We start from the raw sequence: 72089 nt of genomic DNA, 5'->3' as shown, positions 1-72089 counted from the left end.
ATCTCAAAAGGTCAGCTTGACTAGAATTTTCTTCTTTTTTTCTGAATTTAGTAAATGCCTCCAGTAATATATAGGGAACTTGTCTGTTCCAACTTTTCTCTTCCTCTGCTAGGATTTTCAGCTTAACTAGAAAGAAAGAGACACCCGGAGAGCAGAATAGTTATGAGGTTTTTCAAGTCACATTTTTTGCTCCACAGGGTCAAAAGGCCTGTGAGGCACCTTTCAAACACAGCTGCTCCCTCTCTTTACTAAACTCAGTTGGAAGGATTATGGAATAAGAAAACTCTCTTCTTCAATATCTGCCTGGAAGCCAATACAAATTTATTCCGCACCAGCAGGGCTAGACGCAAATTTAACTTCTGGAAAGGGAGCTCTGAACTAAGTATATCTCAGATATTTGAACTGCAAGCATAGCTTCTATCACTCTGCTGTTTCTCACTCCCTGCCTCCAACCTTTCTCTTCCCTTCAAACATCCTCTCATTCTCCACTTGTTTGCTTTTCTTTCCTTTGTTCTTCTCTCCTCTTTCACTTACTTTCTTCTATCCTTTGAGTTGAAAGCCAGTTATTTTTGTCTGGATGAAATCTTGTAATCGCCATCTACTGGTTGTAGGATATAAGTACATGTTAAGGCTGTGTATTCATGAATATTTGCATGCTTGATTATTGTCACTCTTTATGAGGTTATCATTTTCCTTTTTGATTTCACAGTTGAAATTGTTTCTGGAAAAAAGTAAACTGTTGTTTATCAAGTCTGACTTTTTCAAGAATGTGTTTCTAAGAGACTTTAAAGCTATAATTATTAAATTTACTAAGCCCCTTCATAGAGGGACTCTGCTCAATTTACCAAGTGCCTGGCCCACAGTAAGAATTTTGTGAGTATATTTTGAACAAATATTTGTTTAATTGGTCCCTTGACACAGAAATAAAGGCTCTGTGTGTGTGTGTGTGTGTGTGTGTGTGTATGTGTGTGTGTGTGTGTGTGAACTGGCTATTGCAATAGCTGCCTAACTAGATCCCTTGCCTTTATTCCCTTCCTCTCTAATCCATTCTGCATTTGTTGATAGGTTAGTTTTCCTGAAGTTGAGCTCTCTATTCATGCCAGAAAAAACATTTTTATATGTCTGCAATGACTCTCCACTTCCCACAGAATGAGGTTCAAAGTCATTGGCCTGGCATTCAAATCTCTCATTCCTCAAATCTGACCTCATACTAATTTGCTGAGTTCAACTCCTACAGCCCCCTTCACACAAAAAAATGAATTACCTGTCATTCACAAAACAGACCATGCATTTCACAGTCTCTGTACCTTCTATTAGACTGTGATTTCCCTTCCTGCTCCACATTTCACTTTACCTTCTCTTTGTTTCCCCTTGTAAATTGCTACCTCTTTTAAACCGTCTTTGATTATCAGGGGCATATATGTTGCCACCCCAGAAGAGCCCTCTCTTGCTTCTGAACTCCAAGATCACTTTATCTTAATGTTTCTTGTCACTTTGAACTATTTTTTAATTATTTATTTATTTATTGGCTGTGTTGGGTCTTCATTGCTGCACATGGGCTTCCTCTAGTTGTGGTGAGCAATGGCTACTCTTTGTTGTGGTGGGTGGGCTTCTTATTGCAGTGGCTTCTGAGCACAGGCTTTAGGCATGTGGGCTTCAGTAGTTGTGGCTCTCAGGCTCTAGAGCACAGGCTCAGTAGTTGTGGCACACAGGCTTAGTTGCTCTGTGGCATGTGGGATCTTCCCAGACCAGGGATTGAAACTGTGTCCCCTGCGTTGGTAGGAGGATTCTTAACCACTGCGCCACAAGGGAAGGCCTTGTATTTTCTATTTTGTATTCTAATTATCTGTGCACATGTTGTATTCCTTCTACTGGATTGCGAGCTTCACAATCATAATAGAAAATATTAATACTTATTAATGCTCTTTGAATACTTATAGGTCAGGATTACTGAGAGGTAATACAGGACCTAGTATGTAGGAAAGGCCAAATAACTGTTAGCTATCATTAATTTTGTTGTTGCTCATTTTTAAACAAATTCTCCCCAATTTTTCCACTGCTCTTTCAAAAATATTCACCTTCAGAAGTCATAAACAATCCAGCTGTGCTTTCATCATTCAAAACTTTCATTTCTTTTCTTTTATGGAATTGTCTTCTTTTGAAAATTCTGACAAGCAGGCAACAATCAGAGAGCCACTGTTTGAATTCCAACCCCTCTTTGCTTCAGTTTCCTCATCTATAAAATGAGGATAATAATAGTACCAACTTCATAGGGTCATTACCATTATATAAGTTAATATAAATAAGTGCTTATAACAATATTTGCAACATAGTAAATACTATATGACTGTTTTGTTGTTATTATTTTTGGAGAAATACTATGAAACAGGCACTTTGACTTACATTGTCTCATTTAATTCTCAGGAAAACACTGTGAAGTAGTAATTATTTTTTTCTGTTTTGCCAACAGGGAGGCCTAAACTCAAGAAAGTTAAATATTCTTAAAAGGCTTCACAGGTAGTAAAATTCAGAGCAGGATTCAAATCCAGGTATGCTTCCTGCACCCTAGAAAATTAAGGAGGCATTGTTATCAATGTTCTGAAGAATTAAAAACATTTGTAAATGTAGAAAAAGGAAGCAATTATCCAGAAGGTATGATTTGAAGGAAGCCCTGCCGCAAAATTCCTCCACTTCAGTACTACAAGGTCTTTAAAACAACTGTTATTACTTTATTCTATGGGTAAGGAATTGCCCTCTCTAGACTCTTGGAAGGAATAGCACCTCAGCATGAATGAGTTTATCACATTCATTAATACTGATAGAAATGCTTAAAAGCAGGAATCTCCAAAGGGGAACCATTTTCTTTAGGCCAATTTAGATATAGTGCACCCTATTCAGAGAACCTGATTTAACCTAGGTTCTCCATCTCACTTTGGAAGCAGCAAGTTTGGGATAACAGGCCCTGGATTCCGATCCAACCTTGCCACATTTTAGCTGTATAACCTTGGGCAAATCACTGAGCCTGTTTCTTTATCTGTCAAATGGGGATAACTATTTCTACTTTTGAAAGTTATAGGCATTAAATGATGATGCACATAAAGGCTTAGTACAGTTCTTGGCATATGGCAAGTGCTTAAATAATGTTAGCTGTTTTATTCTAGCTTCTGTTGGCTCCAGTGCAGGGCAAGCCCCTAGCCTCTTGCCCCTACAAATTTTTCAATACAGTGTTTGTAAATATCTTGGGGCCCTATACAATTGAGATAGACAAATATATTATTATCCTCACTTTACATATGAAGAAATTGAGGTCCTTTGCAAAAGATTTCGTGATTTACCCAAGGTCACATGTTTAGTAAACAACAGGGAAGATGAGACCAAGGTCTCCTGGCTGGTGCTTCTTCCTCTCAATCAAATTAACTCTAAAATACCTGGACAGAACCTCAAAGTTTAGTTCCTTCTCTTGCTGGCTTTACTTCTCTTGTACTTTTCCATCTTCCGCCAGTGGATCTTCCTTTTTGTTTTCTTAACAAAATCATCTTATCTTTTCTATTTCAAGGAAAAATATGAGAGACCTAATTTTGCCAGAAACTTTCTTTTTTATATTCAATATAATGTACAATCACAAATATGGTTTAACTCGTTATCATTTCTAGATCAGTTTCAAGTCCTTGTAAGATAGCATGCACACCATGCATACAAAAGTATCTCTCAGCAGTGTGGAAACAGGAAGACTATCCAGGAAGAAAATGGCCCATGACTTTCAGTAGATAAAATTGAGTAGCAGAAAATTACTAAGAATAAAGTTTTTCCTTTGTCTGCTTGGTGCTTTTCTTTTTCTCTTTCACCTGTTTTCATTTTCTTTCCTTTGTTCTTTTTACTCTCCAAACATCAGAGGAAGAAGAAAATCAGCCCAAAACCTTGAGTTTCCTGACTTTTGTCATTTGAAGCACAATTTTAAATTCCTTAAACATGATTTAGACTTTATACAGGGTGTTCAATTGTCCTAGTAATAGCATCTGGGCCTTGTTACATGGCTTTCCTTTTTGGCACGTAGAGTCATATTGCAATGAGACAGAGGTCATAGCACAATATTTTTCCTCCTTTCTTTTTAAAAAAATTTGGAGGTGAGGTCAAGGGGTGGTGATAAGTAATTCACATAGGAAATAGCCAACCAAAGAGAGAGAATTTTCAAATGATCAATTATCCAAAGGGAGGGGTAGAGAGAACATATGCTATACTAAGGTCATTTTCTTTCCCTTACTAGTGACACATCAATGGAATTAAAGTAAGCAGATGTTGGTCTTCACAAGTCTATGCTCGATGGGCTTCATGACTGTCTGTCTACTTCACTGTGTCTCACTTTAATCTACTACTCAACATTAATCAAACATTTGGAAGCATCTGATAGCAGTGCTGCATAATCCAGGTCTGTGATTTACTTTCTGATTCAAGCTCCTGTTTGCCTCTTGTTTGGCTTTCATGTGGAAGAGCAGAGGTCAGTCAGCCTAGGAGCTCTGAGTAGTCCCTCCAGCTCCCATTTGTTGTTGTCAGTCTATCCTGATGACTCTAGAAGTGTTTCCACTCACCAATGTTGAGATGATACTGCAGGAGCCCATTCTTCAGTTCCATTTAGGAGGTCACCTACCAAGTTTGCTGCTTACTGTCAAAAGGAGCTCAATTAACACACCATAAGTATGACAGTCTTCAAAGTTCAATATTGTTACCAGCTGTCCTGAAGTTTCTGGACCATCCAGTTCTTGGCTACCCAGGGAGGCCCAAGAATAATGGAAGAACACTTCCAAGTTGTTTCTTTTTCTCCTTCTTTCTCTTTCTCTCAATTTCCTTTTTTCACCAGCCTAATGGAAAATGGTTCAATTTATGCATCTGAGAGCCATACATTACTATGATCAAAGGAGGAAAAGACTAAATTCCTATTTAAAGCAAAAGCAAACTCTGAAAACAATTTAATGAACACCACATTACTACCAAATTGTGGACTAAACAGTATGTGTTTGAAATTGGTCAACATGTTTCATGCTTTCTGTTTGCTGCCAAAAGCATTTCATCACTCTGTAGTTTTCCTGATTCCCATGGTTCTCTACAAAGAGCTAAGGTGATACACATTTGTAATGTGTCCAATTGGATTTTCAAATAATATTGTATTTGGAAAACATTCCCAAATTAAATATTATACTTTGTCTATCCCTGTCTGAGATTCTTAATGCTTCCTTATTGGATGTTGTTCAAACAACAGTTTGTGCCTTCTACGTGAGGGTGAATGTAATAACATCTCTTAAAAGGAAGAAAAAAAAAAGATTAAACAAATAAGTTATGACTCACTGAGTTCCCTGAAGCAGACACACCATAGTTTGACAGTTTCTGTCTGACAGCATCTGGTATCACACTTAATACTAGATAGTAGTAAGATGTATTGTGAATTAGCTTTAGGAGAAAATTGTATTTCCTTCATTTGCTTGAGATATTTAGCAAAGCCTTCATCTGAATTATTCTGTCAACAAAATTTGAGTTTAAAACAAACATACCAACAGCATTTTACCTCAGTTTTAGGATTTGTTTTCCATAGGTCACAAGTCAAAAGAAACTTCTTAAGATTACATGCCATCACATCCACTTTTAAACATAGAATTAGAGGTGGAAGCCATAGCTTTTTCTCCCAGTCCTGTCAGTTTCCAGCTGTATGGCCCTGAGGCAAGGAAATGTGAGCTGTTGCTACAGCCAACTGGTTCAGTTGAGAAAAGCAGATGGTCTTTTTTTTTCTTTCAGATAAGAAAATGTTTTTAATTTACGTCTCTCTCTTATTTCTTACTATACCATTTGAGAGTAAGTTGCAAAAATCATGACTCTTCATCCCTATTTCAGTGTGTATTTCCAAAGAACAAATACAGTATCTTACATAAAACAGTGCAATGATCAAATTCAGGACAGTTAACATTGATGCAATTCTAGTACCCTATGTACAATCTACATTCAAATGTTGCTAATTATAGGAGGACTGATTTTTAAAATGACCCTAATGGAAGGAGTAGCATGATTAGGTCAGGGGAGGAGGTAATATTGTCTTAAGGCTTGTGTGACTCTGAGAAGTCTCAGTTTGTCTCAATTTACCCTCATTTAAAATGCTCCTCATAGTATCATGTCTTGGACATCTGCTTCTCTTTCCCTTTTCCTCTTTCTTCCTTTCCCTTCTCCATACCACTAAAGTGAGATTCTGTAGAAAGGAAAGGGGCAACTGCTGATAAAGTAAAGATATCAGAAAAAGCCATTATTGTTGAAACTTTAACTTTATTTTTATTTAAATTTTTTTATTTTTAATTGTAGACACAATCACATATCATTAAATTTACCATCTTGTGGTTAGCGCTCTGGACTTTGAAAAATAATTTTAAAGTTAATCACATTGGTATTAAGAATTTACTGAAAAAGAACAATTTAAGACAATATGAAAAAAATGAAGAATGCAGATTCCTTCTTGGATCAGCTACAAAGACTGAATGCTTCAACTCCAAGGTACACCATTGCCTTTTAAATCACTTTCATGTTTTTATCCATTATTTAAGGAGATGTACGATTGAACAATGCTGGCAGATGCCCCATGTGCTTGCACAATGCACTAACTAGTGCCAAAAGGGGCTGCCTCAGACATCTTATAAATGTAACTGACAAGAGGCAAAATGGGTGGGAAGAATATCTAAGCATTAATTATGCTTCCTAAAACCCCCAAAGTCTTCAAGGGTCAATAATGTCTGGAACCTAACGCATAGGCTAGGAGAGATGGGATTATAGTGGGAAGGGACTGCCAACCAGACACATCTTTAGGGCCTAGTCATCTTGGGAAGGTCTCAGAAAGATCTCTAGGTATGCCTGTAAGCCAAAAAGGAGAAATAAAATCATAGCCTGGAAGCATGTGTCTTTATGGGAGTAGTCATCTCTATTACCTTAAGTAATGTAGCGGTTAAATATGTGGATTGTGAAGACAAGCCCCACACTTTACAAATCCTAGCTCCAGACTTTAGCTGTCTATTGTTGAGGTATCTCTGTGCCTCGGTTTCCTTGTCTGCAAAATGGGAGTAATAGCATATCTTTATCTCATAAGGGCATTATGAAAATTAAATAAGCTAATATTTGTAAAATGATCAGTGCCTATTATAGAAAGAACTATGAGAGTGCCTCAAATAACTTGGTGTTCTTAGAAACAGATTCTGTAAAGTAAATGTTGATGTGACAGTTATTAGAAATACAATAAAAATATATCAGAGGATGCCAAGTAAAAGCAAGAGTATGAGGCATGTAAAGAAGTTAGTAAAAAGTGGCATCTGTTTTGTGTGTTAGCTCCTTAACCAATCAATGGTGTGGGCCCTATCTCACTCTGAGGCTTGCCTATGCCTCTGACTGGATGACAATCAAAACAAAACCAGGATAAAGTGATCACAAAACAAAGCTCCTGGGGAGCAACTATGTTGGAAAGAATAGATGAACAGAAATTCCACAGCCAAAGGGCATCCAGAGTAGATACCATCAGGAAGTTCAAGAGCACTGGGCAGATTTCTTGACCATTTCCTACTTCTCCCGTGGAGAGCCAGCCATTCTCAAACCTGTTCCGTCCCTTTACTCTTGCCCTCTTGCTACTTGAAATACCCTCCCTTTCCTCCAGCACCCATTCTGCAAGGTCCATTTTCTTCACAAAGCCCTCTCAGTTTCTCAGATTCCTCAAAGCCACGACTGCTATATAATGAAGTGTTAAAAACACTGAAGGGAGACAGAAAGTTTACACCTTTGCCTCTGCCATTTTCAAGCTGCCTGACCTTGGGAGAGTTACCTAATCTCTCTGAGGTTCAGTTTCTTCAGTTAAATAGGAATAAATAAATACCTACTTGATCAGGCTCTTATGGGAATTAAATGAGACAATGTATATACAACACAGTATAATTACACAAAAAAATGACAGTTTTATATTTTATTGTAATTTATCCCTTCTCTGAAATCATGCTATTTGTACCCCTAGGGCTGAACATTTTGTGCTTTGTATTTTAATTATTTGTGAAATCACTTATCTCCCTAAATATGAGCTCCTGCTGACAATGATCACTTAAGTATAGGTCAAAAGTTTCTATTTGCAATTGGTAGAAATTCAGCTAAAACTGGTTTTAACAATGAAATAAATTTATTTATAACTGAAATCCCTAGGAAGACCCAGGGACTTAAAAATGTCACGAGGAGCTGGTCTCTATTTTTCTTTCTCTGTGTGTATGTCTGGGTAGCAGAGGGATATGGGGTGGGTAGCCTTTAGTAGCTCTATTTCTACATCTAACCACCTACAAGTCCGGTGGAAAGAAATGGTCTCTTTCCAAAAATTGCAGCAAACATTCTAGAGTTAAGTCTTAGATGAACTTACCTGTTCCTAAACCAAATACCTATGGTTTAGAGGGCAATGATTCTAATTTGCCAGATATGGGTCATGTGACAACCCTAAGTGATGTCAGCCATATTGGACTCACGTAAACTGAGAGTGAGAAAGGCATGTTTCCCCAGAAGAAAATCAATATGTGTGACTATAAAAAGAAGGAATGGATGATTAGAAAGAAAATAATACTGACACACTGTAAACCACACCCTCTCTCATAAATGTGGAAGGCATCATAGCCAATATTCTTGGTCTCCTGCAATCAGTCTCATCCTAAGTGGCCTTCAAGTCCATATACACATTGAAAACAACATACTGCATAACTATGAAGTAAATATCTTAAAGCATCTATCTTGAATATCTGATCACATTCGAGTCCCTCAACTTCTACTTTTAGTCAAAATAGAGTAATAGGGACCAGATTTACTCTCCTGCCTGAAACAACCAAGAAAGATAGACAAACTATATAAAATAACAGTTTTTAAGATACTGGATATCAGGCAACAAAGGACAGTGATCTCTGAGAGATGAAAAACAAATGACATAAGCCCTATGACTGCCCCAGGTTATTATCTTGAAAGAGTTTCCAGGCCACAAAACAAGGACAGGGAACACAGGCAGAGAAAATTCCCTGTGTTAAGGAAATGGAGCTGAAAGTCCAGGGAGACCAAGTTGGTTAGAGCTCACAAAACAAAGTACCAGAGAGGAAAGAGCTACAGAGAAAGAACCCTGAAGAGTTACAGAGGGTATTTAGCAGAGTACTTAATCAGTGAATGCATGTTAAGTAAACTACTGGAGAAATAGCTATCTGATAGGATTACAAAGAAGAGTACTCACACAGGGATAGAATTAGTGCACACTACTACCAGTGATATTGGAAAACCTATAATTTATAAGCAAATAGGTATTCAGAAGGTGTTTGCCTCAGTGGTGGGGAATGCCTTGAGTCTACATTCCAGACTAAATGCTGTTCTTGTCCTACCTAACAAATGAAGACCTGGAATGACCAAAACTCTTTTCAAGTAACTTAATGGTACTGCAGAGTAAAGCTCAAGAATATTTATAAGAATACATAAATATCCAGCATTCAAAAAGGTAAATTTCACATTTGATATCCAATCAAAAACTACCAGGCATGAAAAGAAGCAAGAAAATGCTTCTTGAGAAAATGAGAAATATTAATCAATCAAAAGTGATTCAGAACCAACACACGTTAGAATTAGCAGAAAAGGATGTTAAAATAGTTATTGTAACTATATTTCATGTTTAAAAAGCTCAGTAGAGACATGAATGATATAAAATAAAAGACCCAAGTTAAACTTCTAAAGATGAAAACTACAATGCTTGAGATTTAAAATTCACTGGCTGTGATCAGCAGCAAATTACAAAAGTTGCACATCTCAGAAGAAAAAGTTAGTAGACTTGAAGACACTGCAATACAAACTATTCAAAATGAAACACAAACAGAAATTAGAATATGAAAAAGTGAGAGGAATATTAGTAAGCTCTGAAACAACTTCAACGGTCTTAATATATGTGTATTTGAAAGTACCCAAAAGAGGGAAGGCAGAAAAATATTTGAAGAAATAATGGCTGAAAAGTTTCTAACTGTTGTTAATACCATACAAGCTTTGTTGTGAGGGAAAACAGAAAAACTGTTATCACAATGTTTGCTTGTACATGTCAGTAAGAAAAGTGGCCATTTTGATTCCATGCAGTAGTAGAAGCAAATATAATTATAACAACAGACTCTCTGAGGATAAATAAGATGAAAAAGTCCAGATTTGTCTTGGTGTATGTGTTCCCATCACAGACAATTTCAAGCTGCTTGCTCACAAATTTTCTAAAAACTTAACAATAAGCTCTTATGAGCCTGTCCAATCTAGCTTCAGCATACCACTGATTCTATGCCATAAAAATGTGGGTATATAGTTATCATATTCCTGCCAAGTGGTTCTCTTTTGAAACAAACATATTTAGAACTGTTGTTTGGAATTTAAATTCTGAAAAATTATAGGGCACACATATGATCTAGGGGCTATAAATGACATGCTCTAATTTAGAAATGGGATTTCTAGAAGCATTCCACACCCCTTTCTTCCTTATTGAATAATTTAGCCTTTCTTTTGGCCTTAATAAATCTAAGCACCTGCTGTCTGAATCAATAGAAATCTGGTAGGACATTAACATGTCACCATGGAAATTGAGTATGCCTGCAGAAGATGAGAGGCCAGACCTTCTGGAATATCCAAAGTGACTCTATCTGTTAAATTCTTGAAAGAAAAGTTAGTGTAACTGTCATAGATTTTATCAACTTCCAGGCCATAGCAATTCTTCTCAGCCCTAACAGACTGGAACTAATGTGTAACACTGTTGGAGGGCAAATTAAGGTTTCTCATGATGATTTTTAGAGGAGATATTGATGTAGGCTGACTTTTTAAATTAGTTCATTGTTTACTTACACTTTTCAGTGTGTATAGCAGGGAAGGAGAGTGGGGATGCTGCTGGATTAGATTTTTTTGCTCTTTTCAAATTATTGTTAGATAGGTACTAGGTGCTTTCACACATGCAATCTCATGTATGAAATGGGATAATGATAATAAATAGATAATTGCGGGATTTCAGGTACCATACCTTAAAAGTCAGGGAGATAAATTCTCATAAGTGTGACTTTTAAGTGACCACACATAACAGAATTTCAGCCAATTCCTCTGCCCTATCTGGCATAAGACCAGCCTTAACTTTAGGACTTGACACACCACCCTCCCCTCAAACCACCTCTAACCTCCAAATAGTGAATTTTTTAAACTGTCATCTAACCTGACCAAGAAACAAAAACTATCACGTCTTGCCTGTAAGCTAGATAAGAGAGGGGAGATAAGTCCTGATCTGAGTATGCAAGTTTTCTATTTAGTGTGTTAGGGAGTCGAGAACAGAGTGTGCTAGCTGAGTGAAGTCCAAAAGTGCAGACTGTTAGAAAAACGAGACCTTCACTCCTCAGTTCAGAAGGATCCCTAAGTTCCTGACACACAGGCTGTGCTGTGCACAGCCTGTAAGGGGGAATCATAATTGATCACGTTAATTCTATGGCCTCTAGAAAGCATCAGTCCTGCTGTTTAATGATGCATGGCAGCTCAGCCTTCGTGTTTACAGTTCAGGACATGAAGAGTAGAGCCTGGAAGCTGGAGGTGGTGAGAGAGTCAGGGAAACAGGGACAGAAAGAGGTAGACAACGTGAAATTGTGGCAAAAAGCCTAGGAGCCAGAATCAGTACGCCTGCGATTTCCTCTTAGCTCTATCACTAATTCCTGGTGAACTTCCACAAGTCTTTTTTCCTCTCTGACTTACATCTTTATCATCTGAACAACGGAGGTGTTGGACTAATGGTTTCTAAAGGCCTCTCTAGCCCCAAGATTCAGTGATTTTAGGGACTATTTTAACCCCTCTGACTTTATTTATCTTAAGGAAAGTGAAAGAACTCATAACCTCTCCAGCTCAGCTGAACCTAGCTCAGCTCACAAAGTGTTCTCTTTAATTACAATGTGTTTTGGTCATAGCAATAGCCTTCTGAGATAGGTAGACTGGGTATGTTCACCCTCAGTTGACAGATGAAGAAACTGAGGCTCAGAGGCTAGAGAATGCTTATTGATCACTTGCTCTTTGTCAATGTGTTAAGCATGTTACATGGATCACCTCCCTTAGTCCTCTTAATGACCCTTTGAAGACCTTAATGGTAGGCAATACAATTATTTTCATTTCACAGTACAGATAAAGACATTGCGGCACAAAGAGCTTCAATGATTTGCCCATGGTCATCACGTAGCAAGTGCCAGTCTGGTTTTCGAGCCTTGCACTTAACAATTATGTCATATTGATTGTCTCTCTCATGAGAGCACAAATGGAGTCTTGCCTTTGGGAATAGGAGATAAGGATTGGAGAAGAAACATCCAGAATTAGGGGAGGGGCGGGTGGGTTATAAACCTGCTTTGGGCAAGCCAACTCTTGGCAAAATTGTGAATACAGTTTCTCTTTTTTGCCTCCTGACATCTCCCTCCCCAGTAGGCTTCCAGCACCAATCAAGACTCATTTTCATAGACCCTACTCTTCAAAGCTCAAGGAGGTGGTAAAATAGTTTCTACAACAGGGGTTCTCAATCCTCATTGGCTAGGTGGGACTCTTTAGACATTACATTAAATTGGTGAAATTTAGATTCAATTTTTAAGCTTTCCAGGTGATTCTAATGTGTAGTCAGGGTTCAGAACAAATGCTCTGTCTTGGCTGCACATTGAAATCATTAAGAGCTTTTAAAAATTACCCATGTCCAACCTCCAGAAATTCTGAGGTAACTGGTCTGGAGTATGACCTTGATTCCAGGATTTCTATAAGCTCCAAAGTGATAGTAATGTAGAGCCATAGTTGAAAATCACAGATATAGAGTCAGAAGACTTGAAATCTGCTATAGACTCCATCATTTACTAGCTTGAGCTAATAACTTAATCTCACTGACAGTTTCTTCATCTTAAAAATAGAGGAAAAAATAATACTTACTTTTTTGGGTTTATCCTGAGAATTAAATGAGATATGCCTTGTAATGGGCCACTATCTGGCACGTTTACTACTAAAAAAATAGCTATAATGATAAGCTACTATGCAGGATAAAAAGTATCTGATAAACTAAATCCTACTAAGAACATGGTTCTCAAATTTTAGCATGCACCAGAATTACCTGCATGCTTATTAAAAGACAGATTGCCTCTCCCCACCCTTTCTTTAGGTCTGGGGTTGGACCAATAATTTGCTTTCGTAACAAGTTCCCAGGAGATGCTGCTGCTGCTGGTTTGAGTATTATACTTCGAGGACCACTGTTTGAGCTTTAACAGCTTAAGGTTCCCCTTCAAAAGAGTACCGATGCTTTAATACACCCCAAGGATATTATTATGGTGGAACTTAGGATACTTCAGTTGACAATAGGGAAATATTCTGGGGCAGGAGACGTCCTTGTAGGAAGCTGACTATTCCATTTAATTTTTTTAATTTTTTATTTTATTTTTTTATTCAGGGTATAGTTGTTTTACAATGTTGTGTTAGTTTCTGCTGTACAGAAAAGTAAATCAGCTATATGTATACATATATCCCCTCTTTTTTGGATTTCCTTCCCATTTAGGTCACCAAAGAGCATTGAGTAGCGTTCCCTGTGCTATACAGCAAGTTCTCATTAGTTATCTATTTTATACATATCAGTGTATATATGTCAATCCCATTCTCCCAGTTCATCCCACTCCCCTTTCCCCCCACTGGTGTCCATACATTTGCTCTCTATGTCTGTGTCTCTATTTCTGCCTTGTAAAAAGGTTCATCTGTACCATTTTTCTAGATTCCATAATTTTAAAGTGAGTCCTTGTCAGCTTCTCTGCTGTTTTCCAAAGCAATGGACAGATCAGAGGCTGCTCTGAATGGGATTTTTGTAACAGAGTAGAGGAAGCTTTGGAAATTGTTTTTCCTTTCCAGAACTATTTAATGAGAGCTGCCCGTTCCATTCCTTCACATTCCCCTTCAATTTGGAAACCATGCTGTTAAATGCCACAAATTTATAGAAGGATTAAATTCATGTCTAAATGTATGTTAAGACTTGTAAAACACATCACGATGGTTTGGATCTGATGATTTCCCACTGAAAAATGTCAGAGGAATGATGTTTTCCAGTGTGACTGGGGAGGTTATGACAAATAGACCAAAGATGGCAAATTTGTGCCCGTCTTGACAGTTACTAAGGTCACCACTTCTGGGAGGGATGACATACCCTTGAGACCAGTGGGGAATTTGGCAAAACTTGTCTGCAGCATACTCTTCCCACCTTTCCTTTTAGTGACTGCCAGGCACTCCCCTCACATTGTCCAGTCCTTTGTTCCTAATTCTCCAACACTCTATTTCTGAGCAGTGGGCATTATCCATGTTAACCCTCACCCAAGTAAATATCTATTTTGACTTAATTTCTATTTATCTAATGTATGGCTATGCCGAATTTAGATACAGAAATTCAAAATGAATATGTGAATGGTTGATACTGCTTAATGGGATATTTATTTCAAGGAATTTGTATGAAAAGAAGCAGCTCAAAGGAATACATCAAATAGTGGAAAGTGAGGCATTGTGACTGATGGCAGAATTTTGTTTGTTTTTTGTTAAAGATTTTTTTGACATGGACCATTTTTAAAGTCTTTATTGAATTTGTTACAATATTGCTTCTGTTGTATGTTTTGGTTTTTTGGCCACAAGGGATGTGGGATCTTAGCTCCTGGACCAGGGATCAAACTCACACCCCCTGCACTGGAAGGCAAAGTCTTAACCACTGGACCACGAGGGAAGTCCCTGTTTTGTTTTCAATATGTGTGTGACATGCTGGGGGTGGGGGACTTTGAAACGCTTCTCACATAGTCTCTCCATCTTTGGGAGCAGGTAAGATAATTTGCTTGCTGGCTGCTATTTGGGCAATAGATGCCAATATTCTCTAGAGAAGAGAAAGTGGGGAGACTCCTAGAAGTTTAGGACCGCAGGTAGTTGGGTTTGACTTGGGAGAGTTCACTCAATATCTTTGCCTCCAGATATTCTTCTATAAAACAAGGTTAATAATATCCTGCCCTGCTTTTTTCTTTAGGGTTGTGAAAATGAATCTTCATGGCACATATGAAAGCATCCTGTAAATTAGTAGGTGTTACAGAAATTCAAGTTTTTGAATAATGATTATGATGGTGAAAGTAATAATAATAATAATAATAATAAATCCTTGCCATATGAGTTTCAACAAATAAGACATCAGCTTACTTGAAGAGGACAGAAAAAAATAGGTTTAATGTTAGTAAATTTTTCACTCCAGAAAAGTTATACTGAATTACTTTAAAAGTGCTCTTTTGATGCAAATTAATTTTAAAATATCATTCCTCATATCTTAGAGCCAAGAAAGCCCACTGATTTGATGTGGATACAGCATATTTACCAGTCATGTCCTTCTCTGAGTCTCAATGTCCCCATCTGTTCCATGAGGGGGTAGGAGGCCCGGATGTTCATAGATAGCATAGTTTTCGGGATATTCATAGGGAGGAAAGAAGCCCGAGGTGAAGAAGGCTGACACTTCAGCCTCTTCTCCTGTCCAGAAGGGGTAGCCCGAGTGCCAGAGAGGAAACAGGGACCCTTTGTAGGGGTCTGTACTCTGGAGGGAGGTCACATGGAGAACACTGAGTGGTGCACTGCTGCCCCCTCCCAGTGAGCTGCTTTCAGTGGAAGATTCACAAGTTTTAAAGACACTACAGGACAGTGAAACAGTGGTCCACACTGGCTCAAAGCTCCAGGCAGTAAGTATGAAATGCTTGCTCAATCAATAGCAAATATTCCAAGGACTTGAAATGATCCAGGATCACTTCTCTTTGAATCATCCACTGGGTAAAAGAATCAGCTACCAGGAGAGCCTTGCTATATTTGTCCTGGTATCTACAGACCTCAGCCTCCACGCCCCAGTAATGAGTAGAGACTGTTCATGTGGAGGCTTAAGACAACGAAACTCTGTTTTCAAAGGCCCTAACAGCCTGCCATCCTCAGAAAAGCAGTGATTCCTAGCTGGTCAGACTTAGCTTCTATGGTTATCCAACACAACTTGCTCCAGGTGAAAAAGCAAAGGGCTGGGAAGAAGAGATGATCATCTCTGCATAAAGTGGGCATCAAGAGCAGTTCCACTGTTGCACTGGGGCTTAATTTAGGGAATGAGGTTGGGCAAGTGGGTAACAGAGAACCTGTTTCTAAAATGTTTATTTCCACATAAGCAAGAAGAGGGATGCTTCAGACAGGGATAGCCTTATAAATAGATGCATTATAATCTCCCACTGAAAAATATCCTCTTGTAAGCCTTGCAATCATGCCTCAGATTCTACTGGCAGTGCTTATGTTAAGCATTGCCCTCTTCCTAAGACCTTAAAATGGAAAGCAGTGATTAAGAGCCAAGTTTCCAATTGGGACTCAGATATTTACTAACTCTTCATCCTAGGCAAGTTGCTTAATTTCTCTAGATTTCCATTTCCTCATCTTAAAAAAAAAAACGGTAAATAATGGTACCTTCCTCTAAGGGTTGTTGTGATGATTAAAGAGATAATATTAAGTGCTTAGTACAGTGCATGGCACAGAGAAAATGTTTTTTAAAATGGTAGCTGTTATTATTACCTAAAATCCAAATTCTCTTGCAAGAGATTTCCCAAAGTCTCCACGAGTGAGTTTGGCTGATGCCTCTTTTTCAGAGGCAGCTTGGCAGAGTGTAAACACCATGGGCTTTGGATTCAGAAGTGGGATTAAATCTGGGCTCTTTCACCCTAGCTCTGAGATGCTAAGTCATTTTACCCGTCTGAGCCTAGGCCCAGTCTATCGTAAAATGGGGATTAACATTACACTGTATGGGACTGTTGTGAGAATTATTAGATATTTGTGACATGCCTGGTACATAGTAAGTGCTCAACATATTAGTTCCTTCTCAGGAAAGCAATGGTCTCTGACACATGAGAGGGAGGGTGCTGAAAGTAGGGCAATGGGTGTTAAAAGGAAAGCTAGGAAACTGGAGACAAACTTATGCCTTCTGGGCCTGACCTGAGATTTGAGTACTTTACTATCAAGATAACGGAAAAGATGTAGGGACCTAGTGCCATAAAAATGTTAGTATACCATAACAAAAAAAAAAAAAAAAGAGAGAAGTGACATAGTATAACCATATATGGGCTTAAGGGTCCATGTACAGGACAGGGCATTTAAAATGTGACCCATTCTCACCGTATCCTTCTGAGAGCTTCCTTATCCTTTGGTGCCCATCCCATTCAGCAGCATATAAAGGGCTTGTCAATTGGCATGATAACTTTGCCCAGTAGGGGGCCCAGTGAGATGATAACTGGCTGAGTTCATTAGACCCTATCTTGAATTTGGTAGTGAGGGAGGAGGATTAGGGACATGGAAAATAGAAAAAGATTGGTTATGGCAATAATGAGTGCTGATTGAAGCAGTAGAAACAGGTAGAGTAAGCTGATAATAGTGATCATTACAACACCAAAATGCTGTAAAATTAGGGGCAGGAGAAACATAACAGTTTCTGAGGGGGACTTTTATTAGAGGTATTGATAATCCAGTTCTGTTATTAGACTGCTAGAGCTACTATTGTATCTTCAATATGTAAAGGTTCCAGTTACCTACAAGGCCTGGTTGTACAGTCATCAAAAGGGTGTACTGACCTCTGTATTTCTCTACATATTTTTACAATAAATCCTCTTCAGCAGACATGATCTAAACTTATCTAGATACATAGCAAACTAAAAGAACTTAAATATTTCGGTGTGAATTTCAGCCCTGCCACTAACTGATTTCTTCATCTATAAAATGGAAGCGACAATTAAGAGTTAGTACATGCAGAACATTTAGAATAGTGCTTGGCATATAGCAGATGTTCAAAAAGTGTTAATTACTATCATAATTACTTTGGACAAGGCCTGAATTTGTTTTCTCATCTGTAAAATGGGATTATATTCACCTTATGAGGTTGTTGAGGGGATTAAATGAAGTAACAGGTAAAATAGTAATAGTTATATACCTGGTACTTAACATATGTTAGTTATCATCTCTCACCCCTCAAAAACAAAACCTCTAAATATTTTGAATCATCAAGCATCTGTCTGGCAGTATAAGTGAAGACAAGTTTGGGCCTTATGCTTAATAAGTGCTGAAAAATAGTTATTTAATGTGACTATTTCCTACTTCAATGACTGTTGCCATTTTGAACCTCTTTCTCACTCTCTAATCTCACACACAACCTCAGAAGAATTGGAGTGTCTCAGATATGGTTCTACTTGGAAATTTACAGCAACAGGAAGGTTTTTCCATAGGGTCCAGGCCTTCTTGGTCAGTTAAAAGGAAGCAAGAAAGTCTCAAGTCATTTACAAGTGGAATGGTGTTGCTATCTTCAACCGAGCTAAGTAATGCCTCTTCTTTATGAAGCTTACAGTGGGTGTAACATGAATGGGAATAATGAATTTGGCTTTGAATTCAATTTTCTTTCTTCTGTAAATATGCAATTCCACCTGGAGGGCCTCAAAAAGGCATACTGAGCTGGTAAATCTCTATAGATTTTGGTAATTAGAAATCTTTCTTCTCTTCTCATTACCTGGAAAAGTATCCTCCATAATATCTTTTCATTTAACCCCAGAATGTCTCTTAGACTTTGTTTGATTGAATCTAAAGATGAAATTATAAAATTTGCATATAATTATTATTATTACTTCAAGCCCAAATCCCTTTATATAAGTAACATAAAATCACTGTGCAGTGTTTTCCAAAAGTTTTAACCTTTTTCCTCCTAATGATTTCATGTCATTTTGATAAAGTGAAAGCTAAACATGTCAAGCTCTGGCATGATCAAATTTGAGTAAGATTTCTAAGAAACAGATACAGAGTTGTTTTATGAACCTTCACTTGGAACATGGGATCCAACTTTATTTTAATTGATCCAGTAAGATATTGAATGAAGACTTTTTTTCCTTTCCTAAGTTTGAGAACAAACATAAAGCAGAATATGTTACTTTACTAGGCATAAATTTTCCTTAAACATTCTATTTGGACTTTTCTAACTGAAGGCTGGAAGGCTTTTAGCTGTCCGACTGACAAAATAACTCATGAATTAGTGGTTAGTATATAAACTACTAAGCACCACAGGCACAATAGTCATTTATTTGTAGTGAAGCACTTTCAAGAACTTTTTACCTGCTAGTACAGCAGAGAAGTAGTATATTGACAAGAATACAGACAGTATCATCAGTAGGCTGGATAGGTTTTATTCGTGTAATTTTAGTCAAATGATTTTTACCAATATATCCTTTTGCTTGGGAGCATTTTCCAGTGTGGAAAATGAAGAGCTTGAGTATGAATACAACTTAGTTAACTTTGCAACAAATTGATTCCATTTGTTAACTTATGGAAAAATGGCTATGATTTCCAAATTGAAATAAAGTCATATTCTTCTGATAGCTCAAACTGGAGAAGAACGAACCAGGAGAAGAAAGAACCAATCTTCACCTAGAGGACCTGTTTGTCTCAGGATGAACTACCCTCTAGTCATGAATTTGATTAGTTGCTTTTACTGTCTGTCTCAGCAATAAAATCAGAAAATTATATAGCGGAAATAGAATGTGGATGAGGTATAACAAGACTTGTAATTCCAGTTAGAATCCAGGTGTATGAGCACTGAATTTTAAGTGAGACACATCTGTAATCAAATCCAAGCTCTGCTTCTCAGTAGCTGTATGACTCTTCACCATCTACTTAAGCTATCACCCTATTTCCTGTTCTCTAAAAATTGGGATAACAATCATCCAACTGCTCACAGGATTCTCTGGAGGATTAAATCAAAGTACCTAGAACCATTCCTAACACACAGCAGATGCTCAACAAATTTGGTAGATCTGAACCTCTCTGGTCTCCTCTTCCGTAAAATGGGTGATGGGGTGGACAAGATATTCTCTAGCTCTCCTGAGACAAAAGACTCTAAGACCCATAACATCTTAATACTACATTTAGAAATCTTTTGGGTGAATAATAGAAAACAGAAAAGAATGGTGTGAATGTACTGTACTACAGCAACTCACTTCAGTTTACACAGTCAAGGTACTCTGATAAGATCTGTAGAAAGGGAACCCAGAAAGGGGTAAGAGAATTATCCAGGTTAGAAGTCGGTATCAGGGCTAGAGCTAGAGCTTGAGGTAGAAATCCAAATCAATCACTGTAGATCAGATCCAGGGCTTTATCCTCTACAGTCTACACTAGAGCCAATTTAAGACTCTCTTGGAACTGTTATTTACTAACTTGAGCAAATCCACTGAAAATTAGGCTAGGTTTGTCTTTGGCAACCTATCAATCATTTTATTTTCTTTATAGATAACTAGTACCCTTAAGATTCTCTTCAGATAGTCCATCCAGACATTGCTTTCCCATAATTTTTCTAAATTGTAAAGCAAACTCATCTCTCACCATAATTTACCTGTTCTATTGTTTCTTTGTAGCAATGATTGGTAATAAATTAACCAGGTAAAATAATCCAGCCCATAAAGTTTACATAAGATAGTGGAAAATTTTAGGCTTTGAGGCATATAGGAACTGGGTTATATTTTTGCAGGGGTCCTTTTTATGACTGCTTCAAGTAACAGTCCCATTGTCTAAAGGGTGAAGGTGCAGCAAATTGTTTCCGACCTTTTAGCCTTATACATTCCACCAAATGATATAATCAAATACTTAGAAAAAAATCTGGAGAAAATTTGATAGGGAACTAAAACTGAAGGCAAACGAAAGGTGCTACAATGTCTATCTTTCATGATATTATAGTCTGATGTGTTAATTGTCAATGATTGAATCACTTATCAAAGTAGAAACATAACTTATACTAACAAGGTAAGAAAGAGTTCACATTGGGGCTATTGGTCTAAGAATAAAGTGTAAGAAAGAAAATTTTATTATAACAGATGAATCCAAAAACAAAACTGTGTCTATCAGAGAACAATAGTTTTAAAAGACAAATCTGATTTGACTGTTAAATAAAACTATGAGCTGTTATCTTTAGATCAGAGTCATTTATATTTCTAGATGTAAGTAAGCCATATTCACAATTTATCAGTTTGTATTCAAGTCAAAAACACAAAAGCTACAATTCTCACCAACAGAAAATAAGAAAACTCTATTTCATAGATATTTGTCTGTAATAATCTCTTCTACGCTTCTCTGGGATGTTCCAAATATAAATAAATAAACTTACCCTTTAAGTAGAAAAGACAAAGCATCAATTATAAACAAAATGGAAGATTACTGCATTGAGGTCACATCATATAGTCAAATTACCAAGAAAGTTAAATAGGTTTACCCAAACTTAGCATAAGAGTAATTTCTCATTTCATTAACCACTGAAAATAGTCTTCATTTATACATGTTCTCATTTACAATGGGAAATATTATATATGAATGGTGAGTGCTTAGCAAAAAAGTCTCCATAATTTCACTTTGAATGAAGATTATCTAAACAGATGTGCTCTTAATAGAATTTCATGAAATACTGGCATTCTTTCATTAAGGAAAAACACCTTACCTACTTAACCTAGATTAGTAGTATACTTTCTAAAATATAACTTGGTCACTTCTCCACATTTGAGACTTACACCAGAAAATTGCAGGCACATGTTAATTTGTTCATTTTAGTTGGGTAAAATACAGATATTCCTGGGGAGATGGCAAGCAGTACAGCTGGTCATCAAATACTTTTCCCCAAGGCTCCTGCCCTTCCAGAGTCTAGTCTTCTTTACAGTCTTATGACTTTTCTGTGTGCCCACCCCATGTGTTATGCTCCCAACCTCCACTGGGCTGGAAGTTATCTACTTGGCTGGGCAAAACGTTTTATTCTGATTTATTTTCCACTTCATTTCTTCCAGTTATGAGAGTTGTTTAAGATAAAGAATGAATACATTCAACCAGGACTTATAGTGCAGTTGACCCCCGAACAACATAGGTTTACTGTGCAGGTCCACTTATACACAGATTTTTTTCAGTAAATACTATAGTACTACACAACCTGTGTTTTGTTGAATCTGGGAATGTGGAACTGCACATACAGAGGGCCAACTATAAAGTTATATGTGGATTTTCAACTGCATAGGGGTTCGAAACCCCATAATCTCTGCATTGTTCAAGGATCAACTATAGTTGTAACTTGAGTTGGCTTAATTTTGTTTTGTTATTTTTTGTTGGTTAGTTTAAAAACACACACCAATATTTTCAAAAACCAATCAATAATTCTGTGAGAAATGTAAATGATATTAAGGCCATGCAAATTAATCTCCTTTTAAAATACAGCCTAACAAGCGTTGAATGCAAATTGAAGAATGATTAAAAATGTTTCAATTTCATCTGAAAGTATGAAAGGTTGAATTTCTGTCTTAACAGTGATATTTACCAAAGAGAAAAAATTTTAAATGAGCAAACCTTAATTTCTTTGATTTAATTTTGCATATTTTTTATCAATGAAAAAATTTTTAATTTAAGGAATTAATAGTCATTAAATTACTAGCTAAATTACTAGATTCTCATAGTAATCTAAATTTAAAAGCTGATGAACACAGATTAAAAGTCAACTGAATTTCTGCTTGAATAGTGAAAACAAACATAAACACAAAAAGTAGCATTGTCCATTGTATGATGCTAAAGGAGGTGTTTTTGGTTATGTAAACATATTAAGTGAATATATTTTCCCTGTTTTTATTTTTATGCATCACATGTGAATGCAGAGATTTATTTAAAGCTACCTTGAATTAAAAAGAAACCAAAACTTTTATTCTATACTTTATTATGTATAAAGTACTTTATTCTGTAGTACTTTGGTGCTAGATTTTTAAATATAATTTTTGAGGAGGATGTTTCATATACAGTGAGTTAATACGAATTCAGTCAAGGACACCTACAAAAAACCATCTCTCACACTTTTCAACATAATATACAAAACTGTAAAATCTGTCAAGGTGAAAACCCTCCAGACTTTCTTAAAGTATTCTAAAGTACAGCAAAATAAAAGAAAGCATTATATACAAATAGTGTTTAAGCATTCTGGAATATATGGCGTTCTTAGTGTAACTGGAGTGAAACTTGTCTATATATACACGCAAAATATTTCAGAAGCAAGTGAGGTAAACAAAAGTACCAGTTCTTTAAATTACACTTGATCACGTAGACGAGCAAGCCTCTGTGATAGTTCATCCTGGAGAAAGTGAAGATGAAAAGTCACAGGGTTGTGACAAATATAAATCACTAATATTTTAAATAGCTCATATTAAAATGAGATTCAAAATCTCGTCTCAAAAATTCACACAAAAACATTAAGAATTTACTTTTTTAAACATTTCAGAACAAGTGGAGAACTTAGACCAGAAAGCTATGAAGGGGAGCAAATTCAATCTCTAAATGAAATATGCATGCAAATAGAAAATGTCCATCATTAAGGACTTAAAGGCTAATTATATCCTGCTAATTTATGATGATGTCATGTTATAGTAGAAAAATACTCTGTAAAATATAACAGGAGAATATATTTACTTATATATAAATATAAATACACATATATTTAATTCATTCATCAAATTCATACAAATCAAGATAAAATCCAACTTCTACCTGTTCCGTGGAAGTAACACTTGTGCCAAAAGAACCTGTCTGACCTTGTGGTAGTTCCATATTGAGATCAAGGCTACAATTTTAAAATAATTAACATAAATGAATGTTAATACAGGCATTCTCTCTTTAATTATAATAAACTAGAAAACATGTTTATTGCAAATTTGAATATTCTACCTAGCATTTTTTTCCCTTTTGATCTTTATTGGAGTATAATAGCTTTACACTGTTGTGCCTGTTTCCGCTATACAACAAAGCGAATCAGCTGTATTTATACACGTCTCCGTATCCACTCCCTCTTGAGCCTCCCTCCCACCCTCCCTATCCCACCTCTCTAGGTCATCAGCAATCATCAAGTTGATCTCCCTGTGTTATGCAGTTGCTTCCCACAAGCTATCTATTTTACACTTGGTAGTGTATAAATGTCAATACTACTCTTTCACTTTGTCCCCGCTTCTCCTTCCCCCCTCACTGTGTCCTCAAGTCTGTTTTCTACATCTGCATCTTTATTCTTGCCCTGTTACTGGGTTCATCAGAACCATTTTTTTAGATTCCATACATATGTGTTAGCATATGGTATTTGTTTTTCTCTTTCTCACTTATTTCACTCTGTATGACAGACTCTAGGTCCATCCACCTTACTACAAATAATTTTATTCCATTGTATATATGTGCCACATCTTCTTCATCCATTCATCTGTCGATGGACATTTAGATTGCTTCCATGGCCTGGCTATCATAAGCAATGCTGCAATGAACACTGTGGTACATGTATCTTTTTGAATTATGGTTTTCTCCAGGTATATGCCCAGTAGCGGGATTGCTGGGTCACACATTAGTTCAATTTTTAGTTTTTTGAAGAAACTCCATACTCTTTTCCATAGTAGCTGTATCACTTTACAGTACCACCAGCAGGGCAGGAGGGTTCCATTTTCTGCACAACCTCTCCAGCATTTATTGTTCCTAGATTTTTTTGATGATGGTCAATCTAAATGGTGTGAGGCGATACCTCATTTTGGTTTTGATTTGCATTTCTCTAATGATTAGTGATGTCAAGCATTTTTTCATGTGTCTGTTGATCATCTGTATATCTTCTTTGGAGAAATGTCAGCTTAATTCTTCCTCCTATTTTTGGATGGGGTTGTTTGTTATTTTGATATTGAGCCATATGAGCTGCTTATATATTTTGGAGATTAATCTTTTCTCAATTGCTTCATCGGTAAATATTTTGTCCCACTCGGAGGGCTGTCTTTTCATCATATTTATAGTTTCCTTTGCTGTGCAAAAACTTAAATTTCATTAGGTCCCATTTGTTTTTGTTTTTATTTCCTTTACTCTAGGAGGTGGGTCACAAATGATCTTGCTGTGATTTATGTCATAGGGTGTTCTACCTATGTTTTCCTTTAAGAATTTTATACTGTCAGGCCTTACATTTAGGTCTCTAATCCATTTTGAGTTTATTTTTGTGTATGGTGTTAGGGAATGCTCTAAATTCATTCTTTTACAAGTGGCTGTCCAGTTTTCCCAGCACCATTTACTGAAGAGGCTGTCTTTTCACCCTTGTATATTCTTCCCTTTGTAATAGATTAGGTGACCATATGTATGTGGGTTTATCTCTAGGCTTTCTGTCCTATTCCATTGATCTATATTTCTGTTTTATGTCAGTACCTTACTGTCTTGATTACTGTAGCTTTGCAGTAGAGTCTGAAATCAGGGAGCCTGATTTCTCCAGCTCCATTTTTTCTTCTTAAGATTGCTTTGGCCATTCGGGGTCTTTTGTGTTTCCATAGAAATTGTATAATTTTTTGTTCTAGGTTTGTGAAAAATACCATTGGTAATTTGATAGTGAGTGCACTGAATCTGTAGATTGTTTTGGGTAGTATAGTCATTTTCACAATGTTGATTCTGCCAATCCAAGAACATGGTATATCTCTCCATTTGTCTGTGTAGTGTTTGATACCTTTCATCAGTGTCTTATACTTTTCTGCATACAGGTACTTTGACTCCTTAGGTAGTTTTATGCCTAGGCATTTTATTGTTTATGTAGCAATGGTAAATGGTGGTGTTTCCTTAATTTCTCTTTCTAATTTTTTATTGTTGGTGTATAGAAATGCAAGAGATTTCTGTCCATTATTTTTTTTATAATGTAGAGAAATCTTTTTATTAAGCTCTCTATTGGAATATAATTGCTTTACAATGTTGTGCCAGGTTTTTCCTGTACACCAAAGTGAATCAGCTGTATTTATACATATATTCCAATATGCCCTCCTTCCTGTGACTCCCTCCCACCCTCACTATCCTAGCCCTCTAAGTCATCACCCATCATCAAGTTGATCTCCCTATGTTATGTACCAAACTTCCACTACCTATCTCTTTTACATTTGGTAGTGTATACATGTCAATGCTACTCTCTCACTTCGTCCCAGCTTCCCCTTTGCACCCCTGCCCACCCCAGGTCCTCAAGTCCATTCTCTACTTCTGCATCTTTATTCTTGCCCTGTCACTGGGTTCATCAGAACCATTTTTTTTAGATTCCATATATATGAGTTAGCATATGGTATTTCTTTTTCTCTTTCAGGCTTACTTCGTTCTGTATGACAGACTCTAGGTCCATCCACTTCACTACAAATAACTCAATTTCATTCCTTTTTCTGGCTGAGTAACAGTCCACCGTATATATGTGCCACATCTTCTTTATCCGTTCACCTGCTTATGGGCATTTAGGTTGCGTTCATGTCCTGGCTATTGTAAATAGTGCTGCAATGAACATTGTGGTGCATGTTTCTTTTTTCAAATATGGTTTTCTCTGGGTATATGCCCAGGAGTGGGATTGCTGGGTCATATGCTAGTTCCAATTTAATTTTTTAAGGAACCTCCAAACTGTTTTCCATAGTGGTTGTACCAATTTACATTCCCACCAATAGTGCAGGAGAGTTCCCTTTTCTCCACACCCTCTCCAGCATTTATTGTTTCTAGATCTTTTGATGATGGCCACTCTGACAGGAGTGAGGTGATACCTCATTGTGGCTTTGACTTGCATTTCTCTAATAATGAGTGACTGAGCATCTTTTCATGTGTTTGTTAGCCATCTGCAAGTCTTCTTTGGAGAAATGACTATCTATGTCGTCTGCCCATTTGCGGATTGGGTTATTTGCTTTTTTGATATTAAGCTGCATGAGCTGCTTGTATATTTTGGAAATTAATCTTTTGTCTGTTGCTTCATTGGCAAATAATTTCTCCCATTCTGAAGGTGGTCTTCTTGTCTTGTTTACGGTTTCTTTTGCTGTGCAAAAGCTTTTAAGTTTCATTAGGTTCCATTTGTTTATTCTTGATTTTATTTCCATTAATCTAGGAGGTGAGTCAAAAAGGATCTTGCTTTGATTTATGTCATAGAGTGTTCTGCCTATGTTTTCCTCTAGGAGTTTTATAGTGTCTGGCCTTACATTTAGGTCTTTAATCCATTTTGAGTTTATTTTTGTGTATGGTGTTAGGACGTGTTCTAATTTCATTCTTTTACATGCAGCTGTCCAGTTTTCCCAGCACCACTTATTGAAGAGGCTGCCTTTTTTCCATTGTATACCCTTGCCTCCTTTGTCAAAGATAAGGTGCCCATATGTGTGTGGGTTTACCTCTTGGCTCTCTATTCTGTTCCATTGATCCACATTTCTGTTTTTGTGCCAGTACCATATTGTCTTGATCCCTGTAGCCTTGTAGTATAGTTTGAAGTCAGGAAGCCTAATTCCACCAACTCTGCCTTTCCTTCTCAAGACTGCTTTCGCTATTTCGGGTTTTCTGTGTTTCCATACAAATCGTAAAATTTCTTGCTCTAGTTCTGTGAAAAATGCCATTGGTAATTTGATAGGGATTTGTGCATTAATTTTATATTCTGCAACTTTACCAAATTCTGTGATTAACTTTAGGGCTTTTTATATATAGTATAATGTCATTTGCAAAGTGACATTTTTACTTCTTTTCCAACTTGGATTCCTTTTATTTCTTTTAATATTTATATTATTTATATATTTATTTACATGTCTATTTATTTATTGGCTCTGTTGGATTTTCATTGCTTCATGCAGGCTTTCCCTTGTTATGGCAAGCGGGGGCTACTCTTCATTGTGGGACCTGGACTTCTCAGTGTGGTGGCTTCTCAGGTTGCGGAGCACGGGCTCTAGGAGCATGGGCTTCAGTAGTTGTGGCACACAGGCTTAGTTGCTCCATGGCATGTGGGATCTTCCCGGATCAGGGATTGAACCCGTGTCCCCTGCACTGGCAGGCAGATTCTTAACCATGGCACCACCAGGGAAGCCTGGATTCCTTTTATTTCTTTTGCTTCTCTGACTGCTGTGGCTAAAACTTCCAAAACTATGTGCAGTAATACTGGTGAGAGTGGGCACCATTGCCTTGTTCCTGATCTTTGAGGTAATGCTGTCATTTTCTCACCAGTGAGGATGATGTTGGCTGTGGGTTTGTCATATATGGCCTTTACTATTTTGAGGTAGGTTTCCTCTATGCCCACTTTCCAGAGAGTTTTTATCATAAATGGATGTTGAATTTTGTCAAAACTTTCTCTGCATCATTGAGATTATCATATGGTTTTTATCCTTCAGTTTGTTAATATGGTGTATCACACTGATTGATTTGTGTACATTGAAGAATCTTTGCATTCCTAGGATAAACCCCACTTGATCATGGTGTATGATCCTTTTAGTGTGCTGTTGGATTGTGTTTGCTAGTATTTTGTCGAGGATTTTTGCATCCATGTTCATCAGTGATACTGGCCTTTAATTTTTGTGTGTGTGTGACCTCTTTGCCTGGTTTTGGTATCAGGGTGATGGTGGCCTTGTAGAATGAGTTTGGCAGTGTTCCTCCCTCTGCTATATTTTGGAAGAAATTGAGGATAGGTGGTATCTCTTCTCTAAATGTTTGATAGAATTAACATGTGAAACCATCTGGCCCTGGGCTTTAGTTTGTTGGGAGATTTTTAATCAAAGTTTCAATTTCAGTGCTTGTGATTGGCCTGTCCATATGTTCTATTTCTTCCTGATTCAGTCTTGGAAGGTTGTATTTCTTTAAGAATTTATCCATTTCTTTCAGGTTATCCAATTTATAGGCACATAGTTGTTTGCAGTAGTCTCTCATAAATACTTTTGTATAATCTCTTTGTAGTTCTGCAATGTCAGTTGTCTTCTTTTTAACTTCTAATTCTGTTGCTTTAAGTCTTCTAGCTTTTTTTCCTGAGTATGGCTAATGGCTTGTCAATTCTGTTTATCTTCTCAAAGAAGCAGCTTTTAGTTTTATTGATCTTTGCTATTGTTTCCTTCATTTCTTTCTCAATAATTTCTGATATGATCTTTATAATTTCTTTCCTTCTGCTACCTTTGCGATTTTTTGTTCTTCTTTCTCTAATTGCTTTAGATGTAGGGTTAGGTTGTTTATTTGAGATTTTTCTTATTTTTTGAGGCAGGATTTTATTGCAACGAACTTCCCTCTTAGAACTGCTTTTGTTGCATCCCATAGGTTTTGGGTCATCATGTTTTCATTGTCATTTGTTTCTAGGTATTTTTTTATTTTCTCTTTGATTTCTTCAGTGATCTCTTTGTTATTTAGTAGTATGTTGTTTAGCCTCCATGTGTTTGTATTTTTTAGTGATTTTTGTCCTGTAATTGATATCTGGTCTCATAGCATTGTGATCAGAAAAGATGCTTGATATGATTTCAATTTTCTTAAATTTATTGAGGTTTGATTTGTGAACCAAGATGTGATCTATGCTGGACAATGCTCCATGTACACTTGAGAAGAAAGTGTATTCTGTTGTTTCTGGATGGAAAGTTCTATAAATATCAATTAATTCCATCTGGTCTAATGTGTCATTTAGAGCTTGTGTTTATTTAATTTCTGTTTGGATAATCTGTCCATTGGTGTAAGTGGGGTGTTAAAGTCTCCTACTATTATTGTGTTACTGTCAATGTCCCCTTTTATGGCTGTTAGCATTTGCCTTGTATATTCAGGTGCTCCTATGTTGGGTGCATAGATATTTACAATTCTTATATCTTCTTCTTGGATTGGTCCCTTGATCATTAGGTAGTGTCCTTCCTTGTCTCTTGTAATAGTCTTTACTTTAAAGTCTAATTTTTCGCATATGAGTAATACTACTCCAGCTTTCTTTTGATTTCCATTTGCATGGAATATCTTTTCCATCCCCTCACTCTCAGTCTGCATGTGTCCTTAGTTCTGAAGTGTGTCTCTTGTAGACAGCATATATATGGGTCTTGCTTTTGTATCCATTCAGCCATTCTGTGTCTCTTGGTTGGAGCATTTAATCCATTCACATTTAAGGTAATTAGTGATATGTATGTTCCCATTATTTTCTTAATTGTTTTGTTTTTGTTTTTGTAAGTCTTTTCCTACTCATTTGTTTCCTGCCTAGAGAAGTTCCTTTAGCATTTGTTGTAAAGCTGGTCTTGTGGTGCTGAATTCTCTTAGTTTTTGCTTGTCTGTAAGGCTTTTAATTTCTCCTTCAAATCTGAATGAGATCTTTGCTGAGTAAAGTAATCTTGGTTCTAAGTTTTTCCCTTTCATCACTTTAAATATATCCTGTCACTCTCTTCTGGCCTGTAGAGTTTCTGTTGAAAGATCAGCTGTTAGCCCTATGGGGGTTCCCTTGTATGTTATTTGTTGTTTTTCCTTTGCTGCTTTTAATATTTTTTTCTTTGTATTTAATTTTTGATAGTTTGACTAATATGTGTCTCAGTGTGTTTCTCCTTGGGTTTATCCTGCATGGTACTCTCTGTGATTCCTGGATTTGATTGACTATTTCTTTTCCCATGTTAGGGAAGTTTTCCCCTATAATCTCTTCAAATATTTTCTCAGACCTTTTCTTTTTCTCTTCTTCTTCTGGCACCCCTATAATTCGAATGTTTGTGCATTTAATTTTGTCCTAGAGGTCTCTGAGACTGTCCTCAATTCTTTTCATTCTTTTTTCTTTATTCATCCTGTGTCAGTTATTTCCACAATTCTATCTTCCAGGTCACTTATCTGTTCTTCTGTCTCAGTTATTCTCTCTTCACTCCTCCTAGAGTATTTTTAATTTCATTTATTGTGTTGTTCACTGTTTGTTTGCTCTTTAATTCTTCTAGGTCCCTGTTAAACATTTCTTTCATTTGCTCCATCTTTGCCTCCATACTATTTCTGAGATCTTGGATCATCTTTACTAACATTATTCTGAATTCTTTTTCACTACCTAGTATTTTACCTTACCTTAAATAAATATAATACTGGATCAATTTTATAAATGTAAATAGAACTTAAACATCTTCTGAATGTCCACCTTAGGATAAATGAACTACTAATTTTAAAGAGTTTTTGTTGAGCCCCAGTGGCTACCCATGTGGATGATAAACTTATGATAGAAAAGTGAATAAAATATAGGAAAATGATCTGGTCATCTGAACAAAAACAAAGACCAAAACAATGGTTATCCAATGTACTGAATTTACTGGAGATTACTATATGTCTCCTAATGTAAAGAGAATTAATGTGCCAAAGAAAGATAAAACAGGCTAGACACATGTAGCCTCAGGATCAATATCCATATCTAACATATGAGCTAACTTCAAGTTCAGTGTTTAGCTCCTGAGCTACCCTTGGTAGAAATCATTACTTGCATCTACCATATAACTAAAGTTTAGAAAAGTTAAGTACACTTGCCCAAGATCACTCTAGTGACAGATAGGATTCAAATCCAGGTTTGTCTCCCTCTAAGGCCACAATTTTAATCTCCATTATAACTACTCCTGTGGAATACAGCCTCATCTTTCTGACTGTCTCTGGATGGCATATGCCAACTCCAGTTTGAAAACACTACATGAATACAGTAACTCTGTCATTAGGAGATTCTATAGACAGATTGCTTTATAAAAGGTAAGGATATAGTATAGTAAAATTCTGCTATGCTAAAACAAGTTTGCTATACTTAAACATCTTTAAGGATGGGTATTTCAACATCAATGGTTCTACGTATTTCTACTGATCCAGTCACCACTCTCGATTTTGGCTCCCTACACCCAAGGAACTTTTGGCAATGTCTGGAGGCATTTTTGGCTGTCACAACTCGGGGGAGGGGTAAAACTACTTGTGGGTAGATTTCAGGAGCATTACTAAACATCCTACATACACAGGATAGCCCCTAGGATTATTCACCCAAAATGTCAACAGTGTCAAGGCTGAGAAATCCTACTCTAAATCTTATAAAAAAGTTGTCTACTGAACTTGATTTCCACTGAGAGTCAGCAAGGCTGTAATATGGCAATATTCATTTTACAAGCCCAATCTTCTTATTTCATCTTTGGTATAAACAGAAACAAATTCTTAGCCTCATGTTCCTAAAATGGAGTCTCCTTACAGATGCCGTAGTCTCGTCTATAACACTTAAAAATCATCCTTCTTACTACCTCCCTGTGGTATATGGGCTATATTAGGATACTAAAAAAGCAGAATAGTGTACCACTTACCCTCCAGCCCTGTTCTCAAATATTGCAAACCTCATTTATTAACCTAGGTTTTAATTCACTAATGAACTAAATTAGTGAACTAAAGAGCTGATAATTAAGTTTTTAAATTAAGCATTAGTTTCTACAGTAGAATAATATTCATTAACTCTATTTTACAGGTGTCTTCAAGAACCTTATTTCAATCTATTACTCTACTTTTGAAGATAAAGCATAAAACTTTAGTATCACCCAGTTGTAATCTTTATTTTTGAAAAAAATATTTTTATTCTTTACTATAATGTTCTCTTGAACTAAGTAGAATACCAGAGAACACTGATATAAAATGACTTCTGTAGCACAGCTAATATTATGGTCATTTTCCTCAAACATAAAGGACCTATAAAATAAATAGCCCATTAACAGACATCCTATTTCTAATAGCTGTACCACAAAGGGTGTCAATTATTTACTTTTTAAAAAAACAAATAACCATCTGCAATGATGCAATGTTGCCAACTTTTGAACTCTTTGGACATTTTGCACATATTGCTCAGTTTGCAAGACTCAAACTGGGCTTAAGACTTAATGGCCTGATCATAGTAGAATTCTTATGGAAGTTCCTATTAAAAAAATTAAAGATCTGATATATGCTGAACACAGATGGTACTGAGGAAACTTTTTAAACATTCCCGCCTCCCTCAATCACCTTCCTTCATTTCTTATCACACACTAACTGAATCTATCTCCAGAGATTTTTAAGAAATTACTAGGATGATTAGATCAAAGTTACATTTTTATGAGCATGACAAAGAGCTGGATGTTCCAAAGGTCCCTGAAGCACTAAATTCTAGGATCAAAAACCTAACTCTGACCATTGGTAGTAAAGACAAATATTTTTATCCACATTACATAATTGTAGGAGTTGTAGATATTAAATCAAGATTATCTGAAAGCATCTGAATAATTTCTTACCCAGCTTCATCTGCCATTTCTTGAAGCAGCATATCCACTTGGTTCTAGAATAAAACAATAAGAATTTGTATTTGAATGTTATTTGCTTTTTGGGTAGTTTTTGTTTCTGATCTAGCTTCAAAAAGGGGGATCTGGTCTACAATTTTTAAAAGAAAGTTAAAAAAATTACCACCAGAGGGAGCTGAATTATCTCATAAAATGATTTATTTCTGAATAATGCCTTAAGCTATGTGGTTATGTGAAAAATATTTGCAGTGACATTCACATATAATTTGAATCTGAGTAATGTAGCTCTCTAAAGGAGTGAATCAATTCATAAAGCTGTTTTAAACCCACTTCGCTTGTATTTAAAATGTAATAGATTTAAATTTTAGATTAATCATAACTGTCCTTTCTGCTAGTTGATGCAAATTTGATATTATGGATTATTCTTTTAAAAATATAGAGAGATGAGGGCTTCCTAGGTGGCGCAGTGGTTGAGAATCCGCCTGCCAATGCAGGGGACATGGGTTTGATCCCTGCTCCAGGAAGATCCCACATGCCGCGGAGCAACTAAGCCCGTGCACCACACCTATTGAGTCTGCACTTTAGAGCCCATGAGCCACAACTACTGAGCCCATGTGCTGCAACTACTGAAGCCCACGCTCCTAGAGCCCATGCTCCGTGACAAGAGAAGCCACGGTAACGAGGAGCCCGCACACCACAACGAAGAGTAGCCCCCACTCACCGCAACTAAAAAGAAAGCCCGCGCACAGAAAAAAAAAAAAGACCCAACACAGCTAATAAAAATAAATAATAAAATTTTTAAAAAAAAGTTTAAAAAAATATAGAGAGATGAATAAAATATAAGTATTGAGATATTTACAACAGTACAGGAGTTCTCAGGGAATAGAATCCAATTAATCAAAAAAAACTTGTTTTTAAGTTAGTTAAAATATTTTGAACATACAGGTAGGAGCTCTAAGATGTAGTAACAGCTCTACCACCAATAAGGTGCAAAATTTTAAACTAATCTCTAGTAATGCTGTTGGGCCTTAGTCTCTCTTGTCTTTCATTCACCTTCAAAATATAAAGAAGTTCAGAAAATAATAGATCAAATACCTAACGTGCACTTAGATTGTGTTGTTTTTACTTCATGTCTAAATAGCATTATTTGTGTTTTTAAAATTTACTTAAATGATATTATACTATGTACACTATTCTGCAACTTGCTATTTTAATTCAACCTTATAAGATCTAATTATATTGAGATCTAGAGCTCTAGTTCATTAGCTTTCACTGCTATATAATACTGTAGTATAGAAATACTCTCAATTTTATCTATTTTATTTCTGGACATTTAGACATTTTCCCCTAATTTCTCCTGATTATAGACAATGGTGCAATGAACATTCTTATGTAGAAGTATGTTTGTACACATGTAGGGTTTTTGCGTATAAATTTAAAAATAGCACTAGGTTACAGATCACATGCATTTTCATATACTCTGATTTATTAAAAAAATATTAACTGAATACCTACTGCCAGATATTGTTTTAAGTGCTAGGGATGCATCAATAAACAAAAATGATAAGAATCCCTTCCTATTAAGCTTACATTCTAGTGTGTGCACATGAAATGGGGGGGGAGCAAATAAAAACTTTAAAAATTATGCAGTATATTAGAAGGTTGTTTGTACAATGCAGAAGAATAAAGCAGGGATAGTAGATAGGGAGTATAGCACATGGTGGATGTGAACTGGTGTACTTTTAAGTAGAATGGTCATAAAAGACCTCACTGAGAAAATGACACTTGAACAAAAAACTGAATCAGGTTGGGGAGTGGGCAATGAGGATGAGTGCAAGACAGAGGAACCTGTGGAAAGGCTTTGAGGAAAAAAGGTACATGGTGTGTGTGTGAGAAATAACAAGGAAGCCAATATCTTAGTAGAGTGATGAGCAATAATAGGAGATAAGGTCAGAGAAGCAGGATGAGGCAGATCCTAGAGGGCACTATAGGCCACTACAAAGAATTTGGCTTTTATTTTGAGAGAGATGTGGAGCCACTGAAGGGTTCTGAGCAGAAGAATGATATGATCTGACTTGTTTAAACAGGATTGCTCTGGCTACTATGTTAAGAATGGACTGTAGATATTACCACGTTGCTTTTCCAAAGTGAATATGCGAATTAAAATTTTAATTACTCATAAGCAGGCTATGAGAATTTGGGCATCTAAGCGTGTTCAACCAGATCCCTCTCCATTTCTGTTGTAAGTTTTGGTTGATTCTTTATGAAAAATATTTTGTATATACTTAAATATCCCCAGCACCTAGCACAATACCTGAAACAGGAGAAGGTGCTCAGCAAATGTTAGGTGAATGAATATCAAGATTTTTCAGAGCTAAAAGGTATTTAGATATCATCAAATCCAACCCTATATTTTACAGCTATGGGTATTGAGGCCCAAGGTAGTGAATATCTTAAGGTCCCAAACTTAATTAGTGGCAGAGTAGGCATTAGAAATCAAAGTGTCCTGACCAAGTCATTTTTCCAATCCCTTTGTGTTTTCCTAATCTTGACCATAAAATCACCTGGAAATCACCTAAGGTGCCTGAATAAGCATCAGAAAGTCTGGGACAGTGCTTCTCAAAATCAGTGCATAAATATCACCTGTAAATCTTGCTAAAATGATTCCAATTCAATGTATCTGTGGATAGGGTCTGAATTTCTGCATTCCTAATGAGCTCCCAGATGATACAGATGTTCCTGATTTTTGAACCACACTGTGGGGAACAAGGCTCTGGAGGAGGTATAAAAGTAATGGCTAAATATATGCCCTCTATAAGACACACACAGGAATACTTTCTTCTTAACTCTAAAACCTGAATATAAGCTTGTGCTCTTATTTTTTACCTCTCAGTCAAAGGCATCACCTACAGTAAAATTTTGATGGATGGCTATTGATTCTTCTCCTAACCTATTTTGTAAACTATATTTTTTTCCATAGTATCATCTGAAGTAGTGATAACAAGTTTTTTGTTTATTTTATTAACCATGTGATAGATGCTGGGATCAAAAAGAAGAGTGATAATGAAATAAATCTTCTGTTTTTAATATTCAAGTTTCACAAAAACTTTTTTCCAGCTCATGTGACATCCAAACTAGTTTCAAATTTAATTTTCTCTGCAGTACATCTCTAAGTTGCAGATTCAACACCATTCTAGAAAACATTCTAGTTTTCTGAAAAATAATTGATCTTGTAATTTACTATTGGTTCATCTGTGATTTGTGCATAAATAACACACCTAAAGAGTAGGCAGGAAGCAGAATATCTGCAATGAGATGAACTAACTGGGGTTAGGATAATACCTAATACCCACTGGCTGGAGCCTCTAGTTCAATGCCTTCATCAATAAAGACCACTGGCAGCAGGGCAGAACCAAGTTCCAGACTCTCTAGACACGTGACCTATAATAATTATTAGAACTTCAAATAGGAAATGTCATCTTCTAATATCGTCCTTAGGAATCCAGGGTCAGAGCATAACTTCCTACTTGCATTTTGGGGATATACCATGTTTACTTCACATTCTAGAGATGATTTAGGTTTACAAAGCCATTATATTTTGAAGTTGGGTAATTTTTAAAAGTTAATGTAAGTAGAGAAACTATTCTTACTTGTGGTGTTGTTAGGGTTGTAGTACTACTCATTGTGTCTTCCATTTGCTGTGTTTGAACATCCAGTGTTTCAAACTGCTGTTCAAATTTGTCCATCAGGGCAGAAATCTACAAAAAGAAATATGGTCATAAGAAAAAAACTTACTCTGAAAAGATTCTATCTGAGCATCAATTTATTTATTTATTTATTTTACCTTTTCAAGGTTCATACTCCTCAATGTAGCATCCATAGACTTAACTACGCCTGCCATGGACTTGGTTACCTATTGAGAGTATAAAAAAAAAAAGACTGAGAATCTTATAAATAACCTCAAAATTTATGTAGTTTCTTATATTACTTGTAGATCATCTTATGAAATTTATCTATGTTTTCTTTACAGTAAAAGTACACTATGTATTTCTGGTTTAGGCACTGACTATCTTTTATCGTTGACTATTCGTTGGAAGACAACTAACTAGACCTTAGCTGAAAAGCCACTGCCAAAATCATTTTCTTCACTAAGCATTTTGACTATGTCTCTCCTGCCCATAAAGGCCTTTACCACTACCCCTGTACCATCCTGCAGTAGATTTAGATTTCTGACAATTCTTAATACCTTCAATAAAATCAAGAGCTCCTATTATTTATAGATATTAGGGCTTACCTTGCCCATTGTTACTGCAGTTTGAACTCTGGCTGCCACAGCATCAACCCTAGTACCCATTCTCAAGAAATTAATTGCTTGGTTTTTCTGGCGGATTGCATTTTCAGCATGTATTCTTGCAACTTCTGTGTTACCTTTCTGAATGGCCTGTTTTAAACAGAGCAAAAGTAAATAGTGAAGACAAATACCAAAAGTAAATATTTGGAGCAAAAGTACAGATATTTTAGAAAGAGGAAAACAATGTCCAACTAACCCATATTTATTTAAGAGCTTTTACAATTAGTTTTTTTAGGAAATGAAAGAATTTATAGTCCTTTAATTTTTTATTTATGATTAGAAGATATATATTCATTAACATTTTAAGAAATTAGAAAGTAAAAAAGTTGAAAAATTTTCCCATAACCACTTGGCCATTACCACTATTAATATTTTAGTGTAAAGTATTCCAAGTACATAAACCTATTAATTGAAATATTACAATATAAATTGCAAAAGTACATGCATAAGAGCATACTGTTTTCTCACCTAATTAAAAACTTTTTCTTATGTCAATCAATGTATAACTACATCATCATTTCTAAAGGCTGTGTTGTATGGATGTACCATTAATCAGGGCTTTCCTCGTGTGTGGTACAAAAACTACTGATAGTACATAACATGACTTTAGATGTTACACAGACATAAGTATCTTCATTTTAACTGTGCATTTATTTAAATGTATATCTGAAATGGATGTAACTAGCACAGATCCATGCTTCCTGCTATACTGTAATAGCTATGGCAAGGGTAAAGTTAAAAGTCAATTTAAAGAAAAACATTGAATAGCTCAGACGGTACCTTAGTATAGCAAAATCAATAGGGTACATAAGTGACTGAAATTAGAAAACATGGATCAATTAAGATCCCTGATTGCTGGGTATTTAGTGTGTTTCAAATTATTCAATAATATAAACACCAATGTGATAAATACATTAGCACATGCAACCTCAAACACTTTCCAATTTTTTTTCCTAGTTAACATCCATAACCACACAGTTACAATTTTTTTTCTCATGATGAGAACTTTTAAGATCTAACTTTTCGCAACTTTCAAATATACAATACAGTATTATTAACTATAGTCACCATGCTGCACATTATATCCCCAAGGACTTATTTTATAACTGAAAGTTTGTACCTTTCAGCCATCTCCAACCATTTCACACACACCCTATCCCTTTCCTCTGGCAACCAGAAATCTATTCTCTTTATTTATGAGTTTGTTTTTTTATTAGATTCCGCATAAGTTAGATCACATGGCATTTGCCCTTCTCTGTCTGCCTTATTTCACTTAGCATAATCTGCTCAAGGTCTATTCATGTTGTTGCAAATGGCAAGATTTCCTTCCTTTTTATGGGTGAATAATATTCAACTTTATATATATATATATATATATATATATATATATTCCAAATTTTGTTTTTCCATTCATCCATTGATGGACACAGGTTGTTTCCATGTCTTGGCTATTGTAAAAAATGCTGCAATGCACATGGGGGTGCATATATCTTTTTGAGTTAGTGTTTTTGCTTCCTTCAGATAAATACCCAGAAGTGGCATTGCTGGACCATATGGTAGGTTCTAATTTTCATTTTTCAAAGAACCACCATACTGTTTTCCATAGTGGCTACACCAATTTATATTCCTACCAACAGTGCACTAGGGTTCCTTTTGCTCCACAACCTCTCTAACACTTGTTGCTTCTTGTCTTTTTGATGACAGTCATTCCAACAGGTGTGAAGTGATATCTTATTGTGCTTTTGATCTGAGTTTCCCTGATGATGAGTGATATTGAGAACATTTTCATATACCTGTTGGCAATTGGTATGTCTTTTTATGAAAAGTGTATATTCAGATCCTCTACACATTTCTTAATCAGATTGGTTTTTTTTTTGCTATTGAGTTGTATGAATTCTTCACATATTTACATAAGATGTAAACCCCTTATCAGCTGTATGATTTTCAAATATTTTCTTCCACTCAGTAAGCTGCCTTTTAAACTTTTTGATGGCTTCTTTTGTGCTGCAGAATCTTTTTTGTTTGATGTAGCCCCACTTGTTTATTTTTGCTTTTGTTGCCTTTGCTTTGGGTGTCAATTCAAAAACTCACTGCCAAGACCAATGTTAAGGAGTTTACCATCTATTTTTTCTTCTAGAGTTTTATGACTTCAGGTTTTAAGTTCAAGTCTTTAATCCATTTTAAGATAATTGTTGTATATGCTGTAAGATAGTGGTCCAGTGTTATTCTCTTGCATGTGGCTGTCCAGCTTTCCCAACACCATTTACTGAAGGGACTGTCCTTTCCCCATTGTATATTCTTGGCTCCTTTGCTGCAAATAAATTACCATAAATGTGTGGGTTTATTTCTGATTTCCCTATTCCAGTCCATTAATATATGTGTCTGTTTTTATGTCAATACCATGCTGTTTCGTTTACTATAGCTTGGTAATACAGTTTGAAATCAGGAAGCATGATGTTTGAGCCTTGTTCTTTCTCAAGATGGCTTTGGATGTTAAGAGTGTTTTGTGATTCCATACAAATTTTAGGACTGTTTGTTCTATTTCTGTGAAAAATGCCACGGGCATCTTGATAGGGAATGCACTGAATCTGTCAATTGCTTTGAGCAGTATGAACATTTTAATGATATTAATTGTTCCAACTCATGAACATGGAATATTTTTCCACTTATTTGTGTCCTCTTCAAATTCTTTCATTGGTGTCTTATAGTTTTCAGTGCAGTCTTTTATGTCCTTGGTTAAATTTTCCTAGGTATTTTATTTTTAATGCAATTTTAAGTAGGTTTGTTTTCTTAATTTCTCTTTCTGATAGTTCATTATCAGTTATAGAAACACAACTGATTTTTGTATATTAATTTTGTATCCTGCAACTTCACTGAATCTGTTTATTCTAATGTTTTTTTGGTAGATTCTTCCATATATAATCCATGGGTTTTTTATATGCAACATCATGTTATCTGCTAATAGTTTTACTTCTTCCTTTCTGATTTGAATGTCTTTTATTTCTTTTTCTTGCCTAACTGCTCTTGCTAGGACTTCCAGCAGTATGTGGAATAGAAGTGGTAAACATGGGCCATCCCTGTCTTGATCTTAGAGAAAAACCTTTTAGCTTTTTTTCCCTTGAGTATGATGTTAGCTGTGGGCTTGTCATATACGGCTTTCATTTTGTTAAGGTACATTCCCTCTATATCTACTTTGTTGAGAGTTGTTATCATGAATGAATGTTGAATTCCGTCAAATGTCTTTTCTTCATCTATTGAGATCATAGGATTTTTATCCTTCATTTTGTTAATGTGGTGTATCATCTTAATCGATTTGTGAATGTTGAACCATCCCTGCATCCCTGGAATAAATTCCATTTAATCATGGTGTATGACCCTTTTAATGCATTGTTGAATTTGGTTTGCTACTATTTTGTTAAGGATTTTTACATCTATGTTCATCAGGGATATTGGCCTATAATGTTCTTTTCCTGTAGTTAGTTTCCTTGTCTGTTTTTGGTATCAGGGTAATGCTGGCCTCATAAAGTAAGGTTGGATGTGTCCCCTCCTCTTTTATTTTTTGAGGTTGATTGGTATTACAGTTGACTCTTGAACAACACGGGGTTAGGGATGTCAACGCCCCACTCAGTCAAAAATCCATGGGTAACTTTACAGTTGGCCTTCTGTATCTATGGTTCTGCATCTGTGGATTCAACTAACCACGAGTAGTGTAGTACCGTAGTATGTATTTGTTGAAAAAAATTCGTGTTTAAGTGGATCTGTGAGATTCAAACCCATGTTGTTCAAAGGTCTACTGAGATTCTTTAAATGTTTGGTATAATTCACCAGTAAAACCATCTGGCCCTGGACTGTGCTTGTTGGAAATTTGCACATTTTAATACTGTTGTGCTTGCCTGAGATTTGAAAATTCAAAAATTATTTTTAGATTATTTCTAATTTTCTCAATATATGAAAATGTTATACCAAAATATTTTTTTTTATAAATTTATTTATTTATTGGCTCATTGGGTCTTCGTTGCTGCACATGGGCTTTCTCTAGTTGCAGTAAGCGGGGGCTACTCTTCATTGTGGTGCATGGGCTCCTTATTTTGGTGACTTCTCTTGTTGTGGAGCACAGGCTCTAGGCACACGGGCTTCAGTAGTTGTGGCACAAGAGCTCAATAGCTGTGACTCGTGGAATCTAGAATGTAGGCTCAATAGTTGTGGTGCATGGGTTCAGCTGCTCCGTGGCATGTGGGATCTTCCTGGTGCAGGGATTGAACCGTGTTCCCTGCACTGGCAGGTGGATTCTTAACCACAGTGCCACTTAGGAAGTCCCCCAAAATATTTTTTTATGCTTTCTCTTTCCTTGCAACAGTTGGGGCTTATACTTTTAGAAAAGGATGATGCTAATACATCAATTTTAAGTACTTTTTCTTCAAACTCAGCCTAACTATTTCTATCTCCTTTTCTGAAAGTCTTCTTCCCATAAAGTTTTCTCTATTAAGAGTATAGACAAAATACCCAAAGTGATTCAATTTAAGGATATAATATATGCTATTACCAAAGATCAGAGTAAGTTAATAAAATATTAAAAATAGATATATAAATACACATGTGCAGAAAAGAGTTAACACAGCTAGCCTGAGTCTGCTACCCTTATAAAGATCTACTTGCAAGTTTGGCATGTGACTAGCATCTAGGAACTTGGATTTGGGGCAGGTTCCCATCTTTCCCAGAAAAATTAAGAGTAGCTCACTGTGCCTAAACTCCTTACACAAACAATGCAATTTATGCTAAACACTGGATTTCCTTTTGGGAGACTGGAATTTTGGTGTGTTCTAGGCACAGGATCCCTGCATGACTACTAATAAAAGCCTTGGACTCCCAGTCACAGGAGAACATCCTTGACAGACAACATTTTACACATGTTGTCACAATTTGTTGCTGCAAGAATTAAGCTTGTCCTGTGTGATTCCACTGAGAGAGAACTCTTGAAAGCTTAAGCCTGGATTCCTCCAGACTTAGGCCCATTTTTGTTTTCCCTTTGTATCCTTTAGTGTAATATATTATAGCCTTGAGTTCAACTATATGCTGAGTCCTATGAACCCTAGCAAATACATAATACACAAGTCACAATACACATTAATGCTATGTACTATATATATATGAAACTTTAGAGACTATAGAAATTAAAACAAGACAAAAAATTTGAAATATTATTCTTCTATACAGGCTTTATACCTCTCAGTAACAGTGGTTCTGGCTACAAACCAAAGGACAGTCTTTAGATGTAGGTAACAGAACAGTGAGGTAACAGTACAGTTATACTCTGTGTTATGAGCCACACTTGCACATACAAGAAGAGTCAGAAATTATCCGCACTCTGGCTGTAGAATTTATAGAAGTTTTAATATAACCAGAGTGTGGATAATTTTTGACTCACCCTCATACAAATAGAAATAAACAAAAAAGCCATTATTAATTATGTCAGATAATAAATAATTTACTTAAATAGATGTTTGGCTTAAAATGCTAAAACCAGGAATCTTTCTTCAATGTAAAATAAACTAAAACAACTACTCTTCCATCATATAACTGTGCTCATTTAATGAGTTTAAAAAAAGTAAAAGATTGTATATTGAATATACAATGGAGAAAAGACAGCCTCTTCAATAAGTGGTGCTGGGAAAATTGGACAGCTACATGGAAAAGAATGAAATTAGAACACTTCCTACCACCATACACAAAAATAAACTCAAAATGGATTAAAGACCTAAATGTAAGGCCAGACACTATAAAACTCCTAGAGGAAAACATAGGCAGAACACTCTATGACATCCATTAAAGCAAGATCCTTTTTGAGCTACCTCCTAGAATCATGGAAATAAAATCAAGAATAAACAAATAGGACCTAATGAAACTTAAAAGCTTTTGCACAGTGAAAGAAACCATAAACAAGTCTAGAAGGCAACCCTCAGAATGGGAAAAAATAGTTGCCAACGAAACAATGGACAAAGGATTAACCTCCAAAATATACAAGCAGCTCATGCAGCTTAATTACCAAAAAAGCAAATAACCCAATCCACAAATGGGTGGAAGACCTAAATAGACATTTCTCCAAAGAAGACATACAGATGGCCAACAAACACATATCATCAGAGAAATGCAAGTCAAAGCCACAATGAGGTATCACCTCACACCAATCAGAATGGCCATCATCACAAAATCTGGAAACCACAAATGTTGGAGAGGGTGTGGAGAAAAGGGAACCCTCCTGCACTGTTGGTGGGAATGTAAGTTGGTACAGCCACTATGGAAAACAGTTTGGAGGTTCCTTAAAAAACTCAAAACAGAACTACCATATGATCCAGTAATCCCACTCCTGGGCATATACCCAGAGAAAACCATAATCCCAAAAGAAACATGTACCATAATGTTTATTGCAGCACTATTAACAATAGCCAGGACATGGAAGCAACCTAAACGCCCATCAACAAATGAATGGATACAGAAGATGTGGCATATATATACAATGGAATATTACTCAGCTATAAAAAGGAATGAGATGGAGCTATACGTAATGAGGTGGATAGACGTACAGTCTGTCATACGAAGTGAAGTAAGTCAGAAAGAGAAAGACAAATATTGTATGCTAACTCATATATACTGAATCTAAAAATGGTACTGATGAACTCAGTGACAAGACAAGAACAAGGACACAGATGCAGAGAATGCACTGGAGAACTGAGGTTTGGGGGGGCGGGGGGTGAAGGGGAAGCTGAGACGAAGTGAGAGGATAGCATAGACATATATATACTACCAACTGTAAAATAGATAGCCAGTGGGAAGTTGTTGTATAACAAAGGGAGTTCAACTCGAGGATGGATGATGCCTTAGAGGACTGGGATGCGGAGGGTGGGGTGGAGTCGAGGGAGGGAGGGAATATGGGATATGTGTATAAATACAGATGATTGAACTTGGTGTACCTCAAAAAAAATAATAAATAAAATGAAAAAAACCAACCAAACAAAAAACCACCAAAAAAAAAAAGAATGACAAGTCTTCGAACTTCCCTGGTGGTCCAGTGGTTAAGACTCCACACTCCCAATGCAGGGGGCCTGGGTTCAACTCCTGGTCAGGGAACTAGACCCCACATGCATGCCACAATTAAGAGTTTGAATGCCACAACTAAGACTCCGCATGCCCCAACTAAAAGAGTCTACATGCTGCAACTAAGAGCCCGCATGCCGCAACTAAAGATTCCATGTGCCACAACTAAAGATCCTGCATGCTGTATCTAAAGATCCTGCAACTAGCACAGCCAAATAAATAAATATTAAAACAAACAAACAAACAAACAAACAAAGTAAAAGATTAATAATGACTTACCTTTTTAATTTTGGCCTTTTCAGCCTTTTCTTCTTTATCACATTTCTTGGCATTCCTATTAAGTTCCTTTGCAGCAAACTTCAAGTTAAATAGGTGTTCTGAAAATACATGTTAAGGATTTTTTTTAAAAAAAGTCATTTTCAACCTAACTACCTGAAAACAAGATGTTAAAATTATAAAACTTTTGGGACTTCCCTGGTGGCACAGTGGTTGAGAACTGCCTGCCAATGCAGGGGACATGGGTTTGATCCCTGGGCTGGGAAGATCCCACATGCCACGGAGCAACTAAGCCTGTGTGCCACAACTACTGAGCCTGCGCTCTAGAGCCCGCGAGCCACAACTGAGCCCACATGTCACAACTACTGAAGCCCAAGCACATACAGCCCGTGCTCTGCAACAAGAGAAGCCACCACAATGAGAAGCCAGTGCACTGCAACAAAGAGTAGCCCTCACTCACCACAACTAGAGAATGCCCGCATGCAGCAATGAAAATCCAATGCAGCCAAAAAAAAAAAAAAGAAAAAAGAAAAAAAAAACCTTTTTAAGATTATGCTATTTAAACCAAACATTTACAAAGTGTTTAAGGAAACAGAACAATTTTTATCTCTTCCACATTTATTTTCTATTTAAAATTAAGTTAATTATTTTAAGAAATAATTTTAGAAGAAAATAAATAAGAAAACAAAGAAATAAATAAAACAATAATTTTAAGAAACAATTACTTCTATTAAAACAAACTTATGGTTACCAAAGGGAAAAGGTGGGGGGAGGGATAAATTAGGAGTTTGGGATTAACATACACACTACTATATATAAAATAGATAATAAACAAGGACCTACTGTACAGCACTGGGAACTCTACTCAAAACTCTGTAATAACCTATATGGAAAAAGAATCTGAAAGAGAATAGATATATGTATATGTATAACTAAATCACTTTGCTGTACACCTGAAACTAACACAACATTGTAAATCAATTATACTCCAATATAAAATAAAAATTAAAAAAAAATTAATGGGAAGAAAGATGAATTACAAAGGGAAAAATAGCAATTTTATAGTAGAGAAACCTGGCAGATACTATCTTACCAAGGATAACATCACCAGTGATAAAACATTTCAATATCATTTGCTTTCTGAAATGATGAACTGAGAAGGGTACAGCGTACTTATATAGCAGTGTTGTCAAAAACATAACCTCAATTTACTCCAGAGAAAATGTCAGACAATCCTGAACTGAGAGAGACATTCTATGTAAGATATAACTGACCAGTGTGCTTGTCAAGTGTCAAGTTCATGAAAAGCAAAGAAAGACTGAAGAATTGTTACAGAATGGGGAAGACTACGGAGTCATGCCAATTAAATGCAATATGTGATGGGATTCTGAAACAGAAAAAGGACATTAGGGGAAAAACTGGTGAAATCCAAGTAAGATCTGTAGTTTAGTTACTATTGTAGTGATGTGGATTTCCTTTGGTTGATAATTATATTTCTTGGTAGAGAATATAAAAGAAATCTCTGTACTAGTTCTGCAATTTCTTTTTAAGTCTAAAACTATTTTAAGATTAAACATTTTTATTTAAAAAAGGCAAAAATATAATGGGAATAAGACCCAAATAAGCAATATCCATTTTCATTACACAAGCAAAAACAAATATGAAGTAATGCACATGAACCTGATAAAGCAATGAGGATTATTTCAAAACCAACTGTCTTGTATCATGATTAAAACACTATTAAGAATGATTCTATGCGTCTTCTGCCCTTTAGAAAAAGGTATAATCTATTTCTTTAAACGCTGATTCTATGTTTCTTTGGGACATCTATAAAAAAAGATGTAGGGTTCATTTCTTTGAAAGGTACACATACAGTATATAGCTGAAAGGGCTGACTTTTGTCTTGATTATATCACTATCAGAAAATAAGAATTATTTGAGTATTTACCAAAGCTAAACCACAAATTAACTTTGTTCATCTCTCAATGGCTTCATGGTTCTAATTTAATACCTTAAATTTATGGATAATGAGAGGGATGACTTTGCTACCTTGAGTATTTTTCAATCAACAGATATACCTAGAATTGTTAAGAAAATAAGTATATGTGTATGAATTTCTGGGAGTTTTAATATATCATATACTTTACATTTTTAAGTAAGATTTATCAATTCCAGCTAGGTGACTGAGAAAATTATAGCTCCTTTTATAAACAGAGTTCTTCAACCTAAGAACTATTGATATTTTGGGCTAGATAATACTTTATTGTGGGGAATGTCCTATGTATTCTAGGAAGTTTATCAGAATCCCTGGCCTTTACGCACTAGATGACACTAGCAACCCCCCTGCTCCCTGAATTGCAACAACCAAAAATGTCTTCAGACACTGTCAAATGTCACTTGGGGAGGGGGGCAAAATTGAACCCTGCTGAGAATCTGAATCACTGAAATAAATGGAAATAAAGAAAGAAAAAAAGGAATGAATTTTTCATTTCTCAAATCATCTCACAAATAGAATTGCTGTCTCTGTAGAAAAAGTCACTATAGTTAAAAGCTGAATTAAGAAGCCAACTATTTTAGGTGAATTCACATACTTTATATATGCACTGTTGGTTTTTTTTTTTTTATTTTTTGGGGGGTACACCAAGTTCAATCATCTGTTTTTATACTCATATCCCCGTATTCCCTCCCTTCCCTGACTCCCCCCGCCTCGAGTCCCCCCCACCCTCCACGCCCCAGTCCTCTAAGGCATCTTCCATCCTCGAGTTGGACTCCCTTTGTTATACAACAACTTCCCACTGACTGTCTATTTTACAGTTGGTAGTATATATATGTCTGTGCTACTCTCTCGCTTCGTCTCAGTTTCCCCTTCACCCCCCGCCCCCTCCCATACCTCGAGTTCTCCAGTCCATTCTCTGTATCTGCATCCTTGTTCTTGTCACTGAGTTCATCAGTACCATTTTTAGATTCCGTATATGTGAGTTAGCATACAATATTTGTCTTTTTTAAAGAATGATTTGTTTCTCTTAAACCTGAAATTTACTATAAACTGCAAATACTGAGGACTGACTACTGAACACCTATTATAGCCAACTCTAACTTAATATTAATATTCAAGATTGATCATGGTATAAAATATTAGCCAAAAAATTAATAGGAGATCCACTACAAAAGTCCATTTAATGCCATAACACTAAGCTTTTTCCCCCTTCATCCCCAAAAAGATGAACCACTTTCATTAATATGAAGGCCTAGACATTTACAAAAACACCTTGAAATACTGGATAAACTACAACAAATGCCCTTTTAAATACAGAGCTTAAATTGCAAAAATGGAAGGAAAATCCTCAGGAGACAGAAACAAAGAGGTAGAAGTAAACATCAGTAGTAGGTAAGCACTGAAGCCCCTGAAGACAAGGTCCCTATGGAGCCCACAAGATGAGATGCTGGAACTGAATTTTCTGAATAAAGCTAGAACCCATGAAGCCTACAACATTAGCATAAGGGTGAGATAGAAAGAAATCTTACCAGCTGGCAAAGGAAGATGAGATGACAAGGTTAACTTTCATTATGGGCCTTGGCTCAAAGCTGGGAGTGGAGCAAACTAGATAAAAAGAAAATTAGACAAAGCTGAGATGAAAATTAGCAAACTGACTATAGATCTGAATTAGGATTAGAGTGAAAAAATAAGGTTAATATGAAAGAGAGGATAAGAAATAAAGAAAATAGAATAAAAAGGTCTAATATCTGGAATACTACAAAGACATAATAATGTGCAAAACATTACATTCAGAGATAATACTTGAGAGTCTACCATAACTGATGAGAGGAATAAAATCTTTAGACTCACGAAGCACAAACAAAAAATGAAACAAAAAAAAACAATCCCAAGCAGGACATATAAAAATCAATCCACACTTAGATACATCATAGCACATCTCAGAATACCAAACACTAAAATATTTAAAAGAGCCACAGTGAAAATTCAGATTATTTATAAAATAATTAAAGATCAGACTGAGCAGAATTTCAAATAAAATGCTAATGTAACTTCCAAAGGATGTATAGTAGATTCACATCATTCATGGTAGTTATGTTTCATGAAATCACTGCAAACAGGAAATTAATGAATACAGAAACATTCCTCCTAAGGAAAATACAGGGTTAGGTTTCTGCGAGTCTCTGGTCAAAATACTTTTGTCAACCTATGAATACATAACCTTGTTTTATGCATATTTTTGTTTTAACACATCTTAATATATATTGCTGACTCATTAACATTGAATTCATGGCAAATAGCATTATAACTCATGCCTGAAAAAAAGCTTATCTAACACACATATACTCTCCATAAGGCACATCAGTGTTGCACTTCGGAACATTATATAACACTTCAACACTATACTTGGAGATTAGTGAAATCATTGCCAAGAAAAACCTGGCCTCTATTCACTGATGCCAAATAGAAATACGGAGACAGAGCTTTGGAGGAGTAGAAAGGAATAGCTTTACTGCTTTACCAGGCAAAGGGGGAATACAGTAGGCTATCACCTCAAGAACTGTGCCCCCCTCCCTGGGGAATAGGGAGAGGTCTTATAGTCAGGGCTCCTGGTCAGGGGTAGGCGATAAGGATCAAGGCAGTTAACAGTCTTGCATTCTTCTGACGGGTTGGTGTGGGAAACCAGAGAGGACGCAGAGGACAGTAACTTGGAAAAAGCTGCGGAGGGCGCATGATGGCTGAGTGACTGTAAACATGTTCTGAAAACAGAACCAATCTCAAAGGAAAACTGACTGAGATAAGGCAGTCACGTAGCCCGATGGTGGCAGCTCCCAGTTGAAGCTTAGCTATACTCCCTAGTAGTGATAATATACACAAGGCGTTCTGTTTTGGTTCTTCTAAAGTCCCATGCCTTGTGTTTTTCATTATTTTGTTTTATAATTTGGTCTCTGCTAGAATGCTTTTGATCTTTCTCAATAAATATACCATGGGAATCAGAGCTCGAGGCTCTTGTTGACTTGGTCTTGAGTCCCCTGACCCCATGCTTTCCTATACTCTTGTGTGAATTTTCTTAATTCCGCCATGCCACTCACATTCAGGTTTGTTGGTGTGAAGGTTACCTCCACAGGTTGATGGTGAGGTAAGTAGGAGTCAGCATCATCAACCTTCAAGTCCAACTGGTCTGGGGTCTATATGCTTGTGGGCAGCATACCATCATTAACCATTCACTTCTTGCACCTGGAGGGGGTTTCAACTTCTGCAAAATAGCTCAAAGATATTGTTGTGTGTATTGTTGATGGGGAAACAGGACCTTCCCCAAGGCTGTTCTTGACTGTTTCTCCCAGGTCTCACGCCTCCTCTCCCTTCACTAATTAACAACTGCTTGAATCTGCTCACTGGAACTTAGGGAAGGTCATGGAGGCCGAATGAGGACTGTTTCCTATAATCAAAGAAACAGGGAACACAGAAAGGCTTTGTGCCCAGGAGCCCCACAGGGCCCTGCTTGGTATCAAAATTATCAACAAAAAGCACAAAAAATGCAAAAAAAAGTGTCACTTAACAAAGTGAAAAAGACACTTGTTTATAGTATGAGAGCTGAAGTAAAAAGACAGAGCATCGCATTGTTCACCCTCAACTGGGAATGTGCTCCTCTGGCCACTCAAATTTTTCACTGCCTGAGCATGTCCATGAATAACGCTGAAAGCATAGCAAGGACTGATTTCAGGTTAAAAATAGGTTTCAGTGAGTAGGTGAATTTGCAAATACAGAATCTGAGAATAATGATGACTAAATAATGATGACCAAATGTACTTCACATGAAACAAAATTAGGTCTGACATAATGAAAGGTTTAGTGAGCACAGAGACTGGTAAACAGGTAAATTCAGAGAAATACTGACTATAAGATAATCATGATGTCTAATTTTGGACATAAAAAAGGCAGAACAAACATAACTAGACAATAAAAACATATAAAACAGAGGATGGGGTGACAAGTTATATGTTTAAAAATCCAAGAAAAGAGTTTCTAATTATTTAGACATTAACTTTGCATGTAAAAATGTGAAGGGTACTGCTAAGGAAATAGCATGTAACTTCTAAAACATTAAGGGGAAAAATAGGGTAAACCACTTAATAAATACAAAAGAAGGTAGCAAAAGAGAAGTGAATCACAGAGAAAACAGTATAAACAGAAATCATAAAATATCAATAAAAAGAAACATTCCCAAAATGTCAGGATGGATTTAAAAAAGTAATGAAACAAATTACAAATATGTGCTTTAAACAGGGCTTTAAATCATAACAGAAAGGTTGGGTGTAAAAAGACAGAAAAAAATTATACCAGACAAATACAAACCTAAAAAAACAGTTGTAGGACTTCCTAGGTGGTGCAGTGGTTAAGAATCCACCTGCCAATGAAGGAGACACGGGTTCAAGCCCCGCTCCAGGAAGATTCCACGTGCCACGGAGCAACTAAGCCTGTGTGCCACAACTATTGAGCCTGTGTGCCACAACTACTGAAGCCTACACACCTAGAGCCCAGGCTCTGCGACAAGAGAAGCCATGGCAATGAGGAGCCCGCACACCACAATGAAGAGTAGCCCCCGCTCATCACAACTAGAGAAAGCCCGTGTGCAGCAGCAAAGACCCAACACAGCCAATAAATAAATAAATAAATAAATAAAACAGTTGTAGCTTTCTTAGTATCAATCAAAACAGACTACCTAAAAGCAGCATTAGAAATTTTTCAAAAGTGGGGATCACGATAAAATGATAGAAAGTAAACTCACAAATAGATGAAGTAATTCTAGATTTCCATGCTCCTCTATGTAGCCTCAAAGTATGTTTATATGTATATATGTGTGTGTGTGTATGTGTGTATATATATATATATATGTGTGTATATATATATATGTGTGTATATATATATATGTGTGTATATATATATATATATATATATATATAAAGCCAGCAGAGAAAATTATTAATCTTGGTAGATTTTAATAAAATTCTCTCGGTAGCTGATAAAACTAAGAATATAGACAAAAGACCTAATTAAAATAGAGAATTATAGCAAAACATGTGCCCAATAATTTGAGAATACACATCATTTGCAAGCATATGACACATGAAAACTGATCATACACTGGGGGCATAAAAGCAAATATGAAATAATAGACATCAGACAAACCTACAGTCTAACCATAACTCAATAATGAATAATATGGGAATTCACTTCATGATTTTTCTGTAAGAATCTAAAACTGTTCTAAGATTAAGTTTATTTACTTATTTAATTTATTTATTTATTTATTTTGGCAGCACTGGGTCTTCGTTATGGCATACAGACTCTTCATTGTAGCATGTGGGCTTCTCTAGTTGTAGCAAGTGGACTTCTCTAGTTGTGATGTGTGGGCTCAGCAGCTGCAGCACATGGGCTTAGCTGCAGTATGTGGGATCTTAGTGCCCCGGCCAGGGATCGAACTCGGGCTCCCTACATTGGGAGCATGGGAGTCTTAACCACTGGACCACCAGGGATGTCCCCTGAAAATTTATTTAAAATATGTATATAGGTTGCAGCTGCTGTTCAGAACGCAATCCAGGGCTACCATGTCATCTGTGATGAGGAAAAAAAGAGCTACTACCTAGACATCAATGGATCATTTTTTTAAGAGGGTAGATAGAATTGAATCCAGCAAGGAACCAGAACCCGTACCATCGTCAGGCGTGAGTGAAATTTAGGCTTGCCCTCCATCTCCTATTGCTGACAATCGATCCTTCAGCTCTACCATCGCCCACCTCCTCTCCCTCCTCCAGTCAGTAACTCTTCTTGCCTATTCACTCCATGCCAGCCCCTGTGTGCCAATTGTTGTACTGTACTACTGTACTTTTCAAGGTACTGTACTGTAAGATTAAAAATGTTTATTTTTTTGCTTCTTTTTTATGTATTACTTGTGTGAAAAGTATTATAAACTTATTACAGTATAGTACTATATAGCTGATTGTGTTAGCTGGGGACCTAGGCTAACTTTGTCGGACTTAGGAATAAATTGGACTTACGAACAAATTGGACTTACAAATGCGCTCTCGGAACAGAACTCGTTTGTATGTAGGGGACTTAGTGTATTTGGAAAAGACTATATGTACAGATTTTAAAAATTTTCTTAAAATTAAAAAATAGAATTGAATGACAATGAAATGAGTAGAATGTGGCTTGTGGGATATAACGCTAATGCCATACTCAGAATTTTCTACCCTTAAAAACTCACATTAAAAGGAAGATAGGCTAAAAATTAACTTGATAAGCATTCATCTCACAAAGTCAGGAAAACAGAGAATAAATCCAAAAAATGTATAAGAAAAAAAACTCAGAGGGAAAAAATAGAAACAAATATATAATAGAAAGGATCAAAGAGTTTAAAGTTGAGTTCTCTGTAAAGACTAATAACATTAACATACCTCTACAGAAAGTGATCAAGGAAAAAGACAAAGCATAAACAAAGTGTAGAAATAAAAATGGAGAAATAACTGCAGATACAGTAGTTACTTTAAAATAATAAATTATGAACACTCTGCCAATAAATTGGAATTAGACAAAATGGACAATCATAGAACAATATTTCTGAAATGAACTAAAAACAAATAAATAAAATTCTAAATTCTTGATTCAATATGTTAAAACATTTTAACATATAAACAAATTAATTAACAGACACAGGCCCAAGTGGTTTTACTGGTGCATTACATCAATCATTTGAGAAAAAAGCAATTCCTATCTTATACAAACTCTTCCAAAGAACAGAAAAGATAAAGAACACTCCCCAACTTTTAATACCCAAATCAAAAAAGGATACTACGTATGAATGGACAATTACAGACTAAACTCACTTAGGAACAGAAACAAAAATACTAAACAAATATTAGCAATGAAGCAATGTTCCCCACCCCCACCCATGGAATTTTTGCATGCAGTTTTAATGAATGAACACAAGCCTGATCAATTCAAGTAATTACTCTGAATTGTAGCTGCCAAGACTTTAAAAACATCATGGAACAGTGCTCTGAGAACAGTTTCTTTCATCAGCTGGAATCAAAATGTGGGGGCCAAGAAAAAAATCTGTATGCAAGCAATGTATTAAAGATACTTCATACTCATTGTGGATTTAGCCTAGAAATGTAAGGATGGTTTAACATTAAAAAAAAAATTGATCTATGTATTTTAACCACATTAGGAGGTTAAAGAAGAAAACACAGATGATAATCTCAACATATAAAGAAAAAACATGAAATAAAATCCAACTTTCAGATGAACGGTTCATGACCAAACTTCTAGTACACTAGGAATGGAAAAAAAAAAAGAGAAAAAAAAGCATAAAGACTTGCTTAACCTGAAAAAAAAATCTATCAAAAACTACAGCAATCATCATCCTTAACAGTGAATAATTGGAATTTCTTTTAAAATTAGTACAGTTATCCCTCTGTATCTATGGGTTTGCATCCGCAAATACAGAGGGCCAACTAAGAGATTTGTATATCTGCACATTTTGGTATCTGCAGGGTGAAAGGGGAGTTGGAACCAATCCCCTGCAGATACCCAGGGGTGACTATAACAAGAAATTGATGACGGTACACATATAGAAAATTAAGCATTGTTCTGGAGTCCTAGCAAGCATGATAAGAAAAATAAAAGGAATATAGATTACAATGGAAATCATCACAGAATCATTACTTCAAAATACCCATAGTCTCCAACTCAGCAATCCCACTCCTAGGTATATACCCTAGAGAAAATGTCCCCAGCTGACATAGGAAATATGTCCAAGAATGATAATAGCAGTATTGTCTGTAATAACAGAAAACCATGGAAACAACCTAAATGTTCATCACTAAATAGAATGGATAAATTGTGTAATATTTCTACAATAAAAAACTATATAGAGGTGAAAGTGAAAACAACATAATGAATGAATTTGAAGAATCATCCTGAATAAAAAACAGTATGACACCACACATATAAAATTGGAAAACATGCAAGACATACTTATATCTTAAGAATGTACGTGTATGTGGTTAAATATAAAGAAATGCATGGAAATGATAAATATGAACTTTTAGACAATGGTTGCCTTTGGTGGGGAAAGAAGAAAGATGAGTTGGTAATGTTTCATTTCTTAAGCCCAGTGGTAGGTAACTGGTCTTTTATTCTTTTTTGTAGTTTGTTTTTTTTTTTGGGGGGGGGGGGTTGGTGAGGATTAAAGTTACATGATTTTTATAAAAAGTTCATTTCAAATAAAAGGTTAGATTAACAGTTTATAGTCCTATTCCATGAGACGGTATTTTTGCATTTTAAAAAAGAGAGTTGTGTGAAAATTAAAAGAAACAAAAGTATGTATTAAATAATACTGGTATATGGACAATATCATTAGGAATGTGTAGTAGTATTATAACTTGGATACGTTGAACCTGTTTGTGCTTGATGTAAATTTAATATAAAATAGCTGCTCTTGGGGCTTCCTAGGTGGCACAGTGCTTAAGAATCCGCCTGCCAATGCAGGGGACACGGGTTCAAGCCCTGCTCCTGGAAGATTCCCACATGCCACGGAGCAACCAAGCCCATATGCCACAACTACTGAGCCTGTGCTTTAGAGCCCATGAGCCACAACTATTGTGCCCATATGCCGCAACTACTAAAGCCCATGCGCCTAGAGCCCGTGCTCCGCAACAAGAGAAACCATAGCAATGAGGAGCCCACACACCACAATGAAGAGTAGCCCCCGCTTACCACAGCTAGAAAATGCCCGTGTGCAGCAACAAAGACCCAACACAGTCAATAAATAAATTAAAAAAAAAATAGCTGCTCTCCAAGGCTGTTTTCATATATTCTGACCCTAAATTTTAAGTATGCTCTGTGGAAACACTAATTTGAAATTTACAGTGTCAGTAGCTACTTACTGTGTATTCTCATGTTACTTTATATATGATGTACTTTTCTGTATTTCATTATAGTTATTTTTTAACATGTCTAATTCTTTAACTAGACTATGGACACCCTGAGAATAAGGATGAATCCTAATTATCTTTATACCATCAGCTTAGTGCAGTAATTAACAGAAGTACTCAGCAGTTTTAAGTAAATGAATACTAGAAAAAATGTTTTGCAGTGATACCTGATATGCTGGGGGAAAAGCATCATTGATGTTGGATAAGAGGACTTAATTACACACATAGCTTAGGAGTAAGTTTATACTAATACAATGATGTTTATTTTTGTTGTATATTAGGACTCTACATGATTCCATTCAGAAAAAAAAAGGGCTCTGCTGCTAAGAGTGAGAAAACCAATGCCATAGCAGATGCCAGACTTTTTAAAATTCCTTGGACTGGTATAATTAACAGAAAGAATAAAGCAACACCAAAAATGTAGGAAGGAGAGTCTCACAATAAAGGACAGCTTTTAAAATTGAATACATTTGGCTTTGGAAAATACTTTTTACGTGGTCTCTTATTTTTCCCATTTTGACCCATAAATATAGTGTAAAGCACATGATTCCAGAGAAGGGCTACATATCTTAGACTACCACCACTGTCAAATATATTCATATGTATCTATGTATCCCAGGCAACTTGTAAAACCACTGTTTTTCTGATGATGTATCTTTTGTCCTAGGCCAGAAATCAAAATATTTCTGAGTCTAAAACCTTGCCTCTAACTCTTGGGTACCTTCTACAACCAGGGTATGCGAGTCGTAAATTGAGGTGCCTGCTATTCAAATAATCACCCTCTATATATACTACAATAAGTGACCATACTCTATATTGAAGTCGGGGAAATGGATTGCTAATGTGGAAAATAATGGCGTTGATTCAACCACTAAATTGAGCTATGAACCAGAACTGATATACTGTGAAATATTTTAGATAGTTTAGTTGGTTGTAAATCCTTGGAGTATTTTTCTATTTGGAAAAAGTATCACTGGCAGAATTAATCTTTTTCACTGACTAATCATAAATTCAGTTTGACAAAGTAGTTGCTATTAAGACTATTTTACTTTGCCAACTGAAAAGACAATGGCTGAAATACTTTATTTGATGAACTGAAAGTTTAGAAAAGCTTAACAGTAATATATATTAACATGTATAGAATAATGCATAAGGCCCTAAACTAGATGTTGGGTAATCCCAGGCTCCAGAAACTTGTGCTTCAGCGATGTTGGCCTCCACCAGTTACCTGACTCTGTGTCTTCACACACAGTTCCTTTGCCCAGTGTACCCTTCTTACTCCCCTCCCTACCAATTTCCTCTTAAACCCCTATGAGGTTTATCACACACCACCATGCTTGTTTTTTGGCTAACATAAAAACTGATTCTGAAAAACTTGGCTCAAAGACCTCCATTAATGGCAATAGGATTCCCACCTCCTGCCAAAATTCATGCAAAAGCAAAAAACTAACTCACTTGGCCCTTGGGATTGATAAATAAGGAAATCAATGAATTATCTGAACAATTATTTCAAATTTTCATAGAGTAGTATTCTCCACCTTCTAACTCTACAAAATGAAAATTTAAAACATTACATCATACACTTTTTAATAGGAAATATATTTATGAACTAGACTTGTCTTCAAGAAAATCTAAGCTAGGCTCTCCCTAAACTGAATGTGTTGATTCATGGTTTTCTAAACGCTTTTTAAAGCAAAAATCTCAAGTGGAATGTCAATATACAGGAAAAATAGCTCTGCATAACCCTAGGACTCAATCAAATATAACTGAAGTGCACTGTAAGTTCTGGAGGCACTATGGAAATGTGAACACACCAGAGACTTTGGAGCCAAGCCCAGATTCTTTATGCTTACAAGTTCTGTAGCTTTCTAAGCTTTAATTTCCTCTTCTATAAAATGAGGACACTACCACCGGTCTTCCAGGGTTGTTTTGAGGTTTTGAGATAATATATACAAAATCCCCAGCACAGAAGTTTGGCACATAGTAGATGTTCAATAAATTGTCATTACCACCTCATGGCTTAGCCACCTATCCTAACTGGGCAATACAGCTCATCAGGGCCTAAAGATATCCTAATGTTTCTTTAAACATCATATGTGATTTCATTTAATAACAATTACACTGCTGACAGGCAAAGGGCAGAAATCAGCTATGTCTTAATAGATTAATGCTCTAAAATTTAAATAAATAACAATCATTAGGATTCCACATATTCATTATGCATACAGAAGGAAATCTTGCTTAAAGATTTCAATCTGCTTCAAGAAAAATGGTTATAGTCAGTTTACTAGCACAAATTCATAGCAGAAATATTACCTCCTGCCTACCTCTCTGAATTGGATGGAGCAACACCAAGTGAAAGTAAGTTATCCCAACATAGTAGGGCAGAAAGCTATCTGATTCCAACTGCCAACAGTAGGATTACACAATACTTTACATAGAAGTAAAAGTTGCAAACAAAGGAGGTAAGAGGAAGGAAACAAGAATGTTCTGCTAGCACCTGCCTGGCTCCAGAATAAAGCAGTGGTGCCATACCAAAGATGGTTATTCACTCATTTGGTGAGAAAAAGTGGCATTATATTACCCAAATTTCCTCTTTTTCAGCTTCCAGCATCTTAATCATCCCATGTGTATGTCTGGGAGGTAGAGTTTGGGAACACAGAAACTCAGGGAGATGTTCAGAATTGAAAGAAATCTTAGAGATCACTTGTCAACTACCCTTGTTTTACAGATGTGAAAACTAAAGCCTAGAGATGGATAATTAACTGCTGAATAGAACAAGAAGGAATTCAAAGCCAGCTCAACTCATTTCTCTCTTTGCATTTTAACTTTCATAGTGAATTGCTCAGAACTGATCCTCAAATAGCATCAAATGATGAACCATAAGCAATCTTTACATAAAATACTTCTTGTAAGACACAACATTCCACCAGCTAGCCAGGGCATAAATTATAAGACTACTGTCAGGTGATGATATTTAAATAGATAATTTGAAATATTATTAATATATTGGTCAAAAAATCACAATACATCTGTCAACACTAGCAAAGCCTCAGAGACTCTGATATGTAATTCTGCTTTAGGATGTAAAGCCATTCACAATGGAGAGCATTTTTAAGGTAGCTGGCAATTTTTGCCTGTAACAAAGTTTCATCTGTCTAGGTGACTACAAAAGGAGACAATGATACCAATCCAGTTCACAACATTCCTTTATTTACTCTTATGGCTACAGTACCTATTACCTACTTGTTGCTTCTCAACCTTTTTCAGGTTAGAACTCCCTGGAGAAACGGATGTTAGGGACAGATCTTTTCCCCAGGAAAAGGCACATGCTAATACACAAAATCTTGCATACAACTTCATTTAGTAAGTCTACAGATGGAATCAAGAATTGCTGTTCTAGCATTCATCTTCCTGTGTGTTCTGGCTCAGTTAAATCAAAAGTTGCTTGAGGTTGGGAACGGGTCCTATAACTCTGTGTATCAACAACCTAGGTGCGTTGCTCAGCCCATCGTAGAGACTCAGTAAGTGTTAACAATTAATTCTTAACAGAAGGTCATCTGCTCATTTTTTGTCCACTATGGGCCAAGTGCTGTGCAAGAAAATGAGGATTCCAAGAAAAAAGATAAGAACCCCATCCTCAAGGAACTCACAGTCTAATGAAAGAGAGAGATATGTAAACATATGGTTACAAAAGGAAGAAAAAAGGGGGGGGGATGGAGGGGAAACAGATGGGGAAAGAATCACTGAGTAGGAACTGGTGCTCTCAGATTTGGTTTGCTGGGCCGATGGGTTAGGAGATTAGGTAGATGACTTGGAAAGCTTCCTGGAAAGGAAGCATGCTTGAGATAAGTCAAAAAAAAAAAAACAAAACAAAAAACCCACAAAATGTCAGAACAGAAGAAGGGTAGAAACCTAGAGAAGCCAAAAGAAAAAAACAGCATAGACTAGGGAAGTACCCTTCAATTCTTTCTTTTATTGTTTCATCAAGCACTACTCCTAAAACACAGTATTCATATTGCATACATACTGCTATTAACTATATACTTGTAAAAAACACCTACATGAACACATTACAAAAAAATAAATTTGGGTATTCCATAAAGTTGTTTAAAATGATATTGGATCTAATCCAACATAACTTCAGTGTATTTAACTGCCCAAAGACAGAAGTCACAATTACCATCCTAATTCAATTGTGTTCACACATTTATTTTTCTTACATACTGTAACAGTGAATATTTTGCATTTTATATAGGTGACAAATAAATGTTACTCAAGTTTCAGTTCAAGATATTTATTTATGAAAGACAAGTCTGAGTCCATGTGTCATTTTCTTCCTCTATACTCAAAGGAAAGGTCTGGATTCTAAATAAAGAACCAAAAGAACTAATCACTGCCAGATGGTATGAATCAAGTTAAACCTCCTCACTTTTTTTAATGGACTTGAGTAGTTACAGTTCATTTTTGTTATGTATTAAACTACTGATAACAGTACCATTAATTTTAATTATAGTCAGACATACATACTTTTCAGGGAAAGAAAATTAGTAACTATCTTATTGGAAATCATAGAGTAGGCTTTTAGGTAGAGCAAAAGTAACTTGCATTATTAAAGTAGGAAATAAAAGCAATTTTAGAGCTATTACCTCAAATCCTTCCAAAAGATCTGGGGAAAAAGATAGTACTTTGTACTCTACTTCTTAATACTTAACATGTTCAAAACTTTGCAGTTTAGTAAACCCTTACATTTCATTTTCACAAGAGCTTTAGAAGGTTGACAGGTCAGTATGTTTACAGATGAGTAAACATTGCATGACAGAGGCTATATGACTTCTTCTAAGTTTCTCAAAAGGCAGAATTGGGATTGGAAAATGATCTTCTGACTCATGGTCCAGTGCTCTTTCTTTTATGATGGTGCTTTAAAAAAAACCCATCTAACATATCTACACTTCCATAAATTACACCCTTTAAATTGGGCCTTTTAGTCATCCACTCTGTTCATGAAATAACCTATTTCTGCATCTCCACAAAGGTTCACATTTTATTCTTAGTTTATCTTGGCCAGTTCAGCACAAACTATGTTACCAATATTCTCAGTACAGTTTACATAATTTAACCCTCTCACCAATGTCTTTCTATATTTCAGACTTACAAATTAATGAACGCAAAATAGTTTTAATATGAGCTGTCAAAGAATTACTATGACCCACATTTTGCCATTTTGCCAAGTTTCATTCAACAGCAAGATACCAAACTACTCTATTTCTGTAATGCCAATTTCTGGAAGGACAGCGACATGGAAATCCTGTGACGGTATTTCAGTTGTGAAAAACAATCTCATCCTTTTTCAATCTCATCCTTTTTCATTGCACGGCTTGATTCCTATCCTCGACCTCATCGCTTAAGTGGTAACATAGATGCAACTGATGAACTTTTGTAGCTTTACGGAACTATGAGTTTCCTCATGTGCTAAATCAGATTAACAAGCAAGCACTCAATTTAGTGCGGAGGGCTGGTATTAAGAACTTTAACTCATTACTAGTCACCTCCACTCAGAAAAAGGAAGAAATTCCACAAAAACTACTTGCCCTCGTTATCCATTCAAAACTTATACCTCCGCCCCAAACCTCTGGCAAACTCCCGTCGCCTGTTCCACACCACTCTCCTTCGATTTCTCAGAAGTGGATAAATTCACTGAAGGAACAGGTGACAGTAGTCCTCAACAAGGGAGGGTTCGTGTTCAGTAATCTCAAACCAGTCCCACGGCTCCTGATTCTTGCCAAAGCAGCCCCTTGTCCCCTGATTCTAGGATGGCTGCGGCTGCCATGAAAACAGCAAACAAAAGGAAACAAGCTGCCGGCGCCTACAAACCGGAGTCAGAGCCCCCACCCCTCCTCAACTAGACCTAAAAGGTCACCACCAGGCCCCTTCCAGGTCCCCAGGCCCTCCCTTTCCCCCCTCCTTATGCCCTAGCAGCAGATTTTCAGACAGGAAAGGATACTCTCCATATTCGACATGATCCCACGACTTTTCTTGGAAGGCGAGAGCCACGGCAGCAGAAAGGATTTGATGGACGGGCGCTCAGAGAGCGCGGTTCTAGTCCGGAGGTGCTGCTGGCCTGTAGGTCCGCAATCCCACTTCCTGGTTCTGCGCAAGGAAGGCGGGGGTGGGGGGTGGAGACGTCGGCGTCGCAAGGGCGGGGCTGAAGCAAAGCCAAAATGGCTGCCGCTCGGAGAGGCGGTTAGGGAGGGCTGCAGTCGCTTGGGGGCGTTGGGGGTTCGAGGGCGAGAGGTTACGCTCCTCCCCCTCGTGTCCGTAGCGTGCCCCCTAGTCTAACCAGCGCCTAAGGGTTTTCGTCACCCAGCTGACCTTACAGTTCTTTCTTTCGACCTGCTCCAAACTCTCTATAACCTTCTGCCCCACCTCTTCCCTCAGACTTCACACTCTCCTTGACCCCTGACTTCTGTTCTCAGAGCTTAATCTTACGGATGAAGGAAAAAGGTATAGGGCTTTTAAAGTACTTAAAAAAAATTATAATCATATGAAATAAGGGCCTCAGGGATTAGCGGGGTTGGTAATTTTGAGTTGTGAGGTTCAGTTGAAGTGTTAAAAAGGATTATGATCCTTAAAGTTTTAGGTTAGACCGACCGGGAGGACCAAAAAAGTCAGCCTAGGTTTAAGAGGTGAAGTTGCTGTGACATGTATGTTCGTAATAAATAGACTATTATTTTTTATAATGGTGTAAACTATGAAGATTACTACGAAATCTTTAATGGGCAAGAGGTTAATAGAAATGCTAAATACTGGGTAGCATTTATATGTGACTTACTAATATGTCCAAAGGCAATTTATTAGACCCTAAATCTTTAGATTTATGGGAAGGAGGGGGGATCTTTGGCGTTGGTGTCACTGCATTTCAACTGAAAACTCTTAGACATTCCAGGAAAGAGCTAAGAGATACTACTTTGCGGAAAAAATAGCTAGAATAATTATACCGTTAGGGAGGATTTTTATAAGCTTGGCGTTAAAATTTTTCTTTAACATTTAAATATGTGGGGAAAATAATGAGTAAATAATTAGCTAAGCCTCTTTTTATCTTTAGGATCGTTTCCTGTTGAACCAAAATGGTTCAAAAAGCTACTGTTTTACTCTTTTGATGATTGGTAGGTTTCAGACTGTTATCTAATTATAAACCCTTAATGCTGGAAAAACAAACCTTTTTGAGTATAGTTCTGGGGAAGAACAATCTGTAAACCACTTCCATAGATGGAACTGTATAAAGATTTTCATCTCTCTCTCTCCATATGTATATATTTGAGATGCAAGATTTACTTTTATAGAGAGAGAACTTTACAGATTTTATTATTGCTTCATCGCTTTCCATGCTAGGTAAACAACTCTGTTTCACAGTTTGAGAATTTTTTGTGTGTGTGGTAAAAAGGTAAAAAAAAAAAAGTCTTAAAAAGTTAGTCCCTAGGTTTTTCAATGAATCCATATGTAGACAGAACGATCCACTAAAGCTTAAGCATTCCCAAGTTTTATGTATTTTAGTTATATATATTCTTTTTTAAAAGAATAAGCCTTTTTTTAAAGTGTTTTTAAAGTGTTTTTTCATATTATAGAACTTCTTAGGATAGGATCAGGTTTTAGTAAAATTAAGATCTGAAGATAACTTGTTCAGTTAGGAAATTTATTACTGTTGTCTGTCTTAAGTAAAAAAAAAAAAAATACATAGCCTATATCTTTGATTTGCTAACCACTTAGAAGATTAAGAAGTTATATTTGTGAGTTCTAAACTAATTTTGACTCCAAAAACTGTCCTCATATTATTCCTTGGACATCTTATTTTTTAAAGTTAGATTTAGTAATTTTTTTGATCTTAGGCACAGTAATAGAACCATTTAACGTATATGCGTACTGAGTTATAACCACTGCTATTGAAAGCAAGGAACTGAAATCTGTTAAAATCATAAACTTGTTTTATGGCAGAGCAAATATATTACAGAGAAAGGAAATACATCAATTTGAATTGTTTTCATTAAACATGGAATGCCTATAAAATAATATTTGTAAAACATGAGTACAGAATAAACAAAAGCAATACAAAAAACCCCTGTGACCTATCACCCATTATGAGAAAAGAAAATCACCCCATTTTCTTTTTTTTTAAGAACTTTTATTGAGATGCAGTTAACATACAATAAACTGCATATATTTAGAGTGTACAATTTGGTTTCCCAATCTCCCAATTCATTCCCCCCCAACCATCCCCGCTTTTCCTACTTGGTGTCCATATGTTTGTTCTCCACATCTGTGTAATGGTGTCAACTATCACCATTTTCTATAAATTTCTTTATGTACTCCTTTCCTAATCACATTCCTTTCCTTCCCTCTTTAGAGGCAATTACTGTCTCAAATTTATATATAATTTCTGTTTTTTAATAGTTTTACCAATAGTATTTGCACCCCTAAACAATATGTTCTTTACTGTTGCATGTTTTTGAACTTTGTGTAAATGAAATCATAACTACTTTTCCTTCTTCTTTGACTTGCTTTTTTAACTCATCATAGTGTTCCTTATTTGTGTTACTGCATGTAACCATAGTTCATCCATTTTCACTGCAATTGAGTATTCTACTGTATGAATATATCATAATTTATTCATCTACTCTCCTGATGATGGTTATTTGGGTTGTTTCCATATTAATATAGCCTCTAAGAATGTATAAGTGTTATATTAACACATACTCTGATTAAACACTTAAGATCAATAAATTATTTTAGTCTCCTAAACATGTTAGTTTCTCATAGTGATAATTAAGGTTAGTGTTTTTAAAGCCAGATGTAGTCTTTAAGAATGTAATTTTACTCTCTCACCCTAGGCACAATTCTTCATTTATTGTTCATTGTATTTAGGCATATTTCCTATTGTTTTGGGTTATTTTAGATATTGGCTTTATTTCTTCCACTCTACCAGATTTATTAATACCTCCTATCCTGTCTAACCTAAATAGGCAACTACCTTTTTCTTCTTTCACTCTTAGAACAAGGCTATAGTGTTGATACGTATAGGACCTCCCAAACTGTTCTTTTGAGACTTAGTTAACTCTAAATAAGAAGGTTTAACTGAAAGCAACATAAGTCACATATTGATAAACTCAGATATGGTAACTTTGGTGTGTTTTAAGAGATCTTGAATTTTTACTGGGATAATTGAGATGTAAAGAACCAATATAGTGTCTTAACTCAGCAGCTATTGAGTGTATTAAACTTTGGCATGAATAAAGCTAATGTAGTATTTATAATTCCCCCAGGAAATTGAGTTATTTCATGATTCTTCATTCTTAATTCTCTGAATATTTTGCAATCCATTATATTACAAAGAACAAGCTTTGTTTTTTAAAGTTAAAAACATTTATAAGACAATTGCAGTTGAAATCTAAATTACTTAATTTTTAAATTTTAATGTAGGTTGTTTTGTGACAACAATACTTTCATTATATTTTAGCAAACAATTTCAAGATGATTAGAAAATTAAATGGTACGTGACAGTTAAACTTTCCTTGAAGCAGAAAGAAATATACCAGAAAAGAGAATGGTGTAGTATTACACAGTACTGCTCAAACTTTAGTGTTCTTGTTAACAATACAGATGGTTGGGCCTCACCTTTATAGATTCTTATAGAATAAGTTTGGAGCAGGGCTCGGAAGTCTGTATTTTGTGTAATGGAAATGAAAATTCTAGTACAGAGAAATATCTTATTATACTGCCTAAAATAACTCAATTTGGGTGGAACTTCATAGTTTACAAGGTGCTTTTTATACATCATTTGGTTTGATATTTAAAGTAATCTGAGGCAAACTGTCAGGCATTATTATCCTTTTTACCAATTAAAAAAAAATCAAAGCTCAGAGAGATTATATGATTTGCCCAAGCAAGTTTTAAGCAAAGGAGGCTGTATTCAATTCAGGAATCTTTGATTCCTGATCCAGTACTTTTGAATGCTTGTAGCAGATTGGCAAGGAGGGATCATAAATAAGACCACTTCTGCTCCTTGCTTTTTATAGCTCAGGTACCCATTTAGCGTAAGAGTAAATTGAAGAATTATTCCAGCTGGCTGGCAGTCTTTCTAATTTCTATAAGAAGAGTATTCGATTTCCTGGAAATCCTGTCGAGGTATAAACGAGGGTCTTTCATGTTCATAATGGAAAACTTTTTCCCTAGGCAGACAAAGAACACCTTGCTGGTCTCATTGTTCTGCTGGTTTTTATTTGATTTTCAAAATTTCATGGACTAGCACTCTTCAAGTGACAGCTGAAAGAGATAAGACCTACAGATGAGTTAAAGCTCTTTTAGCTGAGGCAAATAGAAGATGAAGTGGGAATACAAGTTTAAAGCCAAGAGGAATGGGTTTGAGTGGCTGCCATAGGTGACCTGAAAAGTCATCCAGTTTACAAGTAGAAAGTGCAAGATTAGCAAAAGGAGACACGATGAGAATCTGAACGTAAGGTTTAAGTGAACAGGAAAATAATGAAAAAATAGTCTTGGATAGTTAGGGAAAATACATATTTACCATTTCTATATATGGTAATTTCTAATATTTTATTGCTGTTTTAATAAAAATGTTAATATTTGGTGATTGCAGTATATAGTTATCAGAAAGAACATTTCTCTAGAAGCCTTTATTGTAACAGAGCACTCAACACTTTAAAATTTAAAATTTCTCTTTGGCAGAAAACCTTTTTAAAACTTGAATAATGAGTGAGTTGATTGGTTCTTAAAGGGTGATACTGTGAGAAAGAACAAAGCATTTGCTGTTGTTAGAGATACTTTCCACTTCAGATGATTCCAAAGTAGTTTTGAGAGTTGTATGATTCAGAAATTCTTTAATATATGTGTAAGTGTTCGTAGAGAAACTTTTTATATTTCTTTTTTATTTTAAGTATAGTTGATTTATATTATTAGTTTCAGAAGTACAAGTGATTAAACATTTTTATATATTATACTCCATTTAATGTTCTTATAAAATATTGGCTATATTCCCTGTTCTGTACATTACACCCTTGTAGCTTATTTATTTTATAGATAGTAGTTTGTACCTCTTAATCCCCTACACCTATCCCTCTACCCAATGGTAACCACTACTTTGTTCTGCATATCTTTGAGTCTTTTTATGTTTTGAGGTTTCCATTCCATTCTTCTTTATCCATTCTTTGATGTGTTTTGCTTTTATTCAAATATTTACTCTGGAGTGGAATTGCTGGATCATATGGTAGTTCTAGTTTTAGTTTTTTGAGGAGCCTCCATACTGTTTTCCATAGTGGCTATAAGAAATTTATATTCCCATCAAGAGTGTACTAGTGTTCCCTTTTCTCCACATCCTCTTGAACATTTGTTATTTGTTGTCTTTTTGATGGCAATCGTTCTGACAGGTGTGAGGTGATATTTCAATGTTTTTTTGATTTGCATTTCCCTGATGATTAGAGTTGTTGAATATCTTTTTTTGTGCTTATTGGACATCTGCATAAGTTTTTAGAAAAATGTATATTTAGGTCTTCTACCTATTTTTAGTTTTTTTGATGTTGAGTTGTATGAGCTGTTTATATATTTTGGGTATAAATCCTTTATCAGACATATCATTCACAAATGTTTTCTCCCATTCAGTAAGTTGTTATTTCATTTTGTTGATGGTTTCCTCTCCTGTGCAAAAGCTTTTAAGTTTAATTAGGTCTTACTTGTTTCTTTTTGCTTTTGTGGCCCTTGCCTGAGGAGACAGATCCAAAAAGATATTGCTAAGACTTATGTCAGAGAGTGTACTACCTACGTTTTCTTCTAGGAGTTTTATGGTTTCTGGCCTTACATTTAGGCCTTAAATCCATTTTTAGTTTATTTTTATATGGTATGAAAAAAAATTTCTAATTTCATTCTTTTGCTTACAGCTGTCCTGTTCTCCCAGTACCACTTATTGAAGAGATTGTCTTTTCTGCATTCTATAGTCTTGCCTCCTTGGTTGTAAATAATTGACCAAAACTGCATGGGTTTATTTCTGGGGTCTCTATTTTGTTCCATTGATCTGTGTGTTTGCTTTTGTGCCAGTACCATGCTGTTTCGACTACTATAGCTTTGTTGTATAAAATGAATTCAGGGAGTGTGATACTTCCAGTTTTGTTTTGTTTTTTTTCCTCAAGATTGCTTTGGCTATTCAGGGTCCTTTGTGATTCTATATGAATTTTAGGATTATGTGTTCTAGTGGGAAGCAACTGCAGAACACAGAGAGATCAGCTCGATGATTGGTGATGACCTAGAGGGGTGGGATAGGGAGGGTGGGAGGGAGGCTCAAGAGGGAGAGGATATGGGGATATATGTATAAATACAGCTGATTTGCTTTGTTGTACAGCAGAAACTGACACAACAGTGTAAAGGTATTGTACTCTGATAAAGACTGAAAGAAAAAAAATGTCATGGATATTTTGATGGGAATTGCCTTAAATCTGTAGATTATTTAGCATAGTATGGGCATTTTAATAATAATAATTATTCCAATCCATGAACACAGGGTATGTTTCCATTTCTTTGTATCATCTTCAATTTCCTTCAATGTCTTATAGTTTTTAGAGTATAGGTCTTTCACCTCCTTGGTTAAGTTTATTCGTAGTTATTTTTTTTCTTTTTGATGCAATTTTAAATGGGATTGTTTTCTTGTTAGTGTATATAAAAGCAACAGATTTATGTATAATAATCTTGTATCCTGCAACTTTACTGATTCACTCATTAGTTCTAGTAGTTTTTTGGTGGAGACTTCAGGGTTTATATATGTAGTATTATGTCATCTGCAAATAGTGGCAGTTTTACTTATTCCCTTCCATTTTGGATGCTTCTTATTTCTTTTTCTTTTGTGATTGCTATGACTAGGACTTCCAGTACTATGTTAAATAGAAGTAGTGAGAGTGGGCATCCTTGTCTTGTTCCTGATTTTAGAGGAAAAGCTGAGAAACTCATTTTTTTAATAAATCTTTTCCCTATCACTATTATTTTACCATCCAGGAGCTGTTTGAAGAAAACTCTTAAAAGAAGCAAAAGCAAAAATAAGAGACTTTTATCAGAAGAGCAGGTGAATGCAAGGTAAAAAGCAAACAAACAAAATACTAGCTCTCTTAAAAGACTATCTTCTACTCCTGTAACCCATTTTACTGGCCACAGAACCTATACACTTAGTTCTGGATACTGCTTTTATTTAGTATTACTTTCTTAGTACTCTTCATCCCAGATCGATTTTGGAATCTCAAGTCAAAATTATGTCAAAGTCCTTCCCCTGGTTTTAGAACTTTATCTAGTGATTGGTTAAAACAGAGTTAACATGCTTTGTAAATTTTTCAAGTCCTCTATATTTTAGTACATGCATTCTTTGATTTTTGAATATTATTTTCTTCAAAATCAGCTATAGTATGGTCCACAGTTCTTACCTCTAGATCAAAGTTTCTCAACCAGCACAATAGACATTTGGAGCTGGTCAATTGTTTGGTTTGGGGGGCTGTCCTGCATGTTGTAGGATGTTTAGTAGTATCCCTGGCCTATACCCCCTAGATACCACTATAAATCACCCCCCCCAACTTGTGACAAACAAAAATGTCTCCAGAGATTGCCAAATATCCTCTAGAGGATATAATCACCTCCAGTTAAGAACCAATGCTCTAGCTCTAGGGTTATCTAGCACTGCCTTTATATTAAACTGACAGACACATAATGATAGCAACAAAAACATCTTTAAGCTTCCTCTTTTTCAGGAATAACCATAGCAAGATCAAAGCAACATAATACCTCTAAGTTTCAAACCATTTTACTATAATTAGTAAAATTAATACTCAGGAAAGAATTTTGAAATCATTGCAAAATTTTTCACTTTGGAGGCAGTGGAAAGAGCAAGGCTTTTGGAATCATTCAGAGCTAGGTTTGACTTTCTGGTTCTTATACTGAATAGCTGCTTATCTTGGACAAGTTATTTAACCTCTTTATGTGTCAGTTTCCTCATTTTCAAAGTCATGGATAATAGTATTTATTTCCTAGGTTTATTGTGAGCTTATCTTGAATGTTAGAATAGTTAGAAAAGAGGCTCTCAGACAATCAGACATGGTAGCTAAGTAATGTCCTCTCTAGCCAAAAAACAAAGAAACAAGAACAAGAAAACAAAAACAAAACCTAAAACAAAACAAAGCAATAAAACCCATCTCAACGAAAAGGTAAACATCAAGAAAAATGTCTGAAACAGAAGAGAAAACCATACTGATTGATGTAAAACCATGCCCTTGGTGCTTGGAAAAATTCAGACGTTTATGTTAACCATTCCTTGAGAAAGAATTAATGGCAAGAGAAGAGCTAGAGAAAGACAGTTAAAAGTGCCAGGGGGCTTTGATCAGAATATACTGTTTAATATTCTTATGTATAGAAAGAATGGGTTATTGTTGATTGAGTCAGTGTGTAAAATCATAGAGTGTATGGGTAGAGTAAATGTGAATTTGCTTCTGGAATTTTGAGCAACTAAGAATAGGTGATCTTTCTATGAGTCATCCTACTCAATGTTAGAAGGAGGTAGTCATTGTTTTTCATTTTTAATAAGTTAAATAACATTAAACATGCTTCTAATATTATATGATTCTTTTCATAATTTTAGAAATTTTATTTTATGAGAAATTTTTAAAATAAAAAATATAAAGAATAATATATTAAACACCTATATTTCCACCTCCTCCAAGAATATAGAGCAGTTAGTATTTTGTCACAATTCTTTCAAGTCCTTTTTAAAATAAAATAAATAAAACAATATATATGAAGTTGAAGTCTCCCTTGACCATACTTACTAATCTTATTCTTTATACTCCCTCCTGAAGACATCTACTTTCATGAGGTACTCTGTATCCTTTTACATATGTAAATATACGTTCATGGATGATATATAATATTTTGTATATTTTTATATTTACATAAGTATTACACTTAGTATATGTCCAGGTTCCATACTTTTTACTCAGCATTGTTTTTGAGATCTATCTGTGTTGATGTATCTACATTTGTATATATAATAACCTATCATATCAATATGCCACATTTTATTTATCTATTCCCCTCTTGATGGACATTTATAGGCTGCTTTCATTTTTTTTTTTCAATTATAGGCAAAGCTGCTGTGACTCACTGTCTCTCACTACACATTTGCAAGAGTTCTCTAAGGTATATGCTGGAAGTGGAATTATTGTACATAGAATAGAAATAGCTATTTATTTTTAATTAATTAATTAATTAATTTTTGTCTGTGTTGGGTCTTTGTTGCTGCATGCAGGCTTTCTCTAGTTGCAGCTAGTGGGGGCTACTCTTTGTTGCGGTGCACGGGCTTCTCATTGTGGTGGCTTGTCTTGTTGTGGAGCACGGGCTCTAGGCACAAGGGCCCCAGTTGTTGTGGCACACGGGCTCAGTAGTTGTGGCTCACGGGCTTAGTTGCTCCATGGCACGTGGGATCTTCCCAGACCAGGGATTGAACCCATCTCTCCTACACTGGCAGGTGGATTCTTCACCACTGCACCACCAGGGAAGTCCCAAAATAGCTATTTTAAAATAAATAAAAGAGGTACTATTTTATATGTTAAAAGGTTTTATGTAGTGAGAAATGAAGATTCAAAAAGGAATTAAATTTGCTTGCATTTTATGGAAGAGGTGGCTTTTCTTTGGGAACTGGTGCCTTAGAAGCCAGACATGCCTGTTTATTTCAAGAACAATGAAATATTGATTGCCTACTGTGTGCTCAGCACTGTACAACTGACATTATCAGTAACAGAATACTGAGCTGGATGGACTCGGAGTCTGATCCAGAATGGATTTTATTTGCTTTTATTCAGCCAGAAGGAAAGACTATCTATAGGACAAGGTCAGTGTATCAGACAAAAATCTAAAAAGGGTAAGTATATCAGGTTAATTGCCTATTTGATTTGCATAGCCCTAGAAGGTTTATCATATACTTCCATCCTCTCTGAACCTCACTGTTTTAAAGACAGTTGTTAGTTGTAGCCGAGATATACTAAATTAACATTTCCATGTATATAATACTTTCCTAAAGTGGGTATTGGGTAAGGCATGTGAAGATATAGAGGGGAATATACTTATCTATCACTTGATCCATGATAAAACTAGAATAAAAGAGGCAGACAGTTAAAAGACAAATTCTGATAAGAATATAAAGAAAAAATAAGAATTTATTTCTAAGTCAGGTCCTA

The 72089-nt window shown here is 35.9% G+C and overlaps 1 protein-coding gene across 2 annotated transcripts; it reads right to left on the bottom strand.

Annotated features, from left to right (window-relative positions):
• Positions 1-20933: 20933 nt before the first annotated feature.
• Positions 20934-61959, bottom strand: LOC130841764 (charged multivesicular body protein 1B2). 2 transcript variants are annotated; one of them, XM_057718178.1, is made up of 8 exons: positions 61829-61959; positions 44833-44930; positions 37405-37551; positions 36955-37023; positions 36761-36868; positions 33105-33148; positions 23641-23713; positions 20934-23227 (listed from the first exon to the last, which is right to left on the bottom strand). In XM_057718178.1, the coding sequence occupies exons 1-8, from the start codon at positions 61842-61844 to the stop codon at positions 23183-23185; spliced, it is 600 nt and encodes a 199-aa protein (XP_057574161.1). In that variant the 5' UTR covers positions 61845-61959; the 3' UTR covers positions 20934-23182. The 2 variants fall into 2 exon arrangements, with proteins under 2 accessions (XP_057574161.1, XP_057574159.1); XM_057718176.1 differs by lacking the exon at positions 61829-61959 and adding an exon at positions 45290-45429.
• Positions 61960-72089: the final 10130 nt, after the last annotated feature.

The sequence above is a fragment of the Hippopotamus amphibius genome, chromosome X (assembly GCF_030028045.1).
Source record: "Hippopotamus amphibius kiboko isolate mHipAmp2 chromosome X, mHipAmp2.hap2, whole genome shotgun sequence".
Classification (NCBI taxonomy): Eukaryota; Metazoa; Chordata; class Mammalia; order Artiodactyla; family Hippopotamidae; genus Hippopotamus; species Hippopotamus amphibius.
This window is presented reverse-complemented; position numbering and strand designations above follow the sequence as displayed.

Coding starts and splice junctions, on each gene's coding strand:
- LOC130841764 (XM_057718176.1), bottom strand. CDS start 45,401: ATGTTTGGTTTAAATAGCATAATCTTAAAAAGGTTTTTTTTTTCTTTT. Junction 33,149..36,760: donor CAACCCTAACAACACCACAA/GTAAGAATAGTT, acceptor GTTTTATTCTAG/AACCAAGTGGATATGCTGCT. Junction 23,228..23,640: donor GTGTTACTTCCACGGAACAG/GTAGAAGTTGGA, acceptor CACTTTCTCCAG/GATGAACTATCACAGAGGCT.